This window comes from Schistosoma haematobium, chromosome ZW (assembly GCF_000699445.3).
Source record: "Schistosoma haematobium chromosome ZW, whole genome shotgun sequence".
In the NCBI taxonomy this organism is placed as follows: domain Eukaryota; kingdom Metazoa; phylum Platyhelminthes; class Trematoda; order Strigeidida; family Schistosomatidae; genus Schistosoma; species Schistosoma haematobium.
The window spans coordinates 36,371,830-36,443,918 of NC_067195.1; the positions used below are offsets into that span (position 1 = coordinate 36,371,830).

Genomic DNA, 72,089 nt, shown 5'->3' on the forward strand with positions numbered 1-72,089 from the left:
TCAACTGATCTAGACTTGCTAGCGATTGCTATGGTTATTGAGCACGGTGTTCTCACTTGTAATCTGATGCGGATGCATAACCGTGCGCCTTCAGCCAGGTTAGTCCACCAAAACTAATGTAGTCAGCATCTAATATCGAACACCTACAGAGCAATTGATTTTTGGGATTTATTTACCGCTGCAGGTTTAATTATACTGTTTCTCAAAGACTATAAGGAATTATTGATCTTTTAAGAAGGACTGGATCACCCTGTACTTGAATATTTACAGGCCGTATTTTCATACCTTCACTGCACTTAATACATTTAGCTACTGAATCTTTAACTAAAGCATCAGAATTTTCCTTAGAAACTAGTAAAGACAACTCCACTTAAAGCTTTTCCAAATTCTTTAAACCCAGTATTGACAATCCTGTTTCACTAACTAAAAATTCACATGTTATGTATGAAGATTATCTCTTATTAGCAATTCACAAAATCCTCGTACGGACAGTCTGTGTCCAGTGATTTTCAAAATTGTCACTTCAGTTAGTTGTACCACAGTGTTAGGATTTATCGATTTCAAGTTCTTGAATGAAATAATGGACTCTATACTGCCTGTGTACACAATGAAGTCATGAAATGAACCAAGGGACGTATATAATCGCTTTTGAATATGAGCATAACCTTTCGAAACGATACACAAAGATAAATGATCATTAAGAACAGTCGAACTATTGGGATAAAAATTATAAGATTTAGTAGTACTTGAAGCAAAATGAACAGTCGTTTTGCATACCGAATGAATGTGTCCTATGTTATCAAATTAAAAGCATTTAGCATAACGAAATGTACATGAATTACGAAAAAGAAATTTGCCACAGAATAAACATTTAACAGACTTGATCTCCCTTTGTGATTTGCATTGTAATTTCTTGTTGAAACACCCTTCATATTTACACGAGAATAGTAATCACTGTTAAACGAACGCAATTTTGACTGACCTCGAGATTGTATTTCATCTTGACGACTAAGCAAAGTATTGGAAATCTTCATCGACTGGATATAAAGTTCATTCACTGCTTCGTAGTTAAGACACGCAGTTTTAGAATCTTGAAAGGAACAGTTCGGCATTTTTAACAGCTCTCTTTCCGAACACAGTATGTTAACTCCTGCAATTAATTTATCTCTCAGTTGCACATGAGGTTGATTACCTAAATTGCATTTGACAGCTTATTTCTGCAATTCGAAGACAAATTCCCTGACCTTTGGGTTATTATGACGAATCACCTTATGAAATTTTACCCTCTAAGAACATTCAAAACTGGTGCACATTACGTGATTTATAATAGTTCCTTAAGAGTTTCATAAGGAGGTGAGATAGACATTTCCGGATACGCCAAGTGTTTAGTAAGTTGTATGCTTCTGTTCCAATGAATGAGAGGAAATGTGCCACAATTTTATCACCCTTCACACCTTTCTTGGTCATGCTTCAGATATCGAACCTTCCCGCATAATACTCAAAAGCTTCACAAGTTGAATGAATATCCCACTGTCCCATCGCGACGCTAATATGATAATTAGGAGTATTTGAATTATAGTACAAAATTGGAATCCTAGAAATAACGCAATTTAATCAAGAAGCACTAGATAAACACGAACGAGTCTAGTGTATTTGGGATTCGAGATCAAGCATTCATCAACTACAAAGGAATCGTTAGTTCATACAAACACCGCAGTTTATTACATTTAAATAGTTATATTTATTACTCTCCTTGTTAACCGGGACTTAACATGGGGTGCATTACTTGAAAAATAATTTGGTTCGCATTTGTCATTTTTCACTAAACCCACCACAGTCGTTACTGCTATACGTATTTGGGTTTATGAATTGGTCGATCATATTAGTTGCCTATAAAGACGAAGATAATTTAGATAATAGTCACCGAATTTGGGTATTATCATGCTGCACTTGAATAACAACTAAACTATTAGACAATTGTTGGTCAAACAAATGTTTAAAATCAAAACCTTGGAGACTACTACTAAAATTAACACTATGTAAAAAAATATTTTTAAATTACACTTAGTAATATAATCAGGCAGCTCGAATTCGTTAACGCTACGAATTTATGATAATTTCGAATCACCCAAGACAACAATACCTATTATCCACAGGCTAATTCTCAATCGACACTATAATTAGTTGAACATAATGGTTTTATGATATCTTCATACAGCATTGTCATGACTTGATTGATAAAATTGGTGGAGCTGTTAACAAAACCAGTCAACATATTGACTTATAATTATTATTAAATGGTGTTGTTTTCTCGTTATCTTCATCCACCACAGATGATTTCATTATGTTTTTCTCTCGGTTGCTCATTCAGTAAATATCTTGAAACTCCATCAGTCAAGTTGGAGGTCAACCGACATAATCATGCACGCAACACATCAGTATAAGCAGTTGAGAGAATCGCCCGTAAACTGAAAACACTGTCGAATTTACACCAACACTGACTAAGGTTCAAACCAATATCATAGACATGAGTTGAGAGTTGTGCCCCCTTCGTTAAAACTAATGTTCTCCTTGATAATCACATGGACAGCATCATCTTGTAAAGATTCATTTAGCCGGACGCGTGCAACACAACACAACCCATGTTTATGGCACACACCCCGATTGGTTTCAACAATTCGTAATCACCATATTTGTATCTAACTTATGCGGAACTCGATACTTGTTGCTTACTCGTATGCATCATCAGTCGGTAGGTATGAATATAAACACTAAGTCTGTGGCAAATTATAGCACTGGGTATTGAGAATGCACTCATGTTTAAGGAATCCCTCTTATCTATTTGCAGGTTCGATTTAGTTTGGTTTGGATATCCTGCGAGGATATCTTGGTTTTGGTAATGAAAACCCAGGGAAATTGTCTTCTGAACCTCAAATCTGGCGTTAAAGTTTACTACCCAAATGTCGCAATTTTAATTCTATTTGCGGCTTGAAGTCTGACTGGGGATGTTTCTCGACCCAGCTCAGTTTTATACTGGGGGAACTATAATAAGAGCAGCGCCAGTATCCGCCAAGAAGTTTAAGTCTGTATTTCTGTCTCTAAGATAAAATAAGCGGTTATTCGAGCGCTTTTCCATGTTCTTGGGATTCTGTTTAAGCCAGGCGCATGGTTGCCTGAACTTGGTTGAGTTGGTACCAAACTTCCAGTGAAACCAACGGAACTGCCCAGATTGTCTCAGCATTTGTGACCTATCTTGTGCGTTGGATCTCAGTCGTTGTGGTGACCTGCTGCTCTTTCTATGACCCATCTGCATTCTGGCGAAACAACCTCAGTGAAACTTCTAGGAATGGGTCCTTTGATTGCTCTTGTTTTCTGTGGATTTGTCGTTCGTTATCCAGTTGGGGGACCTAGTTCCATTATCCTATCTACTATACGCACCAGATGAAATAAAGAAGTGTCAGGGTCTTGTGCATCCAAACATTGTTCGACGTAGCATAAAAGAGCTTGTATCCATCCCTGTTTTAGGACTGCTTCACACACTGTGTTGTCACCCACTAAGACATGGAGATGATGTAAAAATGTGATAGCAGCCTATCAATTAATGTTTCTTCTTAGAGAAGTCTTTGGGCTTTTTGGCAACTTGATAATGATAAACGGTTCGTTATCTCTCGTCTTAAGATGGTATACGGTTGTGGTGATGGTGGGCTTAAAATCAAGTCGCGGACTTCTTTGGCGACTGAAGGAGAGGGGATGGAACATAGGTCTCTATAGCGAATTCCTTCAAATTTGATATTGTGTCGCATGAAATAATGCTCAAGTTGAGAAATCCACAACTCGAGGTCACTACGACCAAATTCTGGGAGTCGGGCTTCGGTGGTAAGTGTTTGTCTCCACTGGTGACAAATCCTCCAGGTTTTGAGTTCGTAATGAATCTGACATGCGGTTTATGACCAATATAGTAATATAATAAGAACGAGGTAAAATACTGACTATAACACGAATACTTTAAGACACGAAACTATGTGTAGATATGTACATCAAACTTTGGTTAGAGATAATCAGAAGGTCTACTTTTACGATTAGGCAAAAGAATAATGGTAATAATTAAATTAAACTATCGGGAGAAATTACCGGGATAAAAATTTTACATTTGTGTGAAAAATTCAGCAAGAACTGTACTTGTCCTCGGAAGGTGGAGTGTTGCAAGTTCACTCGCTCACTCACCATTGTTCCTCGTGAAGATGGCACAGGTATTCAGTGTTTGACAACGCTTTTACCATCAACACCTTCTAATAAAACTCGCACCCACCAAGTGAAATCAAAAGACAGAGTCGAGGAGATTGGAAGAGTGTATTTGGCGATAACCAATATATCGGAATTCTCTGATATAATCTGGCTAGCGATTGCGGTAGATGTTGAGCGCAGCGTTACCACGTGATCTGGTACGGATGCATGACCGAGCGCCTTCAGTTAGATGAGTCCACTAAAACTAATCTGGTCAGCATCCAATGTCGAAAACTTACAGAGCTATTTATCTTGGGGATTTATTTACCGCTACACACTCTTCCGATCTCCTCGACTCTGTCTTTTGATTTATCTTGGTGGGTACAAATTATATTAGGTGTTGCTGGTAGAAGCGCCGTGAAATACTGAATACCTGTGCCATCTTCAATGCATTCCCGGCAAGCCAGTTTATCTAGTATTCTTGAGACATTCGACTTTTTTAGCACTCGCATTACCACTTTATCGTTTTGACTATTACACTGACTAGAATTAGAGAAGTCGTGTGGCTGAACTATCACCCGTTGGACATTACCAAATGCCTAGAACCGCACTGAAACAACAAGAAGCGAGTGCAAATGAATCAATCGACCAATACATACTCATGACAGAGATATTGGATATTACAGTTTTGAGCTCCAATATTGACCTTGCAATATGTGCACTTGTACTAATTGCCAAAATTTTAACTGCAAGCATTCTTTCACAACTAAACATATTTAGTTATTCACATCACCGCTTATTCCGTCTTATGCTATTGTTTGCCGTTATATTTCCAAAAGCAGTCTTATTCAAGTACACAGACGACCTTGAGCTGCGACGAAGTCCCTACTTATAGGACGACCTATGATAATTCATTTAAATTCCACTGATCAGTAGTTTTAGCATAAAGAATCAGTCATTATACATGAATTATTGTTATTCTCATGAAAAGTCAACACCACCTAAAAGGCAAGAACGTTTTGTAGCCTTTTGAATGGTTTTCCCTTCGAAATCTTATTGGTTCATACACTATACTCTATGAATTAGCTACGTCTGCCAACAGACTTGATGATTTACATGATATCATATCATATCATGTTACAGTTGTATTATTTAATATATAGTTTTATGGTCATGATCCATACAGCTGGATTACGTTCCATCTAACAGTCTTTCCAGGATTTTTTAAGTGTCTTATGGATTCGATATATATATATATATATATAGTTTTCTCAAATGCATTGGCTTTTGTTTCTCCTCCTTTCACTTAGGATTTTGGAAATCGTCTGCTTTTTCAGGAGTCTTATAAACCAATTATTGGGCGAATCACCAGTGTAGTAATTTAGAATTATTATAAACCGCGTAAGTTAGATGTCAATGATGGTTATTGTATTGTAGAAGCAATTTAATATCTACCATCTTGTTACTTCACCAGTGTTACGCAGCTATGTCAGGTACCATATTTATTTAACAATTACTCATAGTTTATCAGATTCAGATTCAACTTTACCAGCCACAGACGACTTTGGGTCAAGGTTCTTAGAATTTGATGAATACTCTTTCGAGCAGACTGATAATACAGAAGTAAATAAATTATATTTTTGTGTAAATGAATGCTTGTTAAAGAAGCAGAAAGCGTGTTCTGACTAGTTTCATTTCCCGAGGCTATGAACCAAGTTAAATTTCCTCAAAACATTTCGCCCAGCCTTACAGATGCCTCTGAAGATGACCGTAAAGCGTCCCTCCCAAAGAATCAAATTGTTTTATTAACACCAGGCTTGTTGCTACTGGTAGCTTACGAGAGTTGGAACAGACTTAGTTGACACACGCAGTTGCTAGTCTACAACTCTCACTTAAGTTCTGCGAGATCTTGCTCCTAAATGACCTACCTTATTTGCTTTGCGTATAAGTGGCGTGATAAGAACTACGGAAATTAAAATGTTTTAGGGACGGTAAAAAGTTCACTTTTTTAATAAGTGGTTCGTAAAGCAAAGCTGCTACCAATTTTCATGGCATCTTTTAAATGTCATTAATACTCACCTGGGCTTTCTAGTGAATTAACATTAAGTTGTAACCTAGCAAGAGTCGATAATTGGTTTGGATGATCGTTCCAACCAATTGGTTTAGAACAAGGTGTCTGTCTATCACTAAAATCCAAGACAGATGATCTCCTACGTACTGTCGTATTAGTACAGTTCAGTCCGATTATATGTTTTGGTTCACTTTCTAAGTACATCAATATGTTATTGCAAACTCCGAAACTTGGTAAGATAAGTATTTCATAATGTTTATGGAAGCATTGTATGAAAACAAGGAGTGGTCTCCAACTGGAATATGATAACCAGATCTTCTACAGACCGAAATTAACCACTGAACATAACTTCCGTCACGAAGTGACAGCATAACATGCTGCACTGTTATTGATTTGCACTTTATTCAGCTCATATAACTCTGAACTACGTGCAGATAACGTCTCCAAGTATGTTCGATACACACAGTCACTTATTATACTCTACCTTCTTGAAATCAGCACTAACAATCCATAACTTGCTACTTTGCAATTTACAAGACAAAAATAGAAACGTCCACTGGAGTAAGAGGACTTTTTAATGAAAACTGAAAGATGCAGTAGAGTTGGTAATATCCCTAACATTTATGCAAATTAGTTACAAGGTCACAGTCCCATATAGGATGAAGTTATGTAGATGGTTCAGCACATCAAATGGAATTTTAGAGGATGGAGTATAGCTGTACTTGATAATAACAGCTAGATAGTTAAAAATCGAATAATATTACAATTAAGTCCTTTCGAAAAAATTTCTGAATTAAGAGACAATTGTATAAAATGGAAACAATGTGATGCATTGGGGTATAGGTTAAAGTTACATGAGGGGACGCCAGGTACTGTATATTCAGCAACTGTTCCAATTGTTGTTTCTGGATACAACTAGGCTTTGGTCTGCACAAACTACATCTTCTGTTATGTGACCGATGTATCCAATTTTCTAATGAGCACCACAATATCTGCCGGGAAAAGGTCTTTAGTTTGTGGTAATTTTCCATACAAACCGGGATGTTTTAGTTTAAGTGGATGCTACAAGACATCGTTTTTTTTTTAGTTTATTAAACTAAGTGAACTTAGCCTAGCGAAACGTAAATAAATTTTGTTTAGGATATAGTTGATCAGTTTCGCCTCTCTTGTATAACGTATTTCCGTGATTATTGGATGAGTAGTATTACAACATGCTCTTGAATATGACTGTCTTCTACAACAAACATCAATTAATAGTTTATATAGTTTAATATTATTCTGCTGTTAGGCCATCATGGAGTTACGAATCACATTTGGTTTCAGGATAGTTGTATGAACTGAATTCGAAGACAGGTTTCGGAAAGCAACAGTCGGAATAATGATTTTCTAAATGTTAGGTGAACTCTCTGGACCTACTAATCATCCCGGATACAAGCAATGCTACGATTTTCATATAGTAGATAATTTAAGCTATTATTAATATTACTTACCCGTTGATCCTCTTTTGGCTTCCTCCTCAAGTGTCAATTTCTTCCATCCGTCTCCTACACTAGTCAGCGTTGCACACAGTGGTGGAGTATGTGTAACACGTTGCCTTAACATCTCAGTCGATGCGGATTTACAATCACATCGACTGATTTACCATAATTCCCTAATATCCTGCGTCTAACCTCACTATTACTTATCTGACGGCCACAAAAGATGCGGGCAATATTTCTAAGGCATCTGTGGTCAAATACTAGAAGCTTACGAGTATCTCCTACTCTTAATGGCCACGTTTTGCAGCCGTAAAGTAGAACAGAACGAACTGCCGCTCAGTATACTCGTCCATTAATTGATAGACGGCTATCTCGCCTTCACCATAGGTGATGTAAGTTGGCAAAAGCCAGACGAGCTTTTCAAATCCGTGCTGAGATTTCGCCAGACACCAACCCACTACGGCTGACCAGACTTCCAAGATAAGTAAAGTTGTTGACACCTCCGACTACTTCCTCCCCTATCCTTAGTTCAGGTGTTGACACAGGCCAGTTCTAAAGCAACAACTTGCATTTAGAGGGGGGAACGCATCCCAAAAATTCCGGCATTGTTGCTCAGTGCTACCAGAAGACTCTGCATTTTGTCAGCGTCTTCACCAAACAGGACTATGTCATCTGCATATTCTAAGTCGATAAGTGGACCTCCTGGAAGAAGACCAATTCCTGAAAATTCAGATGACGAGAACGTTATTCCCAGCGGTAGGCCTACGATGAAATTGAACAGGAATGGAGAAGTTGCAAAATCGCACTCCTGAGGTACACATTTCAATGACAGATACTGCCACAGAACCTCTCGGTCTCTAGAGTCAAATGCTGCTTTCAAGTCAAGAAAGACCACCATTGTCGGACGCCGATAAGTATGCCTGTGTTCTAGAACTTGACGAATGGTGAATATGTGGTCGATGCAGCCACGATCACGTCTGAAGCCAGCTTGATTCTCTCGTGTGTGCAGTTCACGAATCTTAGTTAAGCGTCCGATGATTATTGAGGCTAGTATTTTAGGTGCTATATTAGTCAAACTAATCCCTCTATGGTTATCACAGGATGATTTTGATCCATTCTTATATATTGGGACAATCAGTGATTGTGACCAGTCAGGTGGGATTACGTCGAACTCCCAGATTTTAGCTAAAATATTAGTCAACCTAATTGCTAGAATTGGACCACCATCCTTAAAGACCTCTGGAGGCAATCCATCTGCCCTTCCTCGTTTCAGAATAGCTATAGCCTCTTGAACTTCAGCCAGAGTTGGGGGACCTACTTCAATGTTTTATTCACACTGTCTGGGAATGGTAGAGTAGCTGAACTGTTCTCTAAAGTGTTCCGCCCATCTTCCTAAACGTCTGGTCTGAGAACAGATAAGTGTCGTCTTTTTCGAAATACTCTGACTTACATTTGACTTATTAATTCCAGTTTCTTTTATTGGTCTGTAGAGCTGTGTTGTGTTACCTATAGCCGCCGCCTTTTCCATCTCTTTCGCTTTCGTTGCACACTACTGCTCATGGTCGTTCCTTAGACTTTTGCTTAACCTAGATCTGATTTGTTTACGCTCTTCATCGTGTTCAGAACCTGATGGTATGAGTTTACGAGAACCCATCAGTTTAATAGACCTTGAAAAATCCATTGGTTCTTTGTAACCTTGTGGTTTAAATTACTGGTAGATGTCACTACTGTTTCCACAGCTGCTTGTATATCTTTCCAAGCAACATCTGGGTCAGCCTCGTTTTCAGAACTACCTAAGTGTGACCTCAGTTGTTCCTGGAACCTACTTTTGGTTTTCTCGTTACTCATTTCAGTTCTAGTAGGTCTTTTTAATGTGACTTTCTTGCGTCCAGTGAGGCGCAAGCAGATGCGTGCTCGTATTAGGGCATGGTCTGAGTCCAAGCAGGTACTCCAGAATGAGCGACAACCTTCTACCGACCCTCTCCAACGATGAATGATGGCAATATGGTGTATGGGGTCGCCATGTTAGACGATGTATCTTCTTATGCTTAAAATAGTGCTCTCTCCGATGTCTCTGCTTAAATTAGTGATTACTATAGATAAACGATTTTCTGAGGACAGTTGAGGAAGACGATCACCATTATCTGTTCGCTGAGCCGGAGTACTAAAACACGCACCTTAATGCCTTTCTGTTTGGTTTAAACTACCGATCTGGGCATTCAAGTCACCTACTACGAGTACTATATCTGAACGTTTAGCTTTCTGAAGAAGTTCAGAGAGCTTTCTATAAAATTCATCTTTCAGTTCATCCGAGCTACAGTCAGTGGAAGTGTAGGCAGAAACGACAAAAAGGCAACGACGTGTGTCCCTATCCTTCCGAGTTCTTACGGGGCCGTTTAGCCGAACAACACATGAACGACTGTTAACGGGGATCCACTCTAACAGTGGTTGTTCCGCCCTCATGTTTAGTGCTATGCCTACACTTGCTAGTCCACGAGAATCTGCCATCGGGTCGCCAGATAAACGAGGCGCGTATCTCGTTGGCTCCCCGTTCTGGCTAGGTGAGGTAAAGTGAATGATCACACTAGGATCCTGTATGTGTGTTTCAGAGACACAGCATACATCAATGGTACGAGGTTCTAGGGTTTTAGCCAAGGAGGCCTACTGATCGATTTGACATAGGGTGAGTACTCTGAAGGCTCCAATGTGTAGTTTTGAGCGAGGTTTCAGTAGACCTGAGACAGTGTTTTGCGCACTAGAATCGTCGGCTATGGTGACACTTGAGGAGGAAGTTTAGGCTTGAAAGTCGATGTAGGAGGGATGATAGGAATTGAAGAGTGAGGTTGATTATGAATACAGTGGTCTTGAGTGCTGTTAAAGGTATGAGGGCGGTTATCACTTCCCGGTTGCCCACACCGTAGAAGGGTTCTTCTAGAGGTACTTGAGAAGGAAATTGGGCTAGAGTTGGTTTTAGTGATCTGAGAGCGTGACCGCAGTGCCGAAGGGACAACCTGTTGAGACCTTACCGCCGGAGAACGAAATCGGTGGGATGAGACAATTGTAACAAAGAGATAAGTTTCGAAAAGGCGCCATATATATCCGATTTATAATTCCCATACAATCATTAAGACGAAGTGATAAAAAACTTTATTGAATGTAAATATCATTTTTAGGGTGCGTTACACATAATTCGTGTCTCACTAATGTGAACAGGCTGAAAGAAATACTATTTTAGACCAAAATATGCGACAAGAGTGCATGAAGGGTCCATGGTTTTCTTATCCAGGTTACAGCAGAGCTCAAGGATACGAGATCTAGAGGTTAGAAAGAACTAGATTTTAGTCTTCTGGTAAGAAAATCGTATAAAATATTTTTAGTCCGTATCACAAAAATGTTTTCAGGTGGTTTATCAAAAAAGCAGTCACAACACGTGAAAACTGCTGCTATGTGATGCAAAAACAAAGAAATCTTGTCAGCCCACCGACAGTGGACAACTTTATCATAGTTGCTTGCTCCACATTCCTTCGATAAAATTTGAGTTAGTCTCTAATTTTGGTACTTTGAACAAAATACGACACTTTTATTCAACATTTGGCCGAACATGGGTTTTCTGCGCGCCACATTAAGTTTATTTTAGGTTTTCGTGAATATAGTTTCTATTGCAGTTGCAAAATAATGAGTATCAGTTTATCTATGATCGTTCAGATCCCGCAAGGCTATATTAAATTGTGAAATGAAAGTTGACTAAGGAAAATTCCTTTATATCAAAAATATCTTGAAATCTCGGGCGTGAAAATTCACGGTATCCAGCACACATTGTGGTTCTTTTTTAAGAACTATAAAACTGAAGTCAATTAAGAATAGAAACTATTATGGTGTGGTTAAAGGTGCTGAATTAATCACATTGATGTTTAACAGCCAAAAATTGTTTCAGATCATCACGATAATTATGTTTAGTTAGCAGAAGATAAACTTATAGTCTAATATTGCGTTGGTTACACACTGAAGATTATTAAGTCAAACGTCATGGTCTACTGTAATCAGTTGATTGACGAATACAATTACTACATATTAGGGAAGCAAACATTGGTTTCTAAACAAAAAAATCATGATATAACAGAAATATATGAATAAATTAAAAGACAATTAAAGATTAACGAAAACGGTTAAATAAATGCTTTGTGAAGATTACCTTGTTTCTTTACAAGCTACCGATGTGACCGCTTCTTTATACGTTTTAAGAATATGTATACTGTGTTTGCGACTATCAGAATTCAATGCGCTAGTTAAATCTTTTAAGGTGTTTGACAGTAGAATAGGGCAAACTAAAAATGGAGCATCACTGTAAAAAAAAAAGGAATGATACGCAGGGAATATATGTAATTTCAAAATTGTATGAATACGATCACATTTCTGAAAATGTTCTCTTAATAAATAAAGCAAAAAACCTTTAGATGTCTGGATATTGATGTTTGTACTGATCTCAACTAGAACATATAATAATACAGAGACAAATTATTAAGTAAGCGACCAAAACTCAAAAGAAGCTTTCAGTACTACTATAAAGAATCAAATACCGAGAAAATGTTGACTTTTGGATCTATTTTAGGGAATATTATTACATATTTTTATTTTGTATATTAAATAACCTGATTACAATACTTTCATATTCCCCATATTGGTTTTGGACAACGGACTGCGGTTCACCTGAGTGAATGAAATATGATGATAGAAGCTTGCTTCTCATTATATCCTTTTACTTCGGACTAAATACAAGGACAGAACAGGTGCGTGTTGTGGACCAGTAGGTTATTCCTTGTCCGTCGAGGTGTTTCAATTATCCAAACCATAGGACGTTAGTCTGTAGACGAGAAAGATTTATAATCGAGATTCTTGTTGGATAATGTTAGCTGGTTGTCGATTAGGTAGGTAACGTATAAGAAAATCACAACAATTAGTAGTGAAAATTACTTAGTTGCACTAGTGTCTGGATGCATACTATCCACCACTAGATAACCTTAGAAAAAATACATTTAACAGTATACTTACTCAACTTACAGAGTAATAGATGCAACAGTTTGGGTAAATTGATTTTCAGTAAATACTTTTGCCAGGCACCTTAATTTCTTCTCATAAAGCTAAGTTACCATTTACATTTATTTTCGGGATCTGATAATTATGATTACAATTCAACTCACTGACCGTATGGAGTTCGATACTCTGGCTAGTTGGCTTCTATCATGTTCGAACTAGCGACATTACCCGATTGTTTTCGCCATCAATTACGACCCATTAGTTATTACTAAAGTAAGTCCTGAAAAACATCTAAACTACAAGTCCATCTTTAGGTATTAGTACACTCGATATGATATGCGAGTCACTCCGTTTTCTATTCGTAACACCGGTAGTGTCTAGTTATGAATAGTAAATTAGTTCTCATTACATGATTGTTAGACAGCTCATTTTCGGGTACTTGGTAAAATGACTTATGAACTATGAGATGTCACACTACTAGCTACCATCAAACATAAAAAAATATGGCAGTAGATTTGAGTACAGGAAGTATGTCCGCAGCGTTGCCTAGTTGTTTGTCTACGTAATAAAAAACGGCATACTAACGTGTCTTATCAGTACGTATTAAATGTCCTGTCTCATACAACCGATATGATATATATACAAATATATACTGATGATAAAAAAGCAATTCATTTAAAGGATGGAGATGTCTGGAAGAGAGTTCGACAACTAACCTCAGGTAAATACCACTTGAATATGTATTGGAGTATATTGAATATGCGAAATCCACCCACTAATTTAAAGGAGAAGAAATTATTTGCAATAACTCCGATTTCGAATAATAATCAGATAAACGCATGTGAAATAATAACTACATAGTAATAGAACATATTCGACCACTAAAAATATAGAATATTAATCAGTAAATTGGTAGCAACAGAACACGATGGCAATAAGAAACTGATTTAAAACCATACACTCAATGGCATAATTAATTGTGATTGAACTTTGTTCACGCTAAAAGACAGCAGTCATGAGATTTACAATATCGTTGATAACTTATTGATAGAATAACTAATAAAAACAGAGGTGAAATAGCAAAGGCGAGTTGAAGAAAACGTCAAGTTTGAAACATCCCCAATTTACGCATCTATTCCTTCTCTACTAGATATTGGCTGCAATCAGTCAGGAAGTATTTGGCGATAACAACAGAGTTTATTAGGCTAGTTCTTTCCCGTCTTGATTACACCTAACAAGGGAAGATATAAACGACTTAATGAGGATCCAGTGACTTAAAGCTACTTTAAGACTAGAGTAGGACAACAACATCATATAGACCAGTCGAAGATCTCATAAGGTTCTCAGATAAGCGAATTTAAAACATAGATTTTGCGATGGTATATGGGAGAACTGACATTCATTTACCCTAATCTTGAATACGGATAATCGAAAGACGGGGGATATCGTTGGTAAGACTTTTTAGAGTCAGCTACAAATGTTACAAGAAAATAATTTTAATATCACAAATATTTAGATTACTAAGCCGTCAAATTTATACTTAAGTTGGGGAAATACAGATTAATCTGATCTTTGGAAAAACATTAGCCAAAAACATTATCAAACAAAGGGGTAACGCGAGTTGATTATTGAAGTTAGTGATTATATAAAAACCACCTATCTTATTAACACACGACATCAAGCTAAAATGTTGTTTCTTGTATGATATTTTGAGTTTGAAAGCCTTTTAAAATTAATGTCATTTTTTGTGCATACTAATGAGAACTTCAAGTGTCCTCTATTTAAGTCATGACATCCCCATGTCATGACTTCGGGATGACATTTCATTCCATTCATTCAGAAATTCATTTCAGATCAAAGATGTACAGTAATGTCTCTTACAGCGATAGTCTTATTATAAGGTAGTCAACGGAAATGTAATACACAGAATCTAACCACGAATCACGCTGCAAACAATGCTATTGTACATTGATTGCCTTTTAACTACTGTTTTCAAAGGAAGAAAATGCAAGGAAATCCAATTCTAATCTGACAAATTTGCAGAGGCATATGAAGGCACTTAATTCAATAAACGAGATCATTTAGAAAAGGATCGAATTTTCAAAAAAGTTTGAGTTGTTAAGAATAATAACATGAAAATGTCAAGTAGAGAAAACTGGTTAGTTATGAAACCAAAGCTTTGAAAAATAGAACTTTGAGACCTACATTAGACAGAATGTTGCGCTGATATGTGATTTGTTCACAACCAGAAACGGACAAAGCTTTACTCTCAGTCAGATAGATAATTTGATCGTAAGTGGCAAACTGCAAAATATGAGTCCGAAAATCCAATGTAGGGCTATTTAGTACCATTGACTAAATAATTTAAAAAAAAAAGATATAAAACTATTACAAAAAAGGATTTGTAAGAGAAACAAAGAAAAAGACATTAATAAAATCTTACGGCAATAGCTCCTGGACCAAGGTGTTTATAATGTATTTTGACAATGTCTTTTATTATGCGACATAGATAAGGATCACTTTTCCAATTTAATTGAGCAATACCACGTGTAAGCTGTAAATTAGAGATTAGAAATTTGATATAAAACGAAATATTCATTGAATCAGTAAAACTATATACTTACATACTGATGCAGTTAAAATAAAACTGAAGTAACATCAAGAAAAAAGGCTAGGAATATTTGATGGTATAAAAATGAAGTTATTGAAATCGATATTTAGAAGTATGTAAGTAGTTTATTTATAATTACTTCAGGTAGCTGCTCTTGCATGGACTCCATAACATAACATGGGAATATATTGGATTCGTTGAGAGTAGAAAATCTGTTAGAATCCTGTGTTTCGTATAACTGTCGTGGAAGAAAAAAGTGATTCACCAATTTCTCAAAGCTTGATACTGAGCCTTCGGTAGTGACTGGAGAATAAAGTAACATTGAACAGTGACGAATTAACATCCCTGCCACTCGATAACCGCTTCCACATAAATCCTCCGGTTTTAAGAAACTGTTCTGTGTCGTGTGACTCAACCCAAAACCACTTTCCTGTGCAGAACTGGACACAGAGCAACATGTACAAATAAACTCACTTAATCGACCAATATATTCAACAAAAACAGATTTGAATAACATCCGAGCTTGAAATGTCTACAGATAATCAAATGAAAAGGTTAAAAGACAAATACATGTCAGATGGCACATGAAATATTAAACAAAACGCTACTGTATCAAAAGTACATGTAATATTGGAGGAGTCCCACAAATATCCCTCGTCAAAGTCCCTAGAAGCCCGGAGACGTTTAATCCAGTCAGCGTTGAACAGAATCTTCGCAGAAACATCTAGGAAATGCAGAATTATGAGTTACAGTTTTGATTGGATAATAACCCTGACTACAACAACAACTATATTTAATATGGTTCCAGAAACCCGGCCCAAGGTCGTGTGCATTTCTACAAATACCCTCGTTTTTCTGTACATGAAACAACCTTGGGGTGAAGCTTTCACTCGCGATACACACCTCTCTAGTGTTCCAGTTGATGGGTAGAAGTAGTTGGAGATATTGGAACTGGTTAAGGAGACAGCTTAAGCGTATCAGTGGAGAGACTTATTATTACTAAAACATTTTTATTAGTATTGCTACACCTAATTTCACTATGCCTTATCAAATTTTTACAATAGATGGTGACGTGCTAAAACTAACTTACGAGTGAATGCCAAATAATTCCAATCTTTGGATCATGGAAATCGTTATCTAAATTTAGGAATGGGAACGTGCACTTTCACTTACTCATAGAAGAGTATATAAGGAACCAAGTTGGCAAAATGCTATACAAGATTAGCATCTTTCAAGGGTTTATAGTAAAATGATGGTGAATGTTTAAATGAATCTTTAAGTACTCTGAGGGTAGAAAAACAAAAATATTCTTATTTTCGATGACTAAATAAACAAATTTTGTTACAGCGGAAAACATTAATTCCGTGATACTAATGAAGACATTCATTTCAAATTTGTAATAATATTATATGATTTTAACAAACTTTTATATAAACAAGTTGATTAGGACCTAATGATGTTAATTGCCGAGAAACAAAGATTATACAGTGCTTATTACTAGTCTTTGTAGCGGAAGCAACTGAGTGATATGAGTTGTGTCAACAAGACTTCAAGAAAGTAGTTTCTAGCAACATATGCTGAATATGGAGTTTGGTCGTTCAAAAAAACAGATTGACAAACATCCGCACTGCTGAGGAGTCCCACAATAGAACGAAACGGTTATCCAGTGCTTCCAGGTTTTCCATGGTGGTCTAGCTTCAATTGACTCATGATTTTAACCATTGAAACATTTATTTATTTATTATTCATTTAAACACATAAACATTGATACAAGGAGGTACCAAACGGATATGAGCCATATAAATCATTTGATTTTTGTGAGGGCTGGGATACTACCCGAGTGCCCGAACCGAAACAGGTGGCTTTCCCAGACCTTTGACCTAAAGGTCTAATCCACAAGGCAGTGGCGCAACGTGAGGAGATGCAGTCCCATGGAAGTCGGTGACCAACAATTGGTTCATACTCCATTCGTTTCCTAAGGATCCTGGAGCGCATGTACACCATTGGTTTGGAATCAGGGTTTTCCAACTCCCCTAGGTGGATCCTCCGTATCCACCGACCCCGTTAAAGCGCCATACATTCGATTTCCGTCCTCTCAATTTCGTAAACAATACTCCCAATACGAGAAGGTAGTGAGTAGAACTTCCCTGGCAGTGATTGTATGCACATGGACACTTGAGAGCATTTGGAGTGGGAGAGCTGACTCTCCCACTCGCTCGTACCAGGGCATTTCAGGACTGACAAAAATGTATTACTCTATTCACGAAAGAATTTTAATGTTGATTTTCGTAACTCTTCGCGACAGCTAATGATGGGGGAGGGAGGTTAGTGCATATTATTGAAGAGTTAAAAATGAAGTCTTGTTATCTTTCTCTCTATGAACTACAGCTGTCACTGAAAGTCTGAACTAAGTAATAGTGTGCTAACATGCATTGAATTCGGTATTTCGACCATATGATTTATGGGATACATCTGAATAATCCAATGATTCAGACCTTCAGTTAAATTTCAATTATGACAGAACAGCCAAAGTGTGGTTGAATTAGTGGTGATTTCAGTGACTTAGGATTCTTAGGATTTTAAGTCATGTCTTTCCTAAACGTGTAAACTACTAGATTAAAAAGTTAGAAATCAGGATAAAGGTAAATGACTTACAGAGAGTTCATCGAAATAAGCAGCTATATTAATGAAAATGGTCTCAGGATCTAAATTGGAGATTGTTGAAATGGTTATTTGCTTTGGCAGATAAGCACGAATTTCGCTTATAAAAGACGGAAAGACGAAATCATCATGACTTTCTGTCGAAAACGAATTTACAGTCCTAACAAACAAACAATACGTTAGTAAAGCGACGAAGAATAACCAAGCAACTGTAGAAGTTTCCTTTTTACTTGAGCTAAGAATGATAACCAATTCTTTAATTGTACTAGATGTGCCAAAAATTGCTTTCATAATACTAAAATGAAACCTGTATTATTAAAAAAGTGAGGAAGAAAAAAAACATCTGAAGCGAAAAAATATTTACATATGGGCATTCGGAAAAAAACACAACAACAACGGTCTGTCAGGACACTGGGGAATTAAACTATTCACACAACTAGGAATACGTTAAAGAATATATATGACATGGTGTCGTGGCATGAAAGAAAGCTGCAAAGGACTGGCTTCTGTTGGTCCTTCTCGACTCCCTGGTTGGGGTCCGAGAGATGGTGCTACACAGTGGCTAGAGACGTTGTCAGACGTGGCTCAGAATAGAAGCCAGTGGCGATCCTGCTGTAACCTTCTTTTACTTTCTTCATAAAAAAATGGTTGTATCTTCCTTAACTGAAGGATTTTTTCTGATTGTACCTTTCCGTTCCCCCATTATTACTATTATTATTATTACACTACCTTACACCAATCTCTTCCTTATTGTTTTTTAACCTTCCTCACCTTTTTTCTCTTTCCTTCTTTTTAAATTCTCATTGTTTTGTGTGGCGCATATATATTTGGCGCACTCTTGTACCAATATGTATGTGTTCAAATAAAATACGTCAAAGAATTCCATAATTGTCAGTCATAAAGTGTTAAAAACTATTACATGCGTAAAAAGTATTGAGTTTCTTTCAGCTTACTATTAGTCATTTTGGTACATAAGTAAAATACAATAAGCATATGGGTTAAAAAGCTTACGAAAAATCTATAGACGGATTCATTGTGAACAAATCAAATAGGTCAGCGGGATCAAGAAGATAGATGGTCGATTTACTAGAAGAAAGGAAATTTATTGAAAAACCAATTAATAAGCAGTTCTTGGTGAACAAAAAATATCATATACACAAGCTTATTTCTTATGTAATATCTGTCCATTTTTCCATGGATTAAGTTAAATCACTAGATGTTTATCATTTCACAGATACCTTATTCTATTAACAGTAGGAATATAATGTATTGCATAAAAACATATTTGGAGAAAGGAATTGTTATATCTAGAAGGTTGTTCTTGATATACCGCGTATAACGTGAGCACTAGAACGTCAGAACCCTTCCAAGTAGCAATGAGAAGACAGAAGACTAATGAAAGGAATATTATTCTCAGACAGTGTCAATTATAGTATAAAATTCCCAGGTATTTATAGTTTTCAGTAAGAACGAAATCATCATTACAGTCCTCCAATCCGCATACACGGGGTTATTAGCATTGTCCAATCAGGAAGCTACACGTAGGAATTCTAAAATATCCTCCCAAAAGGTGATTGGATGGAATATCTTCGGCTCCTTCTGAGCCTCCTACAGCTTCCTCGAGTTCACCCGTGGTCCGTCGTCACAGGAATGGAAGCGTAACTTATGTTTCCCCTTGTAGAGTACAATTGAATTTGAGATAACATTTAGTAAATATTTTTTCGATTTCTGACTGATGTATCGCACAGGAAAGCATTATGGGGAGTGAAACTAGTGACGTGACCTAGTCAATGGAAGTGAACAGAATATCGAGTATTTTTTAACTTCTACTCTACCAGACGTGTAATGTTAAGCCAATAAAATTAGGATGTTATTTTCTTCTATATCATAAAAGTATCTTATGTAAAATATCGTACGGCCGATGACCAATCTCGACCTGGTTAGTTATAAATGTCAGAAAATTAGAGTAAATCCACTAATCAATGAGACTACATTTGTGCGGATAGAGTAATAATTAGTTTTACATATTATTTACGCAGAACGAATAAACCACAATTAGTGTAGACAAGGCAAACAATCTTATTACCTGGGACGTATCCAGGATACAAACAGTAGTTATGTAGGTAAAAAAGACTGAGTTATTGTCAGATAAGTAGAGCATAGTAATGACTAATAACTCAAATTTTTTCAAGAGTGCGAAACAGAGGGAAATGAAAAATAACGAAAACACTAAACATAAGTGGTATGGTTTTTAGGCAGCAATTCATCAGGAAAGTCGAACTAAGAGTTAACTTTAGAAGCACTAATCCAATAATGCTAACAATGAATAAATTAAAAAATCAAATTTTTCTGTAGAAAGTTAAAATCACAAATACAGACGAAAATAGGTAAGAAATAGTTTCTTACTGTTCGCTCCAGTATGAAAAACAGATATTGGATAAACGAATAAAATATAGTGCAATTTTGGATAGGATCGATAATAGATTCACGGGTATAGGAGCACATTTGGTATTCTGTCTAGAAATAGCCTTTTTAAACGCAGGATAAACAGAACTCCAAAAGAAGCCTGAAGAAAGAAAACAAAAAATCATCTAATCTAGTTACAGAATGTGTTTTAACCAATGATGAAATGTGGTATTTGTATATCGAATGCTTTATAAACAATTAAGCCCTTTGTTTGGACAGTACAGTCATACATGCCTACGGTCTTTACCAGTGTTGATCTATTTATAGCTACAATACATTTTGGACAGATCTGAGATTTCTGTTGAGGTAACATATGAATGTAGAATAACCACATTTTTCATTGGTCGCATAGTTTCTAGTAAATGGAACTAAGAAATTATTACATACAAGCATACATCTGACCGACAAAAAATTAACTACTTCAGAATACTAAATTTAAACAAGTTATTAAAAAAGTAAAATGCCTCTGACTTTTTAAAAAGGGGTTTAAACAAACGGAGAACTTATTCTCATTTACTGGGTACATATTAGTGCTAGAATTTGAGTTACACTCTAAGTAAGGCGGCAAGAAATATTACCTGGTTTTCTAAACTGTGATAGGTGGAGCGCTGCACGAATTAGTGACTGGTAGTAGAACACCTTAACTACTGGACCACCACTCTACTCAAACGAGATAGCTGTAGTCAAGTTCGGCTACTTGGTTCCAATATATTTTTATCTACAATTTGAGTTTACAGACTTTTCCTAAATTCTATCACAGCAATAATAGTTAGTATCTGAGGCGCATTTTGTCCGACTTTAAATTGGTCTTTCTGAACGCCACATACTTTGACTGGATTGGTGGATATGGAGGATCTACCTAGATGATTGGGAAAACCCTGGTCCTAATAAATGATGAACAAAGGCTCCTGAGCGTCAAAGGAATGAGTGGCGTATGAACCGATATCGGTCATTGACTATAATGGGACCGAATCTCTCGATAGTGCTCTACTGTCTTTTAGGTTTTTGGTCTTCGATTGAAAGCTTGAAGAATGGCTCCCTAAAAAAACCGCTTACTTAGATGAGAGTATCCGGGGTGCACCTCAGGCCACACACAGACTTTCCTATGTTGCCACATTCATTTACGTTTTATATTGTATCAGCTATTGGTTCCTCTTGATTCCCATTTTGTGTATTTTTTATAACTTACAGAAGCTCGTGTATGGTCGAAGTCTTGTCCTGTTTAAACGTTCTCGACTCACTAAGTGATTGATTGGATGGAATTTCTTCGGCTTTCTGAGCTTCTTACAGCTTCCTCGAGCTCACCCGTGGACCGTCCTCACATTTACACTATAAAGCACCAATTGCATTATCGCGTCTGTGTCCGAACACACGATGCCGAACCTCTGCATTACTAACATGGTGTTGCCACTGGATGTCAGCAATCCTTCGGAGACAACGATGATCGAACACAGAGAGTCGTCTAACGTCCTCAACTCGGAGAGGCCAGGTTTCACAAGCATAGAGCAAAACTGCTCTCACCGACGCGTTGTAGATCCGACCTTTTACAGCCAGACTAACATCACGAAGGCGCCAAAGATGGCCCAGATTGGCATAAGCCGCTCCGGTTTTCACTATTCGTGCATAGATCTCATCACTCACACCCTCACCAGCACCTATGCAGCTACCCAGATACACGAACTTTTCGGCTACTTCTATCTGCTCACCATCCAGGGTGAGTACAGGATTGGAATCCTGCCAGTCTTGTAGAAGTACTTTGCACTTCGAAGGTGCAAAGCACATACCATACCTACGGACACTGATTGCCAACTGATTAAGTGCGGATTGCATGCCTTGGGCATTATCGCACAGTAAGACAATATCGTCCGCATACGCAAGGTCGAGAAGTCTTTCTCCGGGCAACAGATCCACATCGCTATTACTTACATTCATCAGAGCTGTTTCCAGAATGTCATCGACGGCAAAGTTGGAGAGGAATGGTGCGATTGGGCAACCCTGGCTAACCCCACTGCTCGAATGGAACAATGGAGAGAGGTGGTTGTATGCCCTCACTCTGCCTGAGGTGTTTGTATATAAGGCTTTCAGGATGTTAATAAACTTCTCAGGCACAACCTTCTTCAATAGACAATCCCAGAGAACAGTCCTGTCCAACAAATCGAAGGCAATCCTGATGTCAAGAAACACTACGATTGTTGGCCTTTGATAAGTATGGCGGTGTTCTAACATTTGGCGGAGGGTGAAGATATGATCAATACATCCTCGACCAGAACGAAACCCAGCCTGCTCCTCACCAGTCAATCATTCTCGGCTTTTGAACAACCTACGAAGTATGACGGAAGCCAATAGCTTGGACGCAATCGGAATTAGACTTATCCCCCGATAGTTGTTACAGGAACGACGTGAACCCTTTTTAAAGATAGGGACAACTATCGACTCATTCCATGACGTTGGTACACTCTCTAGTTCCCAAACCTTTGTATACAACGTCGTCAGTTCCTTAGTCAAAAAGTCACCACCATCTTTAAAAAGAGTCGGAGGTAAGTCATCTGGGTCAGGTGATTTGTAACGCTTCAAGAGTTGGAGTTCCTTGCGGACTTCCTCCTCGTTTGGTGGATCAGTCGTCACCGGCCATGGAGGGCAGGACAGTCTGACCGATGTTGCCAGAGCAGCAGGCCAGTTGAACTGCCCTTCGAAAAATTCTGCCCATCGTCCAAGACGTCGATGGATGTTAGTGATTGGCATCCAATCATCCTCACAGATGGTTTCGCTCACACCAGACTTCTTGCTGCCAGTGGCTCGGATGAGTTGGGAGAGCTTCCGGTAGTTACCAGATGCAGCTGCTGCTTCCAGCTCATTAGCACGCTCCGACCACCAGGCTTCTCGGTCCTTACGCAAGCTTTGCCCAATATCCTTACGTAACATCCTTCGCTTATGGTCAAACTCACGGTTACCCGGAGTAGACCGACGGGCTTCAATGAGTTGTAAGGAACCTGCAGAAACCCAGTGCTTATAAGCGGGACGTTTCGCAAACCCACTACTGACTATACCCACCATTTTCATGGCGTCATGCAATTGCAACCAATGCTCATCTATACTTTTCGGTGGAGTGGTAGCTAGCCTACAAGCTAGCTCGGTTCGATACTTACTAGCAACAGAAGTCGCAACTAGCTTGCTATTATCAGTCCGTTGATGGCGGTCACTTCGTTGACCACTGAAAAGTAAGGTGAGATTGGCACAGACGAAAGCATGGTCAGAGTCCAGATAGGTACTCCAAAAGGAGCGGCAGTCTTGTACACAACCACGCCAGCGGTAGCTGATCGCGATGTGATCAATCTGAGTCCAGGCTTGAGATGCAGAAGGCGGACGCCAGGTGGCACATCGGCGATGACTGTGCCGGAAGTTAGTGCTAGCCAGAAACAGGTTGTAGTCTGTGCAAAGTTGCAGTAGACGGTCCCCGTTATCTGTTCTGCGACCAACAAGTCCCCATCGGCCACCTAAACGGTTCTCTTCTGTGCCTAGACGCCCGACCTGAGCATCCAGGTCTCCGGCTAGTACTACAATATCTGTCGAACGTACTTTCTGGAGTAGAACAGTTAAATGGTGGTAGAATTCTTCCTCGATTGCATCCGGGCTGCAATCTGTCGGAGCATAGGCGGAGATGACGAAAAGACATCGTTTCTCACGCCGATTTCTTCTCACTTTGATGGAACTTTCTAATCTAACAGCACATAACCGACTGTTAATGGGGACCCAATCGATTAGTGCTGTCTCAGCTCTAGCGCTTAGTGCGACACCAACGCCAGCAAGACCAAACGAAGATGCCACAGGGCCCCCGGATAAGCGCACGTAAAACAAGCCTTTCGAAGCGACAGATGGAGAGCGCATTTGTAGTACTTCGCCAGAGTCTTGAATACGGGTCTCAGATAGACAGCAAACATCGATATTAAGACTTTCTAAAGACATAGCCAGCCCTATCTGTTGTCCGTCCTGCATAAGTGTGCGAACGTTGAAGGCAGCCAGTTTGAATGGTGCACGTGGTTTCAGAAAGACTGCTTCAGTACTCATATTCGGTGGTAACATACAATTTTCAACCGGACAGTGACTCGAGAACGTTTAGATAGAATCGAATTTTCACCAAAGACGAGCTGCTGTATAAGTCAAAAAAATAAGTATAGACAGAGTAGGAATAAAATAGGGTGAATAATGTCGTAGTAAATAATAATAATAATAATAACAATAATAATAGTAATAATAATAATAGTATTAATAATGACAATAATTGTAATGATAATAATTTGAATCAATTGATTGTTTTTCGAAGCGAGAAAAGTAGTTTCCATAGACGTAGAGAGTTCATCATTGGTATGTGGGCTGTGATACTACCCGGGTGTCCAAACCGAAGCAGGTGGTTATCTTAGGGGGCCACTCCCAGAGCCCTTGGCCTAAAGGTCTAACTCATAAGGCAGTGGAGCATCGTAAGGAGATGCAATCCCATGGTAGTCGATGACCAACGATTGGTTCATACGCCCTTTGTTCCCTCAGGATACTGGAGCCCATGTGCACCATTGGTTTGTGATCCGGTTAAAGCGCCGGACATTCGCTTTTGGTCCTCTCATTTTCGTAAACAACACCCCCGCCACGAGAAGGCAATGAGTAGGACTTCCCTGGCAGAGGCTGTATACGCGCAGCTGTGTGAGTATTTCGAGAGGGAGAGCGGACTCTCGGCCGTACCAGGGCAGCAACGTTTACCTAATCTGACAAATTATAAGTTTGATGATGAACGTAGATACCTGCGTAAAGAAACTTTACGAAATCCGCGTACCAGCCGAAAAACTTGATGGTTAGAGTATACGATTAAGTTGGAAATAGCTGTTGAAAGCTATTTTAACTCATCTGAGTCACTGGTATTAAGAAATGTGACATGAATGAAGCAATCTGTGAGGTTGATCGAACGCAAAATTAGTAGCATCCAATACATATTAGACGAAGGGAAGATTTTTTGGAGGAGCAGATCGACTGGCCTATTGCTGCAACAACATCGACCAGTGTTACTTAACCTACACAGCCGGAGACGACTGATACAACTACCTGAAGAGTTGGAAGCCCGCAAGGAACTCCAACTTCCCCTCAACTGTTCCATTCAAGCAGTAAGTTTATGTAGGGTTGCCCAATCTCACCATTTCTCTTCCAATTACCAATCGATGACATTCTGGAAACATTCCTGATAGTAAATAGTAACAGTGTGGACCAGTTAACTTCTAAACTGTACAATGATACTCAAGCTATACAAATCGCACTTAATCAGTTGGGAATGACATGTACTCTGAACTCACCTTTAAGTGCAAAGTACTTCTACAAGATAGACAGGAGCCTATGTCTGAGCTTACTCTTAGGAGTGAGATGATAGATGTAGCTGGAGAATTCGTGTATCTAGGTGGAGGGGTAAAGGTTGAGATCAGTTTACATAGACTGAAAGCCAGTGTGGCTTATGCCAATCTGGTTCATCTTGAGTGTCGTTGTGATGTTAACCTGGTTGCAAATGTTGGGTCTGCAACACATCAGTGAGAGCAGTTTTATACAGTGCTTGTGAAACCTGGTCTATAAGGGTTGAGGATGCTAGGCGACTCTGTTTGGATATTTTTGATTCCAAATGATTACTGAAATTCAGTGGCAACACCGCATTTGTAATATGGAGGTTCGGAAATGTATGTTCGGGCATAATGTCACCATTTTGAAATACCGAATTCGGAGGCTTGAACATGTCTATGAGTGTCACCCAGACAAATCTCATATCGTGTATTAAATGCCGACGATCGGACTGGCTGTAAAAAAGCGGAGTAGTGGTCAGCATATGAAGCTGGACCAGGTTATAAAAAAAACTGTATATGACTGGCATCTGTAGATCAATGGCGACTCCATAGTTTGGGTTTGAGAGATAATACAACTCAGTAATTCGAGACTATCAGACATGGCTCAGAACAGGAACCAATGACGATAAAATGTAATTTTATTTCGCACATGTTATAAAATGCAGAGGTACTTCTTTAACAGAAGGGTTTTTTATGGCTGTATTTTTTTTTAACTGAAAGGCTTCTCCCATCAAACAGTACTGCAGTTCACTTATTTTTATTCGTTTGTCTCCCTTTTCACAATCTCACTTCTTATTGCGTGACGCATATTTATTTTCTTATATATATATATATATATATATATATATATATATATATACCAGTGTTTGCGTTTGAATAAAACAAGTCTTGAAGACAGGAAGATATAAACCGAGTTGAAAACCTTCAATAAATACGTAATAATTTAAAAAGCCGAAATGATTTCGGATAACTTAAACACTTGATTTTAGTTCGATCTATATAGTTGATACTCTTCAAAAGACAGTATTTGCATATGAGAACTTTTGTTAGCATCTCATTGTGACTTAAAGCTGTACTAGTCATAGTTCTCCTGTTTGATGAAAAAGTGACTGTTTTACTGACTGTTAGGGATGCAGAGGAATATACCAATAATTATCATGTTAAGTTCAATGGTGTCCTAGGGCTTTAAATGAACATTTCCTACTGGTCGATATTTGTTCACTTGTTAAATATTGTACAAAATTTTGTTTACTATTTTATGGTACGATGTGGTATGCTTGATTGGTATATAAGCAAAGTGTGTTTGAAATATAACGATTCATATCTCAGAGGTTGTGACTTGTGTTCTGGACTCAACTGGCTGGGCTAGACAGGGAAGCAGGACCAATCAGAACTGTAGGCCGTTCGTGCGTGTTTTACGTGTCACTGATTCGATCTATAATACACTGCTCTCTAATCTTTTCAGTAACGTACACGACAATTGGCACGGGGTAAAAATCGACCCAAGTTTAAAGTCACAACACTGACTCAATCAGTCATGGAAATTATTAGATGAAATATTTACTTACATTTATCATAGAGAACAATACACATGGCTCTTAAAAAAGGTGATGAATTTATAGTTCAATACCCAGTTGACAAAAAATACAGAACAAAAATCTTATCCTTAATAGAAGTAAATATTGATCGGCAAAAAATTTGTCTGAAGGGTTCTAAAGGTTGATAAGAATATATGTAGACATCTCAAATATAAATAAACACCCTGTGTTATTTGAGAAACTCCAAGTTGGTAACACAGTTATATGACGAAAAAAGCGACACTAGGATTAAAACTGTCTGCATCATTTGGAGAGTCGTGTAACTGCAATGAAACAATACCAATAAGGAGAAAAAAAGACTTACTAAACAATTCTAAGTTTGATACAGAGTATTCTAACGAACTATGAGAAAAAAGAAAAGGGATTGAAGTAATGCTGACGGCTGAGTACACAAAACAAAATCAATAAATTAATTCATAATGCTTTTCACACGAGGTCACTATGAATTTAAACAATTTACGATGTTTTTATCAGAGCATTAAACGTCGAAGTCTGGAAAATGAAGAGAATAATTAAAACTAAAACAACAGTCACTATTCTAGATGTTTCCAACCGTTCGTGCTACCTTGACATAGTGGTTAGGCTCACATATCGTGATGAAATAATCGGACTATACTGACTGGAAAAATCGTTCCTCAAGGTCCTACAATGACTGACAGGTCGATTGAAGAGCGGTACGACTAGAAGCAGCAAACCCAAGGTCCGAGGGTGAATTCGTACTACTAACTGTGCAAACGTGTGACGGCACTAAAGAGTTTTCCTCAGACAACCAGCATAACAACGATGCTACCTTTCCACAATGGAAGGGTGAAGCTAGAAAAGGTTGACCCTAAAACTGCACAACTCAACTTATCCCACGGAATCATTCTCCGGCGGTAAGGTCTCAACAGGTTGTCCCTTCGGCACTGCGGTCACGCTCTCAGATCACTAAAACCAACTCTAGCCCAATTTCCTTCTCAAGTACCTCTAGAAGAACCCTTCTACGGTGTGGGCAACCGGGAAGTGATAACCGCCCTCATACCTTTAACAGCACTCAAGACCACTGTATTCATAATCAACCTCACTCTTCAATTCCTATCATCCCTCCTACATCGACTTTCAAGCCTAAACTTCCTCCTCAAGTGTCACCATAGCCGACGATTCTAGTGCGCAAAACACTGTCTCAGGTCTACTGAAACCTCGCTCAAAACTACACATTGGAGCCTTCAGAGTACTCACTCTATGTCAAATCGATCAGTAGGCCTCCTTGGCTAAAACCCTAGAACCTCGTACCATTGATGTATGCTGTGTCTCTGAAACACACATACAGGATCCTAGTGTGATCATTCACTTTACCTCACCTAGCCAGAACGGGGAGCCAACGAGATACGCGCCTCGTTTATCTGGCGACCCGATGGCAGATTCTCGTGGACTAGCAAGTGTAGGCATAGCACTAAACATGAGGGCGGAACAACCACTGTTAGAGTGGATCCCCGTTAACAGTCGTTCATGTGTTGTTCGGCTAAACGGCCCCGTAAGAACTCGGAAGGATAGGGACACACGTCGTTGCCTTTTTGTCGTTTCTGCCTACACTTCCACTGACTGTAGCTCGGATGAACTGAAAGATGAATTTTATAGAAAGCTCTCTGAACTTCTTCAGAAAGCTAAACGTTCAGATATAGTACTCGTAGTAGGTGACTTGAATGCCCAGATCGGTAGTTTAAACCAAACAGAAAGGCATTAAGGTGCGTGTTTTAGTACTCCGGCTCAGCGAACAGATAATGGTGATCGTCTTCCTCAACTGTCCTCAGAAAATCGTTTATCTATAGTAATCACTAATTTAAGCAGAGACATCGGAGAGAGCACTATTTTAAGCATAAGAAGATACATCGTCTAACATGGCGACCCCATACACCATATTGCCATCATTCATCGTTGGAGAGGGTCGGTAGAAGGTTGTCGCTCATTCTGGAGTACCTGCTTGGACTCAGACCATGCCCTAATACGAGCACGCATCTGCTTGCGCCTCACTGGACGCAAGAAAGTCACATTAAAAGACCTACTAGAACTGAAATGAGTAACGAGAAAACCAAAAGTAGGTTCCAGGAACAACTGAGGTCACACTTAGGTAGTTCTGAAAACGAGGCTGACCCAGATGTTGCTTGGAAAGATATACAAGCAGCTGTGGAAACAGTAGTGACATCTACCAGTAATTTAAACCACAAGGTTACAAAGAACCAATGGATTTTTCAAGGTCTATTAAACTGATGGGTTCTCGTAAACTCATACCATCAGGTTCTGAACACGATGAAGAGCGTAAACAAATCAGATCTAGGTTAAGCAAAAGTCTAAGGAACGACCATGAGCAGTAGTGTGCAACGAAAGCGAAAGAGATGGAAAAGGCGGCGGCTATAGGTAACACAACACAGCTCTACAGACCAATAAAAGAAACTGGAATTAATAAGTCAAATGTAAGTCAGAGTATTTCGAAAAAGACGACACTTATCTGTTCTCAGACCAGACGTTTAGGAAGATGGGCGGAACACTTTAGAGAACAGTTCAGCTACTCTACCATTCCCAGACAGTGTGAATAAAACATTGAAGTAGGTCCCCCAACTCTGGCTGAAGTTCAAGAGGCTATAGCTATTCTGAAACGAGGAAGGGCAGATGGATTGCCTCCAGAGGTCTTTAAGGATGGTGGTCCAATTCTAGCAATTAGGTTGACTAATATTTTAGCTAAAATCTGGGAGTTCGACGTAATCCCACCTGACTGGTCACAATCACTGATTGTCCCAATATATAAGAATGGATCAAAATCATCCTGTGATAACCATAGAGGGATTAGTTTGACTAATATAGCACCTAAAATACTAGCCTCAATAATCATCGGACGCTTAACTAAGATTCGTGAACTGCACACACGAGAGAATCAAGCTGGCTTCAGACGTGATCGTGGCTGCATCGACCACATATTCACCATTCGTCAAGTTCTAGAACACAGGCATACTTATCGGCGTCCGACAATGGTGGTCTTTCTTGACTTGAAAGCAGCATTTGACTCTAGAGACCGAGAGGTTCTGTGGCAGTATCTGTCATTGAAATGTGTACCTCAGGAGTGCGATTTTGCAACTTCTCCATTCCTGTTCAATTTCATCGTAGGCCTACCGCTGGGAATAACGTTCTCGTCATCTGAATTTTCAGGAATTGGTCTTCTTCCAGGAGGTCCACTTATCGACTTAGAATATGCAGATGACATAGTCCTGTTTGGTGAAGACGCTGACAAAATGCAGAGTCTTCTGGTAGCACTGAGCAACAATGCCGGAATTTTTGGGATGCGTTCCCCCCTCTAAATGCAAGTTGTTGCTTTAGAACTGGCCTGTGTCAACACCTGAACTAAGGATAGGGGAGGAAGTAGTCGGAGGTGTCAACAACTTTACTTATCTTGGAAGTCTGGTCAGCCGTAGTGGGTTGGTGTCTGGCGAAATCTCAGCACGGATTTGAAAAGCTCGTCTGGCTTTTGCCAACTTACATCACCTATGGTGAAGGCGAGATAGCCGTCTATCAATTAATGGACGAGTATACTGAGCGGCAGTTCGTTCTGTTCTACTTTACGGCTGCAAAACGTGGCCATTAAGAGTAGAAGATACTCGTAAGCTTCTAGTATTTGACCACAGATGCCTTAGAAATATTGCCCGCATCTTTTGTGGCCGTCAGATAAGTAATAGTGAGGTTAGACGCAGGGTATTAGGGAATTATGGTAAATCAGTCGATGTGATTGTGAATCGTCATCGACTGAGATGGTTGGGCCACTTGTTGCGTATGCCTGAACACCGATTACCGCGACGCACAATCCTGGCCTGTGTTGGCGATAGTCCTCATCATTCAGCAACAGAAGTTTCTGACGAATTTTATTATCGAGATTCTCTTTTATCAGAAAATAAGTCAGATGCATGAAATGATGATCAGAAACCTAATACGAATATGATAGATGCTGATTACCGTAGTGATCTATTATTCACAAATGAAAGTGATGACAATGTTTCAGAAGATTCAAACTTTGATGACTTCGAAATAAATGGGGTTTATCCTCACTATCTGTTCGATTTTAACGGAATCTATGTTCACTATGTTTTAAATACAGTCAAATTAATTGTAACTTGGGTATATGAGAACGCAACATTATTTCGCGGGGTAGGATGAACTCGGAAAATTTAAAATCCGGATATCAATTCCGGATCTTCAAAAAAGGAGGTGCTTGGATATTCAGGAAAATATCCCAAGAATTATTTTATTAAGTTTAATGCTATTCTTGGACTTGACATGGTATCATTTTCCTATTGGTCAATATTTATTTCACGTGTCAAATGTTATTTTCTATTTTATGGTACGATGTGGTATGCTTGATTGGTATATAAGCAAAGTGTGTTTGAAATATAACGATTCATATCTCAGAGGCTGAGACTTGCGTTCTGGACTAAACTGGCTGGGCTAGACAGGGAAGCGGGACCAATCAGAACTCTAGGCTGCTCATACGGTTTTGCGTGTCATTGATCCGATCGATAGGTCACTGCTCTCTAATCAGCGGTCACAAGTCATAACACTGGAAGAAAGTTAGGGACGATCAAACCGAAACGTGCTTGAAGTCATCAACTTCCGGTTTGAGCCATGTTGGTAGATGCAGTCTACTTGGTTGGGGTCCGCCTGACTATTGTAATCAATGGTTGGAGACTCTGAGAGACATGGCCCAGAATAGATCACAATGGTGTAGGTGTATACACTTTCTGTCTTCCTTTAAACTAAGAGATTAAAATCACTTCATATCTTTCTTTCTACGAACTAATTCTTTCTCCCTGTATCATATCCTTATATGCAATATTTTTTAATTGAAGTAACTGCTATGAATTCGGTGTTCATCTTGCTGTGCTAATAAGGTATGACAACTTGGACCGATGAATATATGTGTCTGGTCCTACGTTGTAGATAACTGACTGACCAATTCTTAAAGTTTAGGTGAACTTAGTTTCAGAAAATCAGTTTTACAGATAAAAGTTTAACTTTCTGACGAAAACTATTTGATCACATAATATGAGTATAAACCAACCACATACTTGCTACAATTCGGCAGTGAAAACATTAGGAAAAACTCATGGAAAACACGCAAATGCGAAAAGTACCAAACACCCTCAAATAGGTATTCAATAAAAATGTATGATACCTAATTTTCTAAAATGGTGTTAGTATTCAGAGCTCTGAAACAATAGTATTGGGATGACATAACTCTTTGAAAAGAGCAGGGAATGAATACTACGTACTGCTGCATTGAGATCAATAACACATGTGAAGAGATAAAAATTTCAGAAGAGATATGTTTTTGAGACGGTGGAGATTTGTAGCTCAGGTAGATGATTTTAATGGAGTTTTTTTCTCAACCAAATCATCTAGCTCAGAGAAAAAAAACTCCATCAAAAGCGAGATATGTTTATTTAACACTTAATTAGGAAGTGAAGCACGAATGGGAATTACAGAACAATACGACTAGAGTTCTGATACGTCTCCGGATGGCCAAGCTCAAGTTTAAATATCCATTTACGAAGTTGAAAAGCTTCTGTACGGCTGACCAAGCTAGCAATCGTTGGTTGACGAATTCTTATGTAATTTTAACGGATAATTATAATAGCATTTACCATGAACAAACCGTTCGAGATAGATATGTTTAAGAAGGATCTAAAATGAACACAGGTGTCCAGAGATAACCAAACAATGAAATATTTTATATTAATGAGAAAATGTTAAAACAATTGCCTGAAACTCACCATACAGCTTCAAGTAATTGCACGATGCATTCGTTCCACTTAATATCAAAAGGCCAGCTAATAGAATCAAAATATGATGAGCCTGAAAATAAAAATAAAAAGTGCCAAAAATCATAAAATCATTCGAATTAGAATGAATATCATAACCAATTACGATGAAAAATAGTTATCTTACATTCCGATTGCATTAGGCAACAACTTCAACTAAAAAAATTGCTAAAACTAAGCAATGCCGAAGAGGTATATATATTGTCTAATTTTCTACTTTGACAGTATGAAGACTGACGTTTAAGCATTCAGTACAAAATAGTGTACCTAAATCTCAAACATGAACAAATTAGTTGCTTCTGAATAGCCAGAGCCATCTCTGTAGATTTGTACGAATACTCATCAAGATTATACGGAATAGTTTGACAGGAATTGGGCGCCTAGTATAGAGAAGTCATTATATGTGAAAATTATATTTGAAATTATCTCAGCGATTGAAATTTGAATAATTCCAACGTTTTGTCCAGCTAACTTGTCTGGACTTCTTCAGGGTAGTAGTCAAAATCTAATTAATTTTCGTGCACTGTGCATGGGCTGAATCAAAATCTAAGTATCTCTCCGAATGTTGATTTCCTGTAAAAAATTATTTTCAACTTATTATTATTGTCTACGTTCAACAAAACAATCAAATGTTGTAAAAAATCTAATGAACAGAAGTACTAAGCTTGTTACAGACAAGGAAGACCAACGAACTGAATTAAATAAAGTATTTTCTACTCTTAGGGATAACAACTACCCAAAAGAGTTTTTAAAGAAGGTTGTTAAAAATGAAAGAAAAACTAGACTAGAATGTATACGAAAAGTTTGGAAGTACACCGTAGTCATCCCATACTGTAGTGAAACATCGGAAGAAATCAAGCGGATTCTAAACAAACACGACATAAGAGTGTATTTTAGGGCGAGTAACACCTTAAGATCGACATCAGGGAAAGCTAAGAACAGGTTACCAAAGGAAGAACAACAGAATATCGTGTATGAGATCAACTGTCATGATTGTAATGCAGCCTATGTTAGAGAAACATCCAGGCAATTGAATGTAAGGTTGAAGGAAAACAATGTTTGAAAAATGTTCCCGAATCCTCGGTTGATTTGAAGAAACTTAAGAATGAGTCTGCGATAGCGCTACATGCGTTAGAAACAGGACACAAGATTAATTTTGAAGGGACCAATATAATTCTGAAAGGTTTTAACACTCATAAAGAAAGATTGACAGCAGAAGCTCTGTATATATGGGCGAACAAGAACAGCCTGAACCGAAAGGATGGTATTCAACTAGCGACTACCTGGCAAATTTCGTTTGACAAGTAATTTGAACCCTCTTTTTATTCAACCTGTTTATTTCATATGCATGGTTATTTTGGACTGAGTTCAATAAGGTTTCAGAAATACGATTATGTATTTGTTTGATTCTTAAATTTGATATGCACGTCGATGATTCAGAAACCATTTTTCAACCTTGAACGTGCACTTTTATTTATTTATTACTTCATATATAACATATTAACACCGAATATCAATAAGTAATCTCACAAATACATACATACCACTCACACACATACAATTCATTATTCAGTTAATTGTTTCCATGTAGTTGAATTTTTCACATGATTTGCAGTTAACTGACTCACTTTATCCTATTTTACAAAAAATCAACATCCAAATTTGATTGGTTTAACACAGTATGGTTTTGATTGTTAAAAGCTAAATATTTCTTTGATGATTTAGATTTTGATTACTACCCTGAAGAAGTTAGCTGGACGAAACGTTGGAATTATTCAAATTTCAATCGCTGAGATTATTTCAAATATAATTTTCCCGTATAATGACATCTCTGTAGATGCTTCTGAATGAGACAAGCGACCTTGACGTACGAGCTGCACAACTAGCTCAATAGACGCAGATGAATTGATATAAAGTGACTGAAGTTGTGGGGACTCATCTTCCATGTGAAGGCAGTTATTTCATATTTTCCTATTTAGATCTCAAAGTCTCCGTTTCCCAGGAAGGTCAGTTTATTGTACGATGCTCTGAATTTTACAAAAAATCTTATGATTACTGTAAACATTGTTTGTACCCAAAATTCTTGGTTATCTTTTAAATAATATTTCTTTGATCTCAAACCATTAGTTCATGATATTCACATTTACTCTGTTTACTCTAATGCACAAATTGTTCCATCGATCTCCTTTTCGTAGCTACTTATTTAAACAAATGTGATCATATTTCAAGTTACAATACAATATAATATTCTGATAGACGTACAGTATCATTATATTTCCGGAATCTCTACCACCTCTTTTCGAACTAAATTCGATATCACAACTATTAAAGTCGATGGACATTTTTTCCAGGCCCAGCATCACTTATAAATAATTGAATGAAAAATTTGTTTCTACACTTATAAATTCCGACACACATAAATGTTCATACGGCTTTGAAAATGATGATTTCATAGCAAAATATTATAAATAAGGTGAGGTGGAATAATGGTCTCTTACACCGGTAATTTCGCGCTATGTTTCACTCCGAAACCACATGATATAACGAATGATTTTTAATGAATTAAACAAATTCAGCACTCAGGATCAGATTTCTTTAACCGATACAGCTCGATCATTTGTTCACTTAAAAGTATAAACAGCATCTACATAGCGGAAGGTAGCCTTCTATGTAATTCTGAATTAAAGAATATCTTAGTTTGATCAATTGTGCGATATATATCAACGAGGCCAACTATTAAAAATTACACCTGCATAACTCAAATATAAATTCAAACAATCAAATACACTTTTGATCCAAGAACCAAAGCTGTAATTCAATAACTCTCCACAAAACCAAGGAAACTGACCTAAACACTGTATAATTAAAAAAATACGACCTGAAGGTAGTGAAACATGAGTGGAAATACTTGGAAGCAGAAGATCGACAAGAAACTGAATTGAGATAGATGTGAAGTCGCTAATACGACTCGAAGTAGACAATCGATTGCATGCTACTGGACGGTGTGTTAAAGCGAATTCTGATTCCGTAGAAAGAAGCTCGTTAGACCTGAGTATGAAATAAAAACCCCGGTGAAGGAGTTGAAAATAAACCAACATGAAATGTAGTTTAAGACTGATATTTTTAATAGTAACATAATTTCCAAACTTCAAGAATAATAGCAGTGATAAAACTTCCTTCTACCACAACCAGTCTCTGCACAATAAAAAAGGTTTACAACATGAATAATACCCACACATCGGTCGTTAATCAAGTGGGTATGTATTTGATGGGAATACTTGAAAAATTGTAGTTTACTAACGAATGAGTGATTATCTATCTTTAAATAAGATTTTTGGAACAAAACTCCTCGTGTATCGATTTCACGTGAATAAACAATTTTAACAGACTTTATGTTTTGATTAATCCAGTTCCTATAAAATGTCACAAGGTTGAAAATACGGAAGAAAATTAACAGTAGCTTATGCGACACATATCCAAGTCGGTCCAGATCCATTTATTCTTTATCTTCATCCGAATAATCAGTTTTGTTTTATTCGCTTATTTAACTCTCTTACAAACTATGTTCACTACGATTATTATTCTTAACCGTGATTGATGCTAGCATCAATTCGGCTATTCATCTAGTAAAAAATTGATTGGACCAGTGCAAAACTGTAATAGGTCCTGAATTGCATAAAACTGACTGACTTTTCTAAAACACAAACATTGAGCCAGAATGAACGAATCATTCGTCCTATGATTAGAAGATACAACGATGAAGCATGTGTACTTAAATAAGTTAATAATGATACTTAGACGCGACAAGTGAGTTTATGTGCTGGCAACAGTGGTTTTAAGTAATTCAGGTCCATCATAAAAGTGAATGACAAAACGTCACAACTCACAGAAACAGACTACGGCGTAAGGAAATAATGACACCATTGATTTTCTCAACAACTGGTAACAAACAAAGCAAATAACTATTTAATTCCGAATGCAAGCATCCATATTCTCCAAACATAACTAGTAGATACTGCAAACATTGAAGAAGAATACAACCGCGATTCGGGTCCCAATTATGTAGTGATTTTTGGGCGACATTATTCGATTCCGATAACGAGGAAGATATCTCAACAATGTTCTCAACCTACGACGTTAACATGAAATATAATGTGAAATTTAATTTAAGTGGAAAGCGAATATTGACGCAATAATTGTGTTGCTCATTATTCTAAATCATTTTGTGACAGTTTAAAATCGATATTTTGCATCATTGGCAGAATTCCCAATTAGAATTTGTTGACGTTACATGCTTGTTAATAACATAATTCTGGTCATTTCTAATGAGGGAAGACTCTAGAAAAGAAATAACGGTAATGTATTTCTTATAAATACCACTTCACTTAATTAGAACTTCGTTCTTCAAAAGAGTAATGTGATTTCTTTACCAGTTAACAAAGTAATCCAAATTACTAAAGTAATAAACTTTACAAACAAATTTATTAATTTTTAAAAAACTTCGAACTTTCTGATGATGTCTAACCAATTATCCAGTTGGTGATAGTTTTGTCAGCATCTGCAAAACATTAACTGAGATAAAATTATACCTATGGAAATGGAAAACAATATTATGGTTAAATAGTAACATTACAGCATTAAAGTTCCATCCTCTAACACATATTCTACTTGAAAGCAAAAAAAACATACACCTGTACAAATATCGAAAACGCCTGTTACCGACCGATTGCCGGAGATAAGCAATGTTGAGCTCGATCGGTACTTGCATGGGTGACAGGTTGCGAATATCAGGTGAAATCCGTTTGTAGCTCTTGTACGGTTGATGTCACTCCCAAACCCGAGTAAAGGAGAAGGGTCGTGCATAGGGTTATCAACTCCATCTCGTAGAAAACGACATTACCAAACAACACTCAAACCAGAAGAAACTTCAGACTATCATGGGAGTTGAAGAATCTCCATTTAGAAGAATTACGACCCCTCAAAGTGAAAGTCAAGATTATTCGGAATTCACGGAGCCGATGCTCCTTCTGACAACCTATTGTGGACCGCGGGTGGCTACTCTAATTTCTACCGACTGATCAACTTCAGATATTCCAGTACGACCGCAATACTGTTCCCAAACTCCAATATATCAGAACACGAACCGTAGATGAAAAGCGTTTATGGGGTCAGGAGAAGAATAAGAATTTACAGACAAATGCATATTTAAACAGTTAGGACTACTATAAATATTGTCCAACAGGAAAATGACATGTGAAATAAACATTGACCAGTAGGGAAATGACACATGAAATAAATATTGACCAATAGGAAAATGACACAATTTCACGTTTAAGGATAGTATTAGACTTAACAGGATAATACCGACGTAACCGAGGGTTTACGTGAAAATTCTTTGGGTGTCTTCGTTTGCGGTCCGACCTCTGAGGCAACCACCCAGAACCAGAAGGATGTTCTACTTGAGTAGATGAATTAGTTGTCTCTGTCGGAAGTTGAAAAGTGTCCAACAGCAAGTCGAGTGGGATGCGTTTTGTAATTGCTTCTTTCTCCTTAGTTTCCCTTGGCCTTAGTTGATTGTGGTGCCTGGTCCAGATTTCTTGGTTCACTTTGACATCATACATGACATCCCCATGTTTCTTTGTGATTTCATCATCTACCCATCTATCACATCCATGTCTATAATCCCGCGCATACACTTTTGAACCAACTTCGTAGGGAATTCGAGTATTCTTCATCTGGGGCCTTTTCTGGGCCACTTGCTTGGGTGTCATCGCACCATGGACTGTCCGTAGATTTCGCCCCATAAGCATCTCAGCAGGGGATTTGAAGTTTGGCAATAAGTCATGCGGGGTCGTCCGGTACACAAATAGGAATCGTTCTATGATATCTTCTGTGGTTCTCTCCCATCATGCTTTAAGCATGGCTGGTTTAAATGTATCAACGAACCATTCAGCCTGTCCATTAGATTGCGGGTGATATGGCGGAGAATGGACATGGTTGATCGAGTTTTGCAGGCGAAACTCTCGGAAATGGATAGATGTGAACTGTGAACCATTGTCTGTTACTATTGTTTCTGGAAGACCATGCTGAGCGAAAATCTGATTAAGTTTGATGGTTCGAGTTGTAGAGTGTGGCACAATTGGCAATATCTCCGGCCATTTGGAGTAGGAGTTAACCAGTATCAAATATGTGGTACTATCTAGGGGTCCGGTGAAGTCAATATGCACTCGCGATCAGGGTTTTTCTGACTTTGGCCAGGGTACTGGAGGCAACTTAGGGGGTTTTTTGGCAGCTTTTGACAATGTGAACATCTTTTGACGAAGTCGACAATCTGCTTGTCCATGTTCGGCCAATATGCATAGCTCCGAGCGATGGATTTCATACGGTTTATCCCTGGGTGTCCAGAGTGAAATTGGCGTAGGACCTTAGAACGTAGGGTTGTTGGAATTACTACGCAAACACCGAACATCAGACAAGCGTAAACAACACAGAGGGCGCTGAGACGATTCGCTAGTTGTTGCATATCACCACTCAGTTGCTTAACTGGCCATCTGCTCTGAACATAGGTGATCGCTTCTTGTATAATTAGGTCTTCTCTAGTAGCTTTCCGAACATCTTCAGCGGTAACAGGCATTGCTCGAACGGCATTCGCTAATAGTGTAGCACCGGAATCCTCTTCCGTTGATATTATGGCTATGAGTGTGTCCTCATCAGTGGTAGAATGGTTACTGATAAGTCTGGACAGTGCATCTGATTGACCAAAATCTTCGGAACGTTGATACTAGATGTCGAAGTCGCACCCCAATAACGCCAACGGCCAACGTTGAAGACAATTAGCAGAATGGGCAGGAATGTCTTTCTTTGATCCAAATATTGATAACCACGGCTTGTGGTCTGTGAGCAAGGTGAAACGGCGCCCGTAAATGAATTTGTGGAATCGCCGGACAGCAAAAATCAGGGCTAACGCTTCCTACTCGATCTGGCCGTAGAGTTTCCCAGCAGGTGCTAGTGTTCTCGAAGCGTGCATCACCGCTTTCTCTGAACCGTCAGGGAAGACATGCGACAGTACGGCACCCAGCCCATGTTTTGAAGCGTCAGCAGCAACCACAATAGGTAGTTTCGGATTGTATTGGGTTAGCAGTAGATTGGAACTTAGCATGGCTTTAAGTTTTGAAAAGGCTGATTCACATTGCGTTGACTAATCCCAAGCAGCATTCTTTTCTAGCAGACGACTTGATGGATATCGTACGTCATGCAGTGATGGAAGAAATGCTGAATAGTAGCTAATCATTCCCAGAAATGATCGCAGTGAGGAGACATCAGTGGGGACAGGCATTTCTTGGATTGCCTAAGTATTTTGAAGATCAGGGTGTCGTCCGGAAGCATCAAAGATAAGCGCCAGGTATTTAAAGGAACGTAAGAAGAACTGGCATTTTCCTAGGCGAAGGCGAAAACCATTATCCTGGAGGCGTTGTAGAACTAAGTGGATTCTGGTATGCGGTTCATCAGCAGTTGAGCCGACAATGTGGACATCGTCAAGGTATGTAGCAACACCAGGAACATCTGCCAGAATAGTATCCATGATCTGCTGGAAGATTGCTGGAGCACTTTTGATACCAAAGGGTAACCATGTATACTGAAAAAGTCCTCGGTGACAGTTGATTGTCAACAACTCTCTCGATTCGAGAGCGACGGGAATTTGAAGGTAAGCATCCGCCAGATCCAGCTTAGCAAAGTAGGTACCACCATTTAAAATAGTAAATAAGTCATCTGGGATCGGCAGCGGATAGTGATGCTGTTGTAGAGCCGCGTTGAGTCCTGTGGAAAAGTCTGCACAGATGCGTATGGAACAATTGGATTTTTTACAACCACAATTAGTGCAGCCCATGATGAATAAGAAACAGGTACTAGAACACCCTCAGTTTCCAAACGCTGAAGTTCAGCGTCAACCAGAGGTATAGATGCGTATGGGACTGTACGTTTGAGGAGAAAAACTGGCGTAGCTTCTGGCTGCAGTCTTAAAACAGCTTCCGTTGTGGTGATTAGAGTGATTAGAGACAGAAACAGCACTGGCGTTCGAAGGACTCGAGGTTGTCGATTTCAAAGACTTTTTTGGTGCTGAACAGCATGAACTTCGGAACCCCCCTGGCCCCCAGATTGAACCAAAGTGGTGTCACGCTGAAGATTGGTGACGCGTTGGTACTCGTCTATGATCGCATTGAGTGTCAGTGTTGGGTCTTGTTCAAGGCGGTTAAGCAACCGAGTTCTGATGTCGGAGAATTTGGTGATTGAAGACTGCATATGAGTACTAGGGACTTGAATTGGTCTTGAGTGAGGGATCTGAGCTTGAATCGTTCGCACTCACGGTTAACAACGCCGACGTGGGTCAAGAAGTCATCGGACTCATTCATGACCAGTTTTAAGCAGCGATATCGAGTACTGAAAAGTGAATGATAATCACCAAAAAGTTGGCTAAGAAACTGAATAGTGGCGTCGAAGGAACGGTCGCGTGGGTTCTGCGGTATAATGAAGTTGGAATACCTGTCCAGCTCGGATGGACCAGGTTTTCGAAGGAGAAGACGCACCTTCCACGAATCATCTCTGTCAGGAAAGTCAACTTTGAAAAGGTCTTCATAACGCCTGAACCAAGTATCAAATGTAATATTGGAGTCAGGATCACAAAAGAAATTCTGAAATACTACTGGTAATACCATCAACTGATTGAGGGATTGTCGGTGTAATTGAGACTCGAGAAGATATGTGCGCCTGAGTAATCATCTCCATCAGTTTCAGCTGTTGTTCAAACAATTTTTCTAATTTGGCTGGATCCATAGTTAGTCAACAACTAGAAAGAGATCAAGAAAGCGCTCACTTCAACGTGTTAGGCGGTGCTAGGCCTCGAGAAACTTCATCATAAGGAATGAATCTCTATCGACATCAAGGCCAGGATACAAGAAAGGAAGAACAAGGGCACACAATTGACAACTTTTGAACTGGCGTAGAGGAAGCCAAGGGCAGACCGAATGCACAGCAAACAAGCGGGTAAAGATAAGCATTAGAGCCGACAAGTAGACATACGTAGAAGTTCAAAGCTGAAAGTCAGTCAGTCAGTAACATAGAACTTCGTACATCGTACATCAGTTCGAGTTGCCATAACAAATTAGCACAGGGATGCAGTAGTCGATTCAAATCCCGTAGTGGTAGAGGTAGTAAGAGTATAAGCAGTAATCGAAAAGATTAGGGTTTGGAGATGTTATTTAAAGAGTATAATACAGTGAAATAAATTTAAGAAGAGAAAAAAGCGACGAGGAGGAATCAGGAGATTAGAATTTGGGAGAACACAAAGAGTGGATGCACCTGCGCCATTGCAAACGATTTTGAGCCATGTCATTCAAGGTCTCTAACCATCGGTTGCTATCATCTCGTGGTCCCCAACCAGGTAGTCTACACCTACCAACATGGCTCAGTCCACTTGTCAGTGACTTCAAGGACTTGTGCCATGTTTTGGTCTGGCCGCCCCTAGCTTTCTTCCAACCTACTCCTATACCACTGAACATAGCAGGTCGAGGCAGTCGGTCGTTCGGCATACGTAACACGTGTCCCAGCCATCTCAACTGATGAAGTTTCACTACTTCATCAATCGATTTGCCATCCTTACCTAGTACCCGTTTCCTAACAACTGTGTTACTTACTCGATGGTCCCATGATATACGAGCAATGTTTCGAAGACACCTATGATCAAATACTAGTAGCCTACGGATATCCTCTACTCTTACCGGACATGTTTCACTGCCATAAAGTAGGACGGAATGAACTGCTGTGCAGTAAACACGTCCTTTGGTTGATAGACGGATATCTCGCCTACGCCACAAATGACGCAAGTTGGCAAAAGCTAGTCGAGCCTTCTGTATCCGTGCTGAGATTTCGTCACACACCAGACCACAAGGGCTGATGAGACTTCCAAGATAAGTGAAGCGGTCGACACACTCAACTACTTCACTCCCTATCACTAGTTCGAGTGTCGATGTAACCCAATCCTGAAGCAACATTTTGCATTTCGAGGGAGAGAATCGCATCCCAAACATGCTTGCATTGTTGCTTACAGTGGTCAGAAGACTCTGCATTTTGTCAGCATCTTCACCAAATAAAACTATGTCATCAGCATATTCTAAGTCAACAAGTGAACCTCCCGGTAGAAGTTCAACCCTTGGAAATTTAGATGAGGAGAGTGTTATCTCTAAAAGTACGTCGACCACAAAGTTGAACAAGAATGGGGAGAGTGGACAGCCCTGACGAACACCACTTGAGGTAATCAATTCTGATGACAGTTCGCCATAAGCTCTCACTCGACCAGTTTTGTTCGAGTAGAGAGCCTTTATAAGGTTAATGTACTTCTTTGGTACTCCTTTCAGTGACAAACACTGTCATAGAACCTCACGATCAACAGAGTCGAATGCCGCCTCAAGGTCGAGAAATACTACCATTGTGGGGCGTCTATAAAGCTGAAAGAGAAGGGAATGAGACAACTATGTGACACAACGAAGAAACTAGTCGGGGAAAATTAAAAACCAGAGCAACCACTCAGGAGCAAACAAGGAAAGTCAATCACTGAGATACAACGACAGCAGGACAAGTGGGCAGAACACTTTGAAGAATCCTTGAATGGATCAGCCCTACTGAACTCACCGTACATTGGAACAGCACACACAGACCGTCCTATAGATGTCGCCCCACGGACAATCGAATACATCAGTATGACCGTTAGACAAATCAAGAGTGGAGAAGCAGCAGGACCTGACAATATAATAGCTGAAGCACTTAAGTCAAATATACAAGTAACTGAAAAGGTACCACAGATTCTATTCGGGAAGATTTAGAAGAAAACTTAAGGGTGTTTTGGGAGAGATGAAAAGTTTTACGTACCTATGGAGCATCATCGATAAACAAGAAGGATCTGATGCAAACGTAAAGAAGAGAATCGGCAAAGCAAAAGCAGCGTTCCTACAGTCCAAGAACATATGAAACTCAAAAAAACTGTCAGCAAACACCAAAGTCAGAATTTTCAATACGAACATCAAGACACTCCCACTGTACGGAGCTGCAACTTGAAGGACTACCACAACCATCATCAAAAAAGTACAAGTATTTCAAGACAATTTTCTGCTAAAGACACTAAATGTCTGTTGGCCGGACACCGTCAGCAACAGGCTACTGTGGGAGAGGACACACCAGCTTCCAGTTGAAGAGGAAATTAGGAAATAATGTTGGAAGTGAGTAGGGCATACATTGTGGAAATCACTAAACTGCATTACGAGGAAAGCGCTAACTTGGAATTGTGATGGGAAACGGAGAAGAGGAAGGTCAAAGAATACACTGAGCTGATAATTAACAGTAGACATGAAAAGGGTGAATAGCAGCTGGAAAGGATTGCTCAGGACAGGTTTGGATAGAGAGAGCTGGTAGGCAGCCTATGCTCCTCCTCGATGAATATATATATATATATATTACCATATTAACGGAAATATTTCTAACTTACCAGGGACAATAAACTTATTTTATTACAATCCATGTTGCCTATGCTCACTGATAATGTATCCAAAGCTTCTTCAATTAAATTAGCCCATATGAAAAAGTAGTAAGAAATACTTGGCTTAGTCAGTGACAACAGTGGGATTTTCAAGCTGTTTGGAAAATAAAACGAGAAGAGTACGAAAAAGTGAAAAATGTCGGGAAGTTACTGAAAAGTGGTTTTCATTTACTAGCTATCGTACTAGTTGTAATTTTCAAGAATGAAAAATGCTGTAATTTTTAAAATCTACGGTGTAATAAAGGGCAAACTTATTGACCTATAGCGCGCGAAAGTTCCTACAATTTACAATAAAGTGAACCACTTCAAAAATCGAACTTTAGGAAAATGAAGCCGTGGGTAATCAACCCTTACAGTAAATGTCATAACCAGACATTAGAGGGTAAATATACTCATTGAATTTTCGAAGATATCTAATTGGATGATTAGTATCTTTGATAAAAGAAATATTTAGTCGTTATCATCACTGACAACTTTAAAAATATAACGACTAAACATCCGAAAACCAAAGTCGAATACAAGTACTTCGATTAAATTATTTGGCAGTATTTATTTTCTTTTCCAAAAATATTTAACTATTATGAACATAAATACGGTAAATCAGTCAGTCAGCCAGTAACAACGTAGAACTTCGTACATCGTACATCAGTTCGAGTTGCCATAACAAATTAGCACAGGGATGCAGTAGTCGATTCAAATCCCGTAGTGGTAGAGGTAGTAAGAGTATAAGCAGTAATCGAAAAGATTAGGGTTTGGAGATGTTATTTAAAGAGTATAATACAGTGAAATAAATTTAAGAAGAGAAAAAAGCGACGAGGAGGAATCAGGAGATTAGAATTTGGGAGAACACAAAGAGTGGATGCACCTGCGCCATTGCAAACGATTTTGAGCCATGTCATTCAAGGTCTCTAACCATCGGTTGCTATCATCTCGTGGTCCCCAACCAGGTAGTCTACACCTACCAACATGGCTCAGTCCACTTGTCAGTGACTTCAAGGACTTGTGCCATGTTTTGGTCTGGCCGCCCCTAGCTTTCTTCCAACCTACTCCTATACCACTGAACATAGCAGGTCGAGGCAGTCGGTCGTTGGGCATACGTAACACATGTCCCAGCCATCTCAGTCGATGAAGATTCATAACCTCATCAACTGATTTACCATCATTCCCTAATACCCTGCATCTAACCTCACTATTACTTACCCGGTGATCCCAGCAGACGCCAACAATATTTCTAAGGCATCTGTGGTCAAATACTAGTAGCTTGCGAGTGTCTTCTACTCTTGATGGCCATGTTTCGCTGCCGTAAATTAAAACAGAACGAACTGCCGAACTCCCAGCAGTAGGCCTACGATGAAATCGAACAGAAATGGAGATGGTGAACAGCTTGCCAAACACCACTTGAAGTTGCAAAATCGCATGACAGTTCTCCATAAGCTCTCACTCGACCAGTTTTGTTCGAGTAGAGAGCCTTCATAAGGTTAATGTACTTCTTTGGTACTCCTTTCAGTGACAAACACTGCCATAGAACCTCACGATCAACAGAGTCGAATGCTGCTTTAAGGTCGAGAAATACTACCATTGTGGGGCGTCTGAACGTGTGTCTGTGTTCTAGAACCTGACGTAGTGTGAATATCTGGCCTATACAACCACGTCCAGGTCGAAAACCAGCCTGATTTTCTCTAGTCTGCTCTTCACGAGCTTTAGTTAGGCGTCGAAGTATTATTGAAGCTAATATTTTAAACACTATATTAGTCAAACTGATTCCTCTGTGATTGTCACAAAAGAACTTTTGTCCTTTCTTATAGACTGGTACAATCAGTGATTGAGACCAGTCAGATGGGATTACGTCCAGTTCCCGAATTCTACCTAAGACCTCAGTTAATCTCACTGCTAATACTGGACCACCATCCTTAAAAATCTCAGGAGTAAACCTGTCAGGGCCTGCTGCTCTCCCTCGCTTCAGATTTGCGATAGCTTTTTCTACTTCATAAAGAGTCGGAGGACCTTCATTAACTTGCCATTCAGGCTGACTAGAGATCGTGGGAAACCGAAGTGTGGCTGAAGGCCAGTTGAACTGATCCCTAGTGTTCTGTCCATCGATCCAGTCTCCTGGATTGAGAATGTATAATATGTCCATCTTTCTCTGAGATTGTTTCGCTAACGGTCGGGTTTCTAATTCCGGTTTCCTTAACAAGTCTGAACAGTTGTCTGATGTTACCTATTGCCACTGCCTTTTCTTTCTTTCTCGTTTTCTTTACCCACCACTGTTCGCGATCATTGCGTAGGCTTCTTGTCAGCTTGCGCCTAATCTGACTCCGCTCTTCGTTATGTTCAGAGCCAGATGGAATGAGTTTTCGGGCATCTATCAGTGAGATAGATGCTGCTGAGATCCAGTGTTACTCCCTAACCTTACGGTTTACCGTACTAGCAGATATCACTGCTGTTTCCACAGCTTTTCGGATATCATTCCACTCTGCCTCGGAGTAGGCATCACATACATGGCTGCCTAACTGTTTTCCTAGTTGTTCCTGATACATACTCTTAGCTCGACTATCATTAAATATGACCCTAAGAGGTTTCCTTGCAGCGTCTTCCTTACGTCCAGTAAGACGCAGGCAAATACGCGCTTGCACTAGAGCATGAACTGAATCTAAGCATGTGCTCCAGAATGAGCGACAGTCTTCTATCGAGCCCCTCCATCGGTGGCTGATAGCGATGTGATCTATTTGGGTCCGACGTTGGGAAGAATTAGGGGTCGCCATGTCAAAAGATGTTTTTCCTTATGCCTAAAGTTAGTATTTGCAAGAAAGAGGCGGTTATCTGAGCATAGCTGCAACAGACGGTCGCCATTATCTGTTCTTTGAGCCACGACACCATAAGATCCACCTAGGTGTCTTTCCCTATCGCTTAGTTTACCTACTTGAGCATTAAAGTCACCAGCCACCATTACTACATGGGAGCGCCTAGCTTTCCGGAGAAGGTCGGAGAGCATTCTGTAAAACTCTTCTTTTACATCATCTGCGCTGCAGTCAGTGGGAGAATAGACAGAGACGACAAAGAGGCAACGACGAGTGTCCCTATTTTTCCGAGTCCTTATTGTTCCGTTTAGTCGGACAACGCACAAACGACTGTCTTCTGGGATCCAGTCTAAGAGATCTAGTTCTGCCCTAGGACTCAATGCTATACCTACGCCGGCGAGTCCACGAGGAGCCGCATCTGGGCTTCCAGATACACGAAGTGTGAATCGAGTTGGTTCTTTGTTTAGACATGGTGATTTCAAATGAATGACGCTACTCGGATCCTGTATGCGCATTTCGGAGACGCAGCACATATCGACGGCGCGAGATCCGAAAGTCCTAGCTAAGGAAGCCTGTTGTCCTATTTGGCACAGTGTTCGGACGTTAAAAGCTCCTACATGTAGTTTAAAGCGTGGTTTCAGGAGACGATGAATAACGTTCCGCGTACTCGAGTCGTTTGCCCTAGCGGTGCGGGGTGAAAAAAGGACGTGAGAAGAGTTACTCGGGGAGATAAGAGTGGTATTAGAAGGTGTAGGAAGGATTTGAATGTGACCAACTTGGTCTTGTGTGCTGTTACGGGCGATACGGTAAATCACTAAATATTTGTATTCAACTAAAGCGTACATTGTACATTTGGCTGAATGACAAATAACAATTGATTTTACAACACTAAAGCAGGATTTTCAAAGCGAGCATATTCGTAATATTACTATTATTGACCAGTTTATTCATCACCATTTGTTCGGTACAACAGGAAGTATTCAGCCAAATAATTCAAGATGTTCCCTCTTTTTTTACTTAAATTGCAGATATCTACATATTAAAATATTAAATTTTTTTCAGGAATTTACAAGCATGATCAATAGGTGTGCAACTTAAATGATGACTTCGGGATAGTTTTGACCTTGTAACTTTTATATCACATCATATATCCGCTAAATAAGGCCACTTTAAAGGTATTAGCACTATTTTTATTTTTTATACAAGTAGTAAGTTTACAATACTAAGGGAAATAACGACAGGTCACGGTTTGTTGGGGTCATTAATCTGATGATTACTCCTTATATAGATTACATTTGTATTGGACATTAAACATGAAAATTCACTACTTACGTTGTACACAGCTCCTCAGTGTCTGATGACGATAATCTCCGGAGAAGTGAACAAAACATAACGAAATTTCTAAGTGAAAATATAGGAAAACATACACTGAAGTTTAAACCTTAAGAGAAAATTGAATTGATATCTCTCACTTAAGTTCGTAAACGTAAAGATGATAAAATCAACAAGAGTTAATCGCATTTTGAGAAATTTCATACACATAGTTCCCTTTATTATCTTAAAGAGAGCAAGAACAAAGATTGGTGCAGAATAATATGAATTCATTTTATTTCGTTAGGTTCTCATCAGCTGCTTACAACCTAAATTATTTGAAATTCAACATTATTACAGATATTGACATATTTATACATAAGAGTGTGATTAAGGATCAATACATGTGTATCATGATGTAGCGAAGATTCAGATAGAGTTAATGAGCTCATAAAATGTTTGATTCGAATAAATGAATCAAGTTAGAGAGGGAAGGTTCCAGAAAATTGAAATGGTGATTAGAAATCATGGAATCAAAACACATTAGACGATTATGTAATGAAGTGACTGAAAATAGATTAATGTTAATGAGAGATATGAATTGAAATTGGTCAGTTATGAATGATGTAATTATAAAATTCAGAAAGAGTTGAAATGACGTAATAAAAATAAATAAAAATAAAAGGGGGTGGGTTGAATGCTACCAGGGCAAAGAAAGATTTATTACTGTCTCTTTTTGTATACATAGATCTGGTTTTAGACGTTTGATTGCTATTGCTTCAGCAAATTTCAAAAGGTTGGAGTTTGATTGTTTGTTAATCACCTTGAAGGACTTCAGTATATCAACTTCATGTCCTGCATCAAGGAGATGTCTTGCGATGGCACTGTTGAATGCATTCAATCCATTTAATCTTAAACTTTTCGGAATATGTTCTTTGAATGTTAAAAAATGTTTAAAGAATAACGCATAACCACCGAAATTTATTGAGAAATATGGCAAACGTGAAGATAAAAAACCCAAAGAAATTACAGCAAATAAAAAGCCTATTTTTATTCAACTTCAATTCAAAGGTGACGATGTCACAGGCTCAATCAATATGAGACCAAAAACTGCACTGACAAGAACTTACCCTACAGCGAAATTGATTGTCCTGTCCAAAACAAAAAGTTCTTTGACACAATCAAATGTCGACAGGTATCCCTTTCATGTTACCACCAACTGTGTATACAAATTTACATGTATCTGCCAAAGCAGTTACATTGGTAGAACAGAAAGGAGAGCCTACGTCCGATTCGAAGAACATATTCCGAAGAGTTTAAGATTAAATGAATTGAACGCATTCAACAGTGCCATCGCAAGACATCTCCTTGATGCAGGACATGAAGTTGATATACTGAAGTCCTTCAAGGTGATTAACAAACAATCAAACTCCAACCTTTTGAAATTTGCTGAAGCAATAGCAATCAAACGTCTAAAACCAGATCTATGTATACAAAAAGAGACAGTAATAAATCTTTCTTTACCCTGGTAACAATAACCCCTTTTATTCATTTATTTCTCTAGTTATTTATTGCGTCATTACTCCAACTCTTTTAAATTACATCATACATAACTGACTGATTTCAATTCATATTTTCTTTATTACCATTAATCTATTTTCATGAGTTCTAATCACTATTTCAATGTTCTGGAACTTTCCCTCTCTAACTTGATTTATTTATTCGAATCAAACATTTTATGAGCTCATTAACTCTATCTGAATCTTCGCTACATCATGATACACATGTATTGATCCTTAATCACACTCTTATGTATAAATATGTCAATATCTGTAATAATGTTGAATTTCAAATAATTTAGGTTGTAAGCAGCTGATGAGAACCTAACGAAATAAAATGAATTCATATTATTCTGCACCAATCTTTGTTCTTGTTCTCTTTAAGAATTAATCGCCTGAAAATTCTCAATCTGGACCAAAAAATATACTTCAGCATAACCCCACTAAAGACTTGTGATGAAAATGATAGACTCTACTCAATAGTTTTACCTAGTTGTTAGGCTTTCACTGTATCCTCATAATATTCTAATAGATCTAGTGGAAATAATCTGGAAAGGATTTCAAAATCTAGAAATGAAGTGCAGTATCAAAATTCCATTTTGGATATTAAAACAACATTCACAGCTATAATCAAAAATTAACTTACTGTCTGGCCTCACCCGCTGGTTTTACCTTATTGTACCAACATCTGAAACTTCATGTTAAGAAGAAATAAAAAGCAACAACTAAACACTAAGTTATTATATCACAAATATATACAAAGTGTCAACATAATATGCTGTTATTTATTTTTTAAAATAAATTAGATTAGTTAATCTATCATATTTGAATCAGTGGGTATCGGAATGTGTAAACACGTATTTCATTGGTAAAATGTTTTCAAAAGAAGTCGCTAGCCCTGTTTAACTTATCATTGATGAGTAATATATCTAGGCTTTTTATTAAGCAAACTGTTCCATGAAAGATCACAGCACACTTGCTTAGTATCCAATTGAAACGTAAGCGAAACTTTCATGGAATAGAAGATCCTACAGTTAAGTGGTTAGCCGAAATTCTACAGCCAGTCGGAATTCATTTCAATAAGTACAATACAGTATATTCATTTGTTATTTATTAGTTTAATCGATCTCAATGTAACCGGAAATTGAGTGATACTTTAAGATGCTCCTTCAGTCTTTACAAATGTGTTTCATACTAAAGTAGTTTGGTTCTAATGTGATTAAATTGAAAACAAAGGACTCCGTGTTGATGTTCCTAAAGATTGCTTGAAGGAATTACATTTACAATGTATCTTTATTGTCCAGTTTAAATTACAAAATAAGGTCAACAACAAAAACTAATGGTGTACTAATGGAATAATCTTTGGGTCTACCTTCTAGTTAACCGTTTAATGACCAATCTGGAAAAATGGGAAAGCATCAGGACTTAGTAGCACATAAGCTAAACCACTAAATTCAGATATAGAGATAATTGCAAAGGTGTTACACATTATAGCCAAGAAAAATTTGAGAGAAATAACAGGTATTATTTGAATGGAAAACAGGGATACCTCGTCAACATATTATTTATTATTTATTCTAACACAGATATTGGCACAAGGAGGCACCAAATATATATGCGCCACACAGATCTTATTTGATATGTGTGAGGGCTGGGATACTACCCGGGTGCCAAAACCGAAGCAGGTGTTTTTCTTAGGGGCCACACACAGAGCCTTCGACCTGAAGGTATGTTCCACAAGGTAGTGGAGCAACGTAAGGAGATGTATTCCCATGGAAGCCGGTGACCAAAGATTGGTTCATACGCCCTTTGTTCCCTCAGGATACTGGAGCCCATGTGCACCATTGGTTTGGAACCAGGGTTTTTCAACTCCCCGACGTGGACTCTCTATGTTCACCAACCCGGTTAAAGAGCCGGACATTCGCTTTTCGTCTTCTCAATTTCGTAAACAACACTCCCGCCACGAGAAGGCAGTGAGTAGGACTTCCCTGGCAGAGGCTATATACGCGTGGCCATGTGAGAGTATTTCGAGAGGGAGAGCGGACTCTCCCCACTCTCGGCCGTACCAGGGTATTTGGAGGCCGTCAAGATATTAACCAAAAAAGATTTTAGTGTAGGAACTACAGAAGCGTCACATTACTGTCAGTACAAGACATAGTTTTCAACAGTTTTGCTGAAACGAATGAAAAATCCAAGACACCCAACAAGCAGGATTTTGTTAATACTGATCACATATCGAACAAATCGTGACACTGAGGATCATTTATACGAATATTCATCAATATTTGAACGAATAATTTGACAGAAATTGGGCGTCGAGTACAGAGAAGTCATTATATGGGGAAATTTTGATCTAAAACCAAATTCAATTTGATTTAATTAGTAGTAATGAAAAAAGTGTATTGAAACAGCCTTATTTATACAGCCAATTAAAAACGATGGTGACATAAATATGAAGACTCTGGAGTTTGCTATGAAGCGAATTCACATGCTTACCTCATACTAGGTGTAAGTAAACCTGAAGATCTGTTTGAAGTATCAAATCCAGTGCTCTAAATAAAAATTTTGTGAAATAAAGAGATACACAGTAAGTTATATAAGTTCAGTTTAAAATAATACAAAAAAAATGCGTTTTAACATTCAGACTTATCACATAAACTTGACAGAAAGTAACCGTGAAAGTCGTAAAAATAAACTTACTAGCCAACTTTTGAAATACAACCATAAAGACCTCACTACTTCTAAATTTATCCCACATGTTTCAGATAAACGAAGTAAACTTGTAAGGCAAACGTGAACTTCGCTATTATTAGGAATAGCCTCCTATAAAATAAACAGAAAAATCAGTTTTAAGTTCGTTATACTGTATATCCATGATTTCTCTGGTATTATGAACAATGAGCAGGATCCTTTATGATGTAATGAAGATGTAATTATTTAGAAGTGATAATAAAATCGGTTTCGATTAAATCAAGTTTTTTCGTGACGCCAATCTCGAAATATATGCTTATGGACTAGTCAAACTATCCTGTTCCCTAATCAGAGGGGGGATGAGGTGAGCAGTAGAAACCCAGTGGTTAATGGTCAAGCACTAACCAGTAAGCTACCGTTTTATGCATTAACACAGCTCAAATAAAGAGAAATTAGTTTTCTCTTATAGCAAAAATGATCCATCCACAATCATATCTATAAAAGCAACCCGGAAATTTCTATGACAGCTAGAATGAAAGCAAAGAAGTCCTATAGAATCTAAATTCGGGGGTACTGTCAGATTTCTAGTAGGAATATCAAAGTGGGAAGTAAGTATAGCAAACTGCAGAGGCACAAGAAGAACTAAACACGCATTTTGGATCCAAATGCAAGTCCCTAACCAAACTATAATCAACAAATGTATGACGTGTTGAGAGAAACGAAGTGATTTTGACTGGATAACTAAGCTGAATAACGCTGAACCCAATCACAAGAAAGTAAACAGAAAAATCTATTTGTACTAAATATTAACCTTAAGATACAAGAGTCCTAGCAGTCCGGTTTTTAACCTTTAATAACCAAATTTCGCAATCAAAAATAAATATAAGTCGATCCTCATCTTCTTGAATATTCAGTCCTCTACAATTGAGCAACTCGTATCTCGGTTAGAATTTATTACTTCGGGAAAGGCTTTGACTTTAATTGAGTTTAAATTCTTATTTCATGTATTTCGGGTTTAACTACTACTAAATTATTTTCTCATCAGTTTCTTGATTGAAATTACATAGTATTTTCATTATCATCAGCAAAAAACTCCTTTTTATACAAGACCTTTCCATTAAGGACCAGACTTTATTGGTATAGGTGTTGCATTCCGCCTTACTCGTACAATATCATTACAATTTCGGAGAAACTTTTCAATTAACCGTGCAACTTCCTGTTTACACTAACCATTGTTAGACTTCTGAATGAATTAATGCACGCAATGTAATCAGCTTAACTACGTTTCCAACCATTTATCACATATGAAAGTAAAATATTTAGTTGAAATGTCATATTGAATTACATTTCGAAGTAAAATTTTAAAAATATAATGTCTGAACGTACTCCTAAGAACTGTTGGCGAATCAACCAGACCACAACGGAATACTTCTGTAATGACCCCAACCCAACCTTGGCATAAAAAGGGAAAGGTATTAGAATGATCGTTATTTAGTTTGATTAATACAAAATATTTCAATCAGAAATAAATAGTGAGTTTGAAGCTCTTTGAACATCATAGGAAATCCTTAACAACAAAAACAAGTACACACACTACCAATATGAATAGTAGAACTTCTAATGCCCCGAGAAACTTTATATCGGAACATGATGCGAAAAAAACATGGTAAATAATAGACTTCAAGCTTGTATATGACACCTAGTCCAACACCCTCAACGTAAGTAAATTATATATCTTAGTTTCATTTCTTGACAAAATTTGGAGAGATATGAGCTCCGAAATTCTAAATTATTTATCTATTTCAACACATAAATATTGGTACAAGAGGGCACCAAATATATATGCGCCACATCATATTTGTGTGTGTGGGCTGTGATACTGCCCGGGTGCCCAGACCGAAACAGATAGTTTTCTTAGGGGACCACACCCCGAGCCTTTGACCTAAAGGTCTGACCCACAAGGCACTGGAGCATCGTGAGGAGATGCATTCCTATGGTAGCCGGTGACGAAAGATTGATTCATACGCCATTTGTTCCCATAGGATACTGCAGCCCATGTGCACCATTGGTTTGGGATCCGATTAAAGCGCCGGACATTCGCTTTTCGTCTTCTCATTTTCGTAAACAACACCCCCGTCACGAGAAGGCAGTGAGTAGGACTTCCCTGGCAGAGGCTGTGTATGCGTTGCCGCGCTCACACCACTCTCGGCCACACCAGGGCATTTGGGGGCTCCGAAATTATAAATTGAATACTAGGTCTCTTGACGTAACAATATCTTATTATAAATGCATGTACTGTGTGTAAATTTCGTCGTGAAATAAATATGTAATGAAGAATTCTGCTAGATGGTTTGACCGAGCTTCTATATTATAACCTCTAAACATTGAGTCAGGAGTAATTGAATCTAGAAATTTAGATGAAAGAAATAGCGTTAACTTGGGAAAGATGTTTGCTTGTAAAATTAGTTTAAGATGTATGATTCACTAACACAACGCAACGTTTGTCTTCTTATGTAAGTCAAAAGAGAGGAATACACAATATTGCGAGAAACAGTACATGAATTTCCAAAAGAGTTTGAAATAACTAAAATAATCGACCAGTGGCATGTTAGCAAAAATAAAAGTGAATGAAGTACCTTAGACTGATTTGTATGGTCTGCATACAAACTGTGTATGGGAGTAGTGTATGCAAGTACATTCCAATACAAAGACCACACAGTCATAGAAGATTGGTGGGAAATATCTAAACTTGAGGATTGAAAGTAGGACTTGAAATTAGGACGAATACACTCTAAAGTATTGAATTCTAGTAAAATTAAAATAAAAAAGGAATGAAATTACTACACAATGTAACCTCGGACTTACATAAGAAAATATTAACCGTTAAATAATGTTAAGATCCTTTTAGATAAAAAGACATCAACCTGAACATGAAAATCAAAAGTTAAACAGAAATAAATGGATACAGTTGAGAAAGACAAGTCTTAAATTCAGGTGATATTTCATCCATTTTGAACTCAACCACGAAAGCTCTAGACACTACTATTGGTTTTTAAAAACAAGAAACATAAATACGCAGAAACAAAAAAATTAGAATTGCTGCTTCCAAAACTACAAATTTTATGGAATGTAGCTCCAAAAGTTAGTGTTGTAAATAATCATACAAACGTTTTACAAGGAGCTATTTATTGAGTTATAAGCTTCCTCAATTACATAGCCAACTTAATTAAATACAACTGTAATGTAAACTGTTTGCAGAAGTTTGAAACAGGGACACAAACCGTATGAATGTTTGGCGTTGGGTGCAGATTTATCACAGTAGAGAGGAATAATCTCAAAAAGTGTGAATACTTTTAACGTGACTATAAGAAATTAGTAATACGATTTATCAACACCTTCAAGCTTATTTTAGCGCTGGATTTATGCTAAGGTTAAATTGAGTATTAACTAGACATGCAGCAGACTTAATAAGTGCTAAATGTCAACCATGGATTTGTAAAAGCTAATAAAACATACCAGGAAATTCTGCTCTTTGTTGAGCATTCAATTTGATCATTTTCCCATGGAAAAATTTGAACCAGTTTTTCTGAGTCTAAAGGATGTGAAAAGTCAAATGTATGGCTGGAGGAATAAACCGTGTAAAAACTTAATATATTCACGATAAAATTACCAGGCCATATGATTATATATTTCAAGGAAAACAAAGGTAGGAAGGTACAAGTACTTCTAGTCTCGGCACTCAAATATGCCTACAACGCTCGCACACCAATGCTGATCGGAAAACAGACAACGTTCGCTATATCTTAAGGAAGTCTTAACATCGGTATTTGTTGTCTATTCGAGACCCGTATTCAGGACTTCTGTGAAGTACTACAAAGTTGCTCTCCATCTGTTGCTTCGGAAAGCTTGTCTCATTTTCGTTTACACGGGGACCGTATAGCATCTTCGTCTAGTTCTTGTCTCACTAAACGCCAGAGCTGAGACAGCACTGATCGATCGGATTTGCATCAACATTCAGTCATGTGCTGTTAGATTAGAAGGCTCCATCAAAATGAGTATTCGGTGTAAGAAACGATGTACTGATCACATATATTTCCACCTTCCGCCAAACTTTAGGAAGCCGTCATGCCTATTGCAGCGCAACGCGTCGTGACATCAGGCCCACCGTCGGTCAGTTAGACAGGACACGTTTCTAGAATTGTCTGTTAAAGGAGAATCTGCCTGGCAAGTTTATTAACATCTTAAGGGCCCCATATACAAACACCTCAGGCAGAGTGAGGGCATACCACCACCTCTATCAATTGTTCCATCCAAGCAGTGAGGTTGGGCAGGGTTGCCCAGTCAAAACATTCCTCTCCAACTTAGCCATCGATAAAGTTTTAGAGACAGCTCTGATACACGTAGGTAACGGTGGTTTTGGAGAAAGACTTTTCAACCCTTAGCATGCGGATGACATTGTCTTACTGCGCGATGATACTCAAGTCATACAATCCACACTCAATTAGTTGGCAACCAATATCCGTACGTCTGGCGTGTGCTCTGCACCTTCTAGGCGCAAAGTACTTTTACAAGACTATCAGGACGCTAAACCTGCATTCTCTCTGGGTCGTGAGCAAGACGAAGGAAGTCTAAAAGTGCGTGTATCTGGGTAGCTACGTAAGTGCTGGTTGTGGTGTGAATGATGAGATGAATTCATGTATAGTAAAAGTCAGAGCAACTTATCCCAACCTGGGCCATCTTTGGCGCTTTCGTGGTATTAGTCGTCTGACCGTAAATGGTTGGATCTGCAACGCGTCGGTAAGAACGGTTTTACTCTATGCTTGTGAAACCTGGCCTCTCCGAGTTGAGGATGTTAGACGACTCTTTGTGTTTGGTTAGCGTTGTCTCCGAAGGGTTGCCGACATCGAGTGGCTACATCATGTTAGCAATGCAGAGGTTCAGCATCGTGTGTTCGGGCACAGCGACGATAATTCAATTAGCATCACTTTTGTGAAACATCGACTTTGGTGACTCGAACATGTACCACGAATGACGTCCCACAGAATTCCACGTCGTGCATTATTTGCTCATGATAGGACCGGTTGGAAAAAGCGTATAGTTGCTTAGTGTATGACATGGTGTCGTGTTATGAAAGAATGCTGTACATGACTGGCCTCTGATAGTCCTTTACGACTCCCTGATTGAGGTCCTAGAGATGATACAACAGTGGCTTGAGACGATATCAGACATGGCTCAGAATAGAAGCTAGTGGCAATCCTGCTGTAACTTTCTTTTACTTTCTTCATAAAACTCAACTTCTTTAACTGAAAGGATTTTTCTCGTATTTTTCTAAACTAAACTGCTTCCTCCATTATTACTATTTAACACTCATACATTAATTTCTGTTCATTATTGTTGTATGGGGAATATGTATTTGGTACTCCCTTGTAACAATCTTTGTGTGACAATAAATAAATGGAGTTTCACTTCTAATAATAAAGTCAAATTTCATAAGCACTGAGCAGCAACCACGTCAGTAGATATTAGAGCTGGAGGAGATTGCCATCATTAAGACCTACAACGCGATCAGTATTTGAAGGTAGCTTTATAAGTCCTACAAGAATGACGAGAGAGCGGTGGGGATTAGTCATCGAATGAGCTAAAACGGGAAGTTCAGTTGCAACAGTTCATATCAGTAAAGTGAAGGGGAATCAACCAGGAGAAAATAGAAAATAATAATGCCATAATAATGGACAGCTTAGAAACACGCGAAATCAGAGAAAGTGTTTTACGTAATAATAATGGAAGAAAATACCGAATGCGTTCCCGCTACTGCGACTGATGTTTGTGCCATGCTATCTCTGATAACATACCAAGACTACAGTCTCTACAAATTTTACTAACATTCAGTGACTATCGGCTGAAACTATTAGTCTAATTGTTTTAGGACTTCTCAAACATATTCCTACTCTATTTAGCATATCACGTCACAGTGGGTGTTACCGACTTTGGTGCGTCAAGTGTCTTAAACCCCTTGGTTGGTGTTTACAACGCCACTAACGAAGTTATCATTGTTACGCACCGTAGGCCTAACATCGATATCAGTCACTAAGTGATTTCTTCTTGAGTGAACAGTACTTGGAAGAAACCCAAAATAAAAAACTCGCAACCGCTACTTTGCAGATGATTAATTGAAAGATCATGGATTCAAAAATGATCTTATGTGAAGTTCTTGAGCACTAGTCTATTTTACAATCGGCTTTCACTCCCATTCACTTGATGTTAGCACTACAATCCTTTAATCAATGTCTCATAACACTTTAGGACTACAGACTACCGTAGATTCAAGCCAAATAGGACACCATGAAGGACTATTTATCTGAGTAGTAGCGACTGATCTACCCCCATGTCGAATAAATTAACGAACTAGAAAATTTCACAACTCAGACTAGATTGTGAGGGGTAATCGGTTGACAAGTGTTGAAAAAATTGATTGTTGAGGGTTTTTTTCACATTGAAAATAATAGATATAACACTAACTTAGACTTGCGAAAATTGACCCGACCGTTGTTGCTACCTTGACGTGGTGGTCGGGCTTGCCTATCGTGATGAAGCAACCGAGCTATACTGGCTGGAACAACCGTTCCTCAAGGTCCTACCATGTCAGACAGGTCGGTTGAAGAGCGGTGAGACTAAAAGCAACAAACCCAAGGTCCGAAGGCGAAGTCGTACTGCTGACTGTACAGAGGTGTGACAGCAGTAAGGTGTTTCCTTCAGACAACCAGCATGACAGAGATGCTGCCTTCTCACAAGAAAAGGTGGGGGTAGAAAAGGTCGACACTAAAGATGTACATCTCGCCTTATCCCACGGTTATCTGTCTCCGGCGGTAAGGTCTCAACAAGTACGGAGCTAACACAAAAATTACCCATAAAAAGGTCGTGTGACCGACCCCAAGCAGTTGTTCCTTGGGCACTGCGGTCACGCTCTCAGGTCACTAAGACCACCGCTAATCCAATTTCCTTTTCAGGTACCTCCTCCTGACTGACTGTGAAAATTGATATATAGTATCTATCGCAGTACACTGACAGAATATCAACCATTTCCACATACCTTGCAAACTATACAACCGTAAAAGTTGGCATTTGGATCTACCAGCCTGAATAGTTTAAAGTGACTGTTGAAATAAATGTGTCTCCCAGGTGTATTTGCCAACATGACTTTGTGCTTTACTCAGGCTGGGTAACAGAAATCAAATTTATGAATGACTGGGATGTAACTTTAACGTTTGTTCCTTTAAAGCAGACTGAGTCTCAAGTAATAATGACGTATTGAGACAATATATAGTGCATACATAATCAAATAATACACATACAATTACGAACCATCAGTAAACTAATTTCCGTTGTCTTTTCACGGTACCACTAACCCTACGAAATTGCAGAAACTTGAAGTTGAATATCCAGATACTAGTGAAGGTTTCGTTGGTGAGTCACGTTAGCAATATTAAGTGACGTGAAATCAAACTAGTTTCTTCCTATAGTTTAACCGAGCATTTATACGCTGGAGGCTTTCACAGTTTCGGAAAAGAATCAATGTAAGCACAAAAAGTGAAGATTTTAGCAAATGTGAGATGTATAAAGTTGACGGCATTGTCAAAGACATTTCAAAAACGTAGTGTGATAAAAATGAGTGCATCACACTCAATTTAGACGCAAACACAAAATACAAAACTAAAATCCAGTATGAAACCGAAAGCAAACATGCCTTTTCTACGAAATGGATTATGACGACCCATAAGAGTGCATCACACGAGCACCTTCGAATGTTAGTCTAAGCACTGTTAATATTTTACTGGGCATTTACCAATCCTGAATAAAGTATTAAATTTTCCAACACAATATCCAGAAAGTAACCACACGCGTTTAAAGAACTCTGTGGTTTTAATCCAAGCGTCTCATTTACGAGTACCACATATTCTACGAATCGTTGGATTAGATAAATACAATAACCTGCTTTATTGCAAAGAAAATTGAAGATTTTCAGCACTGTCAACCATATTTCCAAGTGAGCATGAATAAGATTTTTGTTTGCCTATTTAGATGGTAAACAACAACAAAAAAATACTTCTTCTTTCACCAAACTCGCAAATGGTCCCAGGAAACCCAAAATTGAACGGATACAGCCAACTAATCCTACAACTGTACGCTTTTCAAACTCCGATTCCCTGGAAAGCTATAAACGATAAGAAAATCTTACGTTACGGAGGAATCTAGTGCGAAAAGAAGGAATGAAACATCGTTCCTAAGGACTAGAAAAGAGTTAGGTAGAAAAAGTCTCACCTGAAGAACCCCCCTGATATTCAGAAGTGGATTTCTTGAGCAAGACTAATTTGTTTCTGCATTCAATATCAACTTTTATTTTTGATTGTCAAACCTCAGTAAGCATAAAATCTCTTGAGGATCAGCCCACTGAACAACGGTTGTTTTCGTTTCAAAACGTCTGGCAACGATAAAACCGAAACTTCAAAACATACGACAAAAACTTGATTGGATCTACTGTTTCACAACATAACCCTAAAAACGGTACTGGTTGTTGCACATCATCTGAAATGCTCGGATGTACAAATTCATACTTACAATCGATTTCGGCCAACAGGTCTGCATCTAAATCTTCAGAAAATATAGCACCTGTCCCCTTAAACTCCGGTGAGTCCGGAGGTGTCCAAAGTGCTGGGTCAGACATTCAACTAAGGCGACTGAGCATTGGTGTTACGAGACCGTTACCTTGTCCCTCTAGGTCACACTTTCAGAATCAAATGGTTCAAATGGTTCAAATGGTTGTGGACGGAATAGAAGAAGCTTTCGCTTAACAGGCTTCCGTGTCTAGTAGCAGGGGATCACCAAATCCTCCAGGCAGGGAATGGTTCAAGTTGTTGTGGATGAAATGGAAGAGGCTTCCACTTAAGGCACTGAGGTATCTAGTAGCAATCGATCTCTGGAGCCTCAGGGCAAGGATTTAGTTATATTTTGAGCAGCGCTATTTAAAAAGGATAGTTGTATTTTTCCTCGCTGAGTAAATTTTATTATTTTGATCGTTTATTACGTATCAATACTACTTTTTTCACTTAAATTGAATTAATTTCAGTTAACGTATTTTCTAGGAGTACCTTTTTTGCTTCCTTAGAGGTTTATCGCCGATACTCTGGGGCATTTTGTTCAAGTGTTTCAAATGGTTGTAGACGGAATAGAAGATTTCGCTTAACAGGCTTCCGTGTATAGTAGCATTGGATCACCAATATCTCCAGGCAGAAACCTAGGGATAATAACTATAACAGATTAGAAAAAAAGAAATCGGTAACTCGTAATAAGATTTTATCCTGAGTTCTTAAGAATAGGTCAAGTTTCCTCTTAAAGGGCTCTCGGGAAGTCGCTTGGAATAGTTCAGTCGTCAGCGAATTTTAGCACTCGATAACTCTTAAGGAGTAGAAGTTGTGTCTACAGCCTGTTCTGCCATGTTTTATCCCCAATTTCTGAATGTTACCCCTTAGGTTTGTATTAGGGCTAAGCTTAAGTAGGTGTTAAGGATACTGTAAGCCATCAGAAGGTCACCTTTAAGATACCTATACTCTAATGGGTAAAGGTTAAGTGATCGAAGGCGCTCTTCATAAGGTTTGACTTTTAGTCCCCGAACTGATTTCATGGCTCGCAGTTGGATAGGCTCCAGAGTGTGTTTATCCTTTTGAAGTGAAGGAGGAAATACTATGTTTCCGTACTCTAAATGGGGACGAATAAAACTGTTGACGATTATGTGGTAAGTTCTTCCGTCAAACTGACCAAAAATGCGCTTCAATGCTACCAGTGCAAGATTTGATCGAAAGGCATTTTTTCACGGTTAGCGCAAGACTTCAAATCGTAGAGCACCAGGACTCCTTTTTCTTCTACTCGGGATACTACTAGAGAGGAGTTTCTTGAGTTGTAAATGTAGTCTGCGACATGTCGCAGATGAGCTACTTTACACTTTGAAGTGTTAAAGGTAAATCTTATTGTGTTCTATCGTGTTTTTAGCACTTTTGGTTCTAATAATTTGCGGTTTTCCACTTTTTGCTCATTAATTTCTTTTGTCTCTGGGTAACACTGTATTTAGTTTCCTTTCGAAAACCTGGTTGGTGGCTGGACAGTGCAAGAAAAGCAGTTGTAAACGCCTAGGTTGTCGATGCGCCGTTGGAAGCGACATGCAGTGAGACGAGTACGAAGAATGGTACTACGAAATTTGCACATATATAACGCCTGCGGCCTTCAAATGATATAGTAAAAGTGATTTCGTGTTGTTTTGTCAGCAGTGCTGCTCGGACGCAGACAACCTGCCAACCGAGACCATTTCAATGTTAAATGTTGCCAAAAAGTGTATTAGCAAACGAGGTCGAGACTCGTCGAACAGTACTCGCTCTGTCGATATACAAATTGATGTAATGTCACTTCAAATAAGCTCATTAATAATGGAATTAAATTGGTCAAAAAAGGAGAGATCGACTTTAGAGACGTTTATCCTAAGTAAATACTCAAGAAAAAAAGTCCTCCCTGTCCCCTGTCCTTTAAATTACGGCCAGTAAACAACTCCTTAGAAAACCAATCACGAAATTTGATCTGTTTCTGGCAGCAAAATCAACCTTGCTTCTCAATTCGTCGATCATCACGCGGAATCCCACAGTGCTTATGACATGACTGTGGTTGCTGCTGCAACGAAAGCTGATGATTGGGTAGAGGTCGAGAACAAGAAACGACATAACGCTATTAAAGAAAAGCCACACACACACACCCCAACAAAAAACGTAGGCGAGAAATCGAAGACTGGCAACAGTGACAGGTCAGTTTTATTTCAAAGAATCAAGGAGAGTGAAATCTCAAAACCTAAAACTCGTTTTCAGCCTGACATTGAGCTTCGAAAAAACTTGGCTGAGACAGCCTTTAGATAGATGGAAACTTGATTTTGAAGGTCTCACGTTAGTAAGAGCCGACAGAATCAATAAGCGTAAAGCAAAGGGGGTAGCTCTATTCATTGGGAATACTATCCCATTTATTATTATAGACAGTGTTTCCCATGAGAGCGAGACGTGCGAATTATTTAGTTGCTTCTTGAAGTACAAAGGACGAGACCTGCTGATTGGCTTGGTCTAAAGCAGTCCAGGCTGTGAGGTGAATTAGGTTTTGCTAGACAGTCCAAGCACTTACTCACAAAGTGGTTGATTTTTAATCCTAGGATACTCTAATCTTTGACTTCCATATGGTCGTCAAAATCGAGCACGCGTCAGCATAACTCAGACTTAACGTCTGGAAAGCAAATATAGATGTTATACACTCAGCGTCGTCAGTAGATTAGACAATAAAGCCAGAGCCCCAATTAACGCAGCTTGTGATGTATTATGAAGTTTGTGCTTAAAGGTTAGTGCACCCCACATCCCTCGGGGCCGAGAAACTTTCCACCATGGTTTAGTAAGGAGATTCGCACCCTTCTCCGTGAGCGGAGAAGAATCCGTGGAAGATTTAAGTTACTGGGGACTGACGAGACAAAATCTCAATATCGAGAGGCTCGAAATACTCGTGCCTCGACCCTCCGTAAGTCTATAAGATTGTACAAAGAGAGAGCTCTTAAGGGATCTATAGGATACCCTAAACGATTGTATTCATATACAAATCAAAGGGCTTAAAGATGAAGAAATATTCCGGAACTATGAGGAAACAGTAATACTTCATCATTGGTGGAGGACGACCATGATGAAACTCAAGTATTCTCAAACTACTTTAGCAATTTGTATACCGTAGAGACACCTCTCAAGTCAGTTCATACAAATTGCACATACACACACTGAAAAATGCGACCGTTAAAGAGCTCAATGTCTTCGGTCTGCTAAATAAGCTTGATCTAGGCAAATCTGTGGGACCCGAATAAATGCATTACTAAAGGGACTAGCTAATTTTGTTGCGAACACCTTAAGTATATCTTTTAATTTATCCGTGCCCCGGGGTTGTTTACCAAAAGACTGAAAGAACGCCATAGAATATCCTGTCTTCAAAACATAAAACTGAGAACTACTGACCCGTTAGGCTAACCAGAGTGGTTGCTGAAATTTCGGAAAAGACTACTCGGTGAAAAAACGCGAAATTTGACTTCAGCAAAGCCTTTGACAAAGTGCCGCACAACCGGCTGTCGTATAAGTTAAGAAATGTCGTGGTTGAAAACAATCTTTCAATGTGGACAAAAGACTTCCTAGATGAGCACAAATAAAGAGTACAGGTGAACTCCAAGTTGTCTAGCTGGGAAACTGTGCTTAGCGAGGTGCCTAAGGATACATTTTGGGGGCCAGTGTTATTCCTTCTGTGTGCGAATGATCCTTCTCGTCTGTTATAATCATCGGTCTTACGATATGCTGACGATGTCAAGATATGCAGAGCGATACGAAGTAAGAGTGATAGCTCAGAACTCCAAAATGACGTGGAGAAATTATCTGAATGGTCTTAAACCTGGCAGTTGCCGATCAGTACTTCCAACTGTATTGTGACGAATATCGTTCATCAAGATACAGGTACATACACGATGAATAACACTGAGCTACCTGTTGTCCAGATACACAGTGACTTTGGAGTCATCGTTAGCCAAGACTTAAAGACTACTACACGCTACAGTGCAACCGCCGCCAAACGTTTTAGAAATTTACGGACAATGCGTAGGGCCCTTAGCAATGTTGGCGCTAGACCTTTTTTCAATTTGTATACAGTATTCGTGCCCCCTAAACATCAGTGCTGGATGTAAGCGGCTAGACTCTGTTTAAAAAGGCAGTGATAATTTGAAAGTGGTTCGGAGAACAGCAGCCAAGCTGATTAACGGAATAACGAAGCTCCGATATGATGCTCGAATGACTCGCCTCTTTTATAACACACTTCCGGTTGACGGCGTCTTTGTGTCCTGCAACGACTTCCTTTGTGCCCATTTATAGAACACAGTACAGCGATGAGTTTTAAAAGGATAAAACCTTTTAAAATGCTAGACACCACATAACCAGCATGGGGATGATGGTTTATCGCTGTCATTACGACTGTTCTGCGTGCTGGAACCTAGTAAGACTTTTCTCTCGACTGCATTAACGTAAGGGAACGGGTTACCGTTGTCTACCATCGTGGTATTATGCTTTAAAGTCACTAATCTTTGGCATTCGGTAGCTACTTCCTGCAGGGTCATTTGGGGACAGTGTTCGAGCTTGCTTAGGATTCTTGTTCGGATGTCAGCATCTTCGGGTGAACGCAGGCTACATACAAATACTAGGCATTTAAACTGGTCTTCAGTCATGGAAGACAATTTGAACCTCTCAAACTCTCGGTTCACAACTCCTGCATGTTTCACTCAGTCATCTGGTTCGTTCGTTGTCTTCAAGCATTGGTAACGGATATTAAATAGAGATGACCGTAAGTGGCATTGGACCATAACCACACAATCCTCAAAGCTGAACACGAGACAGCTCGGAAAATAGATATTCAATAGTTAACGCGGAGAAATACGTAACGATGCAGAAGGCGGGAAAAAAGAGTTGAATGAAATGGAGTTGTTCGGATGGCATGACTCAACCTTGCAAGCGTGGTCCTTCTGAATGTTACCTCGTATCTTTTATTCATATTAGGTATATTGTTCTTTCTCTAGCCTAAGCTTGTTCTTCATCATGTATTGGTAGTTGTTACAATGTAGTGAGTTGGTGTATGCGATGATGTGACTTCCACGCAAGATCTTATAGATTAGGCAGTTATATCATGACAAATCTTCAATTTTAGGATTAGGTCTATTATTAGAGTAGTACTAATATCATAGTAGACCATAATTCTACAACTTTTCTCCAAAGATTTGAGACAGGGTTTCAATTGTTTCATAAAAACTAAAGTCTCGTGGGTTCTTCGGGAGAATGAACTTACTATGACGTTCATGTTCCGTCGTCCCAAGTTTTCTTAGAAGTATTCTGATTTTTGAGGCGTCATCAAGTTTGCTAAGATGAATACCGAACAAATCTTCATACTTCCCAAACCAAGAATCAAACGTTGCACCTGCTACACCCTCAAAATTAAATTCATGGATGGCAATAGTGACTGAATCAGTATGAGATACTCGTGATTCCCAAGAAGCGGGGTTTTGCTGGGACAGGCACACTTTCTGCATAAGGGCTTCCATGATTCTGATTTGGGACTGTTCAAACCTCTTCTCTTGACGCTCCATATAACCTTCTAGCTGCTCCAAAGAAACATTCATTGTAGTTTTCCCATCACCATTGATAAGTCTTGCTAACTGAATGTTATATTCGGTTCCCAAACTACTCTCGTAACTCCCAAGGTAGAACTACACAGCGACCTGAGCACAAGAGAAAAGGACGCAAAATATGTGAGAAGCACTTCACTCCAAAGATTCGTTTTAGTACAGAAAATATAACATTTTTATAGTATTTTAGATGTCCCTGGTCAAAAATACGAAGTGAATTTAGTCAAGGTCATTTGGTCTTGTGTGTTATGATTGAACTTTTACCTTGTTTTAGTTACTTGCTTTGTCTTGTTTCATTTGCTTTGACTGCTGATCAGTTATTGATATAGCATCTGATTCATATTATGTCCTTTGTGTTCGGTAAGGCTTTTACTAATAAGCCCCACAGTTGAAAGTTTTTAATTTACTACTCTGGTTTTACCTAATACTCCTGTACTACATTTGGGATGCAGTTATAATACTTGGAGCGTTTTTGCTCCAGATTTATCTTGAACAGATATCCGTTTTCTATATCTAGGTTCCAAATATCAGTGTATCACCTTCAACAATGGGATATCACCGAATATATATTTCAATGAGTTAGTTATGAAGGTACTTAATTGAGAGTGTTTACTAAATTTTAGTTTACAGCACACGGCTATTTATCAATTGGAAACATTTCTCTGTATTAAAAGGTTTGATATATAGCTAAAACTTGGTGTTCTGAGTTGTAAATTCCAAACTGCTAAACATATTCTTCTAAGGACTCAATATTCTGAATCGAGTTGAAAATACAAAAAAACTTTAGAAATAAACATTTGTCAAGCAAAATTGCTAACAATTTTCCTTCATGCAGTGTCAATGTGATTATAGTTTACTTGTATAAATCATTGTTTTTAAATTATTTACCAACATAGTCTCCGAAATTTCATACCTGGTACATGCTTAAATCAGCAGTGTCGGTGGTACGAGTTAAATTCGAATTTATGTCCGTAGCACATCATAAACTGTGTCTGTTTTCAAATAAGTGACTGTTAAGAGTAATATTTATTTATATAAATGGTTCCAGTTCCCATTCAACAGCATTTGAAAATTTCCAAAGAATACGATCAAAAATCAAAGTGTTTTGATTATTTTAAACATTCACCAGAATTTTCCGAGTATAATAGTAACAATAATTTCGACACCATATTTCAACGTAAAAAATAGTTCATTATTGCTTGATTTACCTTTTCATGATAGTTCTTTGGAAGATTAAATATTTTCAGTATAGGGTTGTGGAGATTATTCAGTTATTGATTGAGATCATGAACCGATTGATGTTAGACCACCATTGGAAACCTGGAAGCACTGGACGGCCATTTCGTCCCATTGCGGAACTCCTCAGCAGTGCTCATCTAGGATCGCGCTTGCGGGATACGAATCCAGGGTCTTCAGTCTCGCGCTCGAAAGCCTAACCTACTAGACCACTAAGCCGGCATCCAACGGTGTTAATGTATTTGAGAATTGTCAGCTGAATGTACGTGCATACCACAGTTCATGTTCACTCGTTCGCTTCAAACACCATTGCGTTATCCACTTAATCACTGTGTCCAGATATCCAATAGCTAGTGTAACGGGATGAAGTTTAATTCGTCTGTATTGGTTGTGTTCAACCACTTCATTGATGTTCATGATTGCAATCGATCAGTTTCTTTATAATGCTCGTGAATTACTGGTAGTATCTAGGTAATCTGCAAAGGATACAAATATGCCAAAAAGAGACTGATCAACAACAATCCCAAATATTATGAGGAAGAATAAACAGCCACAATAAACAAATGTACAGCTTGATAATAAATTCGTCCAGTGCTTCCAGGTTTTCAGTGGTGGTTTAGCATCAATCGGTTCATGATCTCAATAAAAAAACCTGATAATCTCCACGACCCTGTACTGATAATTGCCGTGTTCTCACTAGTGACTAGCTTCGTGAAGGAATTCTCGGAGTTCTAGTTAGAAGCCGTGACCAGTGGAGCTAATCCGTGTCTTGTAGAAAAATGTATCTACCTCAGTACAATGGAAGATGGTCGCGCAATGCCGTAGATTGGTTGAGGTTAGACATTAGCACCGTTGGATGCCGGCTCAGTGGTCTAGCGCTCGAGCGCAAGGCTGATGGCCCTGGTTTCGAATCCTGCAAGCGCGCATTGCTGAGGAGTCCCACAATGGGACGAAGCAGCCGTCAAGTGTTTCCAGGCTATATATTTGTTGGACAATCAATTTTCAGATCTTACGAATCTTCCATACCTGAACATTTGCAAACGCTATGAACGTTACGAAGTACCGGGACATAACAATGATCCCTTTTAACGTTCCTCACTTCGTGTGCAGAATACACGACCCCAAATGAAATGGGTGATATTTGCAGGTTTAGTAACTTCATGTAAAACACATTATTGCATAACACTGGATTTCCTTACTCAGATTGAATACTAGCAGGAAATCTGGCAAAAGTTTTTCCTCTAAATCCATAGTTTGAGGACCTTATTTGTTTTATGGATTAGTTATATTTGGCATTACTAAAATAATAAAATATTATTCACCAGCAATGTTTGCAAAACGGGAAAAGTGGTTAGATAAGGGTTTTTAGACATGTGACACACGTGAGAACTTAGAAATCGTTCAGCGATTGCCATTCTAATTATCCCGATTTTTGGTTAGTTTTGGAATAACGAACTGGTTCTAAAATATTTAACTGTGATGACAACATAAAACTAACTGCCTTGTAATATGGCAATACGATTATTGGCAAACCAAGAACTACCACTTCTACATAGTTTACGATGTTCGTATCCACATTAATTTGTTTTTTTTTAGAAATGTAGGCACACAACACTTAATCAGTTCTATTTTTGGTTGATTAATCGAAATAATATAACACGTTAATCTGACTGGTTATCACAACAATTTAAACTTGATGGACATAAATGAACCTGATTAGCATATTCAGACCACAATTGTAAGTGAGTAATTTCAAATTGTTTTATTTATTTTGAGTGTAGAGAGGACTTTGGTTATTTGTCTATAAATAATAAACAAAAGATGGCTACAAGATTTGTTGTAATTATGTATCACATTTATTGAAGATGAAATCCACTTTTCAATTCACTAAAACAAACACTGGTAGTAGTCACTTAGAAAATCCGATGTCCGCAGAAAAACTACATACTTGTGGATCTATTTATGAAACCGAGATATCAAGGGAAAATAGTAATCGATTAACAGAAAAATCTAAAAACGACTTTGAAACTACTTCAGGTAAACATCACCAAAACGTGCCAAAATCATTAGGTTTTCAGCATGAAGGTAAAAACCTATTAATGACCATCGAATTGATGAAGACATTATGAAACAGCAGTAACCCAGTAATGTGGGACAACGAAATAATCCACACAGTGAGAAAGCTGTTAATAATTCTGAAAACGTTATGGATAATGAAAAAAGTCTAAAACAAAAATCAAAGCGAAATGTAACATATGAGAATAATGTGAACGCTAGATCTGTGAACGATTCCTCAAATGCTGGAAGTAAAAATTATTTCATCAGCTCTTCATCGACTATGTGCTCCGCGAATGAAAAGCTTACACCAAAAAATTACACAGACTCCGTATCACAATTAGTATGGCTGAGACTAGACGATAGTGACTTCAAGGACTAATGCCACGTTTTGGTTTGGCCAAACGTAATTTTCTTCCATCCGTATCCAAAACTAGTCAGCATTACACACAGTGAAAGTTGGTGGTTGGGCATGCGTAACACGTTGCCTTAACATCTCAGTCGATGAGGATTTACAATCACAACGACTGATTTACCATAATTCCCTAATACTCTGCGTCTAACCTCACTATTACTTATCTGACGGCCACAAAAGATGCGGGCAATATTTCTAAGACATCTGTGGTCAAATACTAGAAGCTTACGAGTATCTTCTACTCTTAATGGCCACGTTTCGCAGCCGTAAAGTAGAACAGAACGAACTGCCGCGCAGTATACTCGTCCATTAATTGATAGACGGCTATCTCGCCTTCACCATAGGTGACGTAGGTTGGCAAAAGCCAGACGAGCTTTTCAAATCCGTGCTGAGATTTCGCCAGACACCAACCCACTACGGCTGATCAGACTTCCAAGATAAGTGAAGTTGTTGACACCTCCGACCACTTCACTCTCTATCCTTAGTTCAGGTGTTGACGCAGGCAATTTCTGAAGCAACAACGTGCATTTAGAGGGGAGAAGCGCATCCCAAAAATTCCGGCATTGTTGCTCAGTGCTACCAAAGCACTCTACATTTTATCAGCGTCCTCACCAAACAGGACTATGTCATCTGCATATTCTAAGTCGATAAGTGGACCTCCTGGAAGAAGACCAATTCCTGAAAATTCAGATGACAAGAACGTTATTCCCAGCGGTAGGCCTACGATGAAATTGAACAGGAATGGAGAAGTTGCAAAATCGCACTCCTGAGGTACACATTTCAATGGCAGACACTGCCACAGAACCTCTCGGT

The 72,089-nt window shown here is 38.7% G+C and overlaps 2 protein-coding genes across 3 annotated transcripts in view; both read right to left on the reverse strand.

Annotated features, from left to right (window-relative positions):
* Window positions 1–8,307: 8,307 nt before the first annotated feature.
* Window positions 8,308–43,152, reverse strand: MS3_00003433 (uncharacterized protein). Of its 2 annotated transcripts, XM_051211232.1 has the most exons (13): window positions 37,240–43,152; window positions 36,201–36,400; window positions 33,305–33,386; window positions 27,817–27,854; window positions 20,486–20,645; window positions 19,091–19,165; window positions 18,074–18,386; window positions 15,558–15,950; window positions 15,251–15,361; window positions 15,013–15,162; window positions 13,524–13,688; window positions 11,966–12,115; window positions 10,909–11,087 (listed from the first exon to the last, which is right to left on the reverse strand). In XM_051211232.1, exons 1-11 carry the CDS (start codon window positions 37,353–37,355, stop codon window positions 13,635–13,637), a joined length of 1,692 nt encoding a protein of 563 aa, XP_051071269.1. In that variant the 5' UTR covers window positions 37,356–43,152; the 3' UTR covers window positions 10,909–11,087; window positions 11,966–12,115; window positions 13,524–13,634. The 2 variants fall into 2 exon arrangements, with proteins under 2 accessions (XP_051071268.1, XP_051071269.1); XM_051211231.1 differs by lacking the exon at window positions 36,201–36,400 and having other exon boundaries at window positions 8,308–11,087; window positions 11,966–15,192; window positions 15,558–18,386.
* Window positions 43,153–70,467: 27,315 nt separating this feature from the next.
* Window positions 70,468–72,089, reverse strand: part of DNAI2_3 (Dynein intermediate chain 2, axonemal) — a gene marked incomplete at its 3' end in the record, with an annotated part of 4,822 nt that continues 3,200 nt past the window's right edge. Inside the window, exon 5 of the mRNA XM_051218732.1 lies at window positions 70,468–70,518. Within this exon, the coding sequence (XP_051071270.1) occupies window positions 70,468–70,518 (51 nt within the window). The remainder of the gene's footprint in view (window positions 70,519–72,089) is intronic.

Coding starts and splice junctions, on each gene's coding strand:
- MS3_00003433 (XM_051211232.1), bottom strand. CDS start 37,355: ATGTTTGGAGAATATGGATGCTTGCATTCGGAATTAAATAGTTATTTG. Junction 27,855..33,304: donor CAATTACTTGAAGCTGTATG/GTGAGTTTCAGG, acceptor TTTTTCTCATAG/TTCGTTAGAATACTCTGTAT. Junction 15,362..15,557: donor TGCAAGAGCAGCTACCTGAA/GTAATTATAAAT, acceptor TCTAATTTACAG/CTTACACGTGGTATTGCTCA.